Source organism: Helianthus annuus, chromosome 4, assembly GCF_002127325.2.
Source record: "Helianthus annuus cultivar XRQ/B chromosome 4, HanXRQr2.0-SUNRISE, whole genome shotgun sequence".
Taxonomy (NCBI): domain Eukaryota; kingdom Viridiplantae; phylum Streptophyta; class Magnoliopsida; order Asterales; family Asteraceae; genus Helianthus; species Helianthus annuus.
The window spans coordinates 182,624,899-182,691,737 of NC_035436.2; the positions used below are offsets into that span (position 1 = coordinate 182,624,899).

The 66,839-nt window shown below is 39.1% G+C and overlaps 4 protein-coding genes, 4 long non-coding RNA genes and 1 other non-coding gene across 9 annotated transcripts; 3 read left to right on the forward strand and 6 right to left on the reverse strand.

The window, feature by feature from the left end:
* The first annotated feature begins 6,862 nt into the window (after nt 1–6,862).
* On the forward strand, nt 6,863–10,465 carry LOC110937311 (chromo domain protein LHP1). The gene is made up of 6 exons (XM_022179711.2): nt 6,863–7,354; nt 7,460–7,485; nt 8,359–8,445; nt 8,570–9,364; nt 10,009–10,069; nt 10,189–10,465. The coding sequence occupies exons 1-6, from the start codon at nt 7,004–7,006 to the stop codon at nt 10,237–10,239; spliced, it is 1,371 nt and encodes a 456-aa protein (XP_022035403.1). The 5' UTR covers nt 6,863–7,003; the 3' UTR covers nt 10,240–10,465.
* Nucleotides 10,466–10,579: 114 nt separating this feature from the next.
* Nucleotides 10,580–11,930, forward strand: LOC118491154 (bromodomain-containing protein 4-like). Its single transcript, XM_035988656.1, has 2 exons — nt 10,580–10,806; nt 10,881–11,930. Exon 2 carries the CDS (start codon nt 10,934–10,936, stop codon nt 11,786–11,788), a length of 855 nt encoding a protein of 284 aa, XP_035844549.1. The 5' UTR covers nt 10,580–10,806; nt 10,881–10,933; the 3' UTR covers nt 11,789–11,930.
* Nucleotides 11,931–30,068: 18,138 nt separating this feature from the next.
* On the forward strand, nt 30,069–30,175 carry LOC118491766. The gene has a single exon (XR_004892211.1). It is a non-coding gene; the product is annotated as a small nucleolar RNA R71 (small nucleolar RNA).
* Nucleotides 30,176–34,890: 4,715 nt separating this feature from the next.
* LOC110935075 lies at nt 34,891–36,716 on the reverse strand. Its single transcript, XR_002588845.2, has 3 exons — nt 36,604–36,716; nt 36,025–36,091; nt 34,891–35,069 (listed from the first exon to the last, which is right to left on the reverse strand). It is a non-coding gene; the product is annotated as an uncharacterized LOC110935075 (long non-coding RNA).
* Nucleotides 36,717–37,022: 306 nt separating this feature from the next.
* LOC110933918 lies at nt 37,023–37,646 on the reverse strand. Its single transcript, XM_022177117.1, has one exon. The coding sequence runs from the start codon at nt 37,644–37,646 to the stop codon at nt 37,023–37,025; it is 624 nt and encodes a 207-aa protein (XP_022032809.1).
* Nucleotides 37,647–39,903: 2,257 nt separating this feature from the next.
* On the reverse strand, nt 39,904–41,450 carry LOC110933917. Its single transcript, XM_022177116.1, has 3 exons — nt 40,854–41,450; nt 40,328–40,790; nt 39,904–39,965 (listed from the first exon to the last, which is right to left on the reverse strand). The coding sequence occupies exons 1-3, from the start codon at nt 41,448–41,450 to the stop codon at nt 39,904–39,906; spliced, it is 1,122 nt and encodes a 373-aa protein (XP_022032808.1).
* A 436-nt stretch (nt 41,451–41,886) lies between these two features.
* Nucleotides 41,887–43,059, reverse strand: LOC118491155. Its single transcript, XR_004890633.1, has 2 exons — nt 43,021–43,059; nt 41,887–42,065 (listed from the first exon to the last, which is right to left on the reverse strand). It is a non-coding gene; the product is annotated as an uncharacterized LOC118491155 (long non-coding RNA).
* A 2,950-nt stretch (nt 43,060–46,009) lies between these two features.
* Nucleotides 46,010–47,257, reverse strand: LOC110935076. The gene is made up of 3 exons (XR_004890634.1): nt 47,108–47,257; nt 46,514–46,567; nt 46,010–46,211 (listed from the first exon to the last, which is right to left on the reverse strand). It is a non-coding gene; the product is annotated as an uncharacterized LOC110935076 (long non-coding RNA).
* A 5,493-nt stretch (nt 47,258–52,750) lies between these two features.
* On the reverse strand, nt 52,751–53,955 carry LOC110935074. The gene is made up of 3 exons (XR_002588844.1): nt 53,806–53,955; nt 53,212–53,265; nt 52,751–52,909 (listed from the first exon to the last, which is right to left on the reverse strand). It is a non-coding gene; the product is annotated as an uncharacterized LOC110935074 (long non-coding RNA).
* Nucleotides 53,956–66,839: the final 12,884 nt, after the last annotated feature.

Below are 66,839 nucleotides of genomic sequence, written 5' to 3' on the forward strand. Positions count from 1 at the left end.
TTCGCAAAGATCTATGACTGATTATGAGGAGATGTATTCTCCGGTGGTGAATGTATTGGTTTTCCAATATTTAAATAGTCTGGTAATATAAAGAGAATTGATACATGTCTTATGAAAGTTATGAATTATTGGATACTAAATGTTTACATGAAAGTCCTCAAGGATTTAATTTATTAAAATCATGTAAAATAAGTTCTCGAGAATGATATGATTGTTGTATACAGATTCATATTTGAATACGTTGAATATAATTGGAACTCCTGATGAGTATCCTAAAGCATTTAAGTGCTTATAAGGTTAAGTGAAAATATCTTATGGATATAATTCTTGTGCACCAATAAACATACATAGAATACATGTACTTGGTGATTATGGTATCTCAATGTACAATGTATAAGCATGGTACAATATGTATTATACAAATGATGCAAGTGTTCAAGACATCTTTGCATATGATGTAGAAATCAATGAGGAGGTTTATGTAATAGAACTCCTAAGAGTGCATGCATATACATTTCAAAGTGAAAAGAAGTAAGTGAATGATTGTAAATGTCTGAAGCTTTGGTTTCAAAACCTCATGAATGTATCTTTATAAGCTTAAAAAGATACTATGGATAAAATAGTTGGATTGAGTGTTGTACAACTCATTAGATATTATGATAAAGAGCAATATGAGTTTGATAATATCATCCATCTTTATCAAAAGTCCTCTCCTAAAAGTTCACTATAATCCCAGTTTACAGTGATGATATCTGGGCACCATCGAGAGAATCTGTCGAGCTTTTAGAGGGATAATTTTTGAAAGACCTTGATATAATGTAATTATTGTTCGACCTGTAGTTCAGGCATGAGGGTAAGTCCATCTAGAATATATCGGGTCGGTTTTGGTATGAACAAAGCTTATCTTTTATGTACGTTAAAGGTTATTCAGTCACTTGTTATAACAGATGACTACTTTGATCTCCTACCAAAGTTGAGATTCCGAGTCAAGAAATATTATAGATAATCACAATTGTGCACTAATATTTCTTGCTAGCTATTCACGCTTATATATATATATATATATATATATATATATATATATATATATATATATATATATATATATATATATATATATATATATATATATCTTGGATGAATTTATTGGTGTGATATCACATGTGTCAAGCAAGGAGACATTAGAATATGTAAAACAAATATTTCAATACATCTAAGGTATGTAAGATATGAATTTATATTTTACTAACCTATCAAAACAAGCTTGGTTAGTTTTGTAAATGCAGGGAATGTAACAAATCACAGTTATGGATCTTATGATATTTATTTATAAGAAGAGGCACTAGAAGGCTCATATGAAGATATACAACTTTGCGAACATAAAGAATTACGCATCAAGGAATGAAGTGGCAAAATATTAACTAAAAGATCTACGCAGAAGGCTTAAACGATACATAATGAAATTAGGGGGAGTATTACATGTTACACTCTTATATACCACCAAGATTTTTTCGAGACTTTATTAAAGACAATCAAGTCGAGATGAGATATGTCCAATCCAGCAACAATTCATCCGATCTTTTCACAAAAGCACTACCTACAGCAACTTTCAGGAAACACGTTCATGACATTGGCATGCGTCACGTATGGAGAATATGATGCCTTACAAATTGCAACTTGAGGGGGAGCTATAGACTGCACTTTTTTTCCCTTAGCTAAGGTTTTTTCCCACTGGGTTTTTCTTTAGCAAGGTTTTTAATGAGGCAGTACTTAATTACCCCAAAGTTTGCAAAGTGTCATCCAAGGGGGAGTGTTATGAATAATTCAGTGGATGACAAAATAGTTGCATAGTAAAAGCGCACAGTAAAGGAAATAATTCAAACGAATTATTATTTATAGGCCCCACCAGTTTTGTTTTTATTTCTTTTTCTTTTCTATATAACGAATGTAATAGATTCGATAGAAGATACAATTGTGAAAAAGAAGAGAGAAATTCTAGTTTGTCTAAAGTCACCAGCTTTCACTTTTGGTTGTCACTGAGTCTTACAAAGGAAGGTTGATCTCAAATGAAAGCTTTTAGGCTAGTTTTATAACAAATAAATGTTATATGTTTTATAAAGCACAATTTTTTAATTTACTGAAAAAAATGTACACCAAATGACTTCAGATTATGTGTCGATTGTTTAGGTTTTATAACCTACCAAAAACTCAATAAGGGTGTAAGGGGTACTCCCCCAAGAGGGGAGTCCCCTCTCTTACGCCCAACCAATCCTCTTGTGCACGTCAACTCCTCTCTTAAACTCCCCTAACACCCTAAATTGATGGCGGCACTCCCCTCATAGGTGACTCGGTTTTTTAATTTTTTTTTTGTTTTTTTATTTGGCGGAGCATCGTCGTGCGGCTTGAGGAATGTTTTCATATCTCGATCGTAATTGTAGTTTTTCATCGTCTCGCGTTGTTCCGATATGAGCTCGCGAGCCTCTGACTCTCTTTTTTTCCTCAATTCGATCGCCTCCAATTCCATCGCTTGCTTCGCTTCTTTCATGGCGGTGTACTCTTTGAATTGTGCCGCCAACTCGGCCGAGCATCCCTCGGACGATGTCGCTTGACGCTTGTCTCGCCGTTGTGGTCTTTGTGGCGAGGGGTCTTCGTTCATATCCGGTATCGAAGCGTCCACGTCAACGGGCTTTCTTTTATGTGCCGAACCTTCACCTTCCTCACCCAACAATGGGACTTGGGCCCATTTCTCGTGTTTTCGAACGACCTCCCACGCCTCGACATGTTGAAAACCGTTCGGATATCTATCTTTAAATTCTGTTAAAGCGACTTTCATCACGTCGAGATCCTTACATCCGCTTCCTCGTGTGCGATCCTACATATTATAAAATAATAAATGTTAAAAAAATATGAACTTAGTAAAGAAAATTAAAAAATATACAATGTTAAAAAAATATAATTTTTACCGCTTGTTGGTATAGGCCGTTGAAAAAGTTTATTTTCGTCATCATCGGGTTCCATTTAGACCGTACTTGATGAACGGTCCGGTTACTTCCACCGACGGTGGCGTTAAAATGATCTAAAATCTTACGCCAAAAACTATCGCGGTTTTGTTGATTGCCCTTCTTTTTGTTGGTAGAGCAATGTACCCACGCCTTTGCCAACGCCTCTTCTTCGACCTTTGTCCAATTCGTGCTCTTCGTTTTTCCCTTTTTATCCCGAGCGTCATCTTCTTCGTTGCCCGCGTTTTCATCCACATTATATTCATCTTCCTCGTCCTCGTCGCCCAAATTTTGAGTTTCGGGCACTACGTCATCGTCCTCGTCGTCGTAAATAGGTAGAGGACGTTCGACATTTCCTCGTGTAGATGGAACTTGTGGGGCACAAAAAGCATATGGGTCGAAGGCGGGGGATTGAGGAGGAGCGTCCATTGATAACAAATTTTGAAAATATCCGAAATTGGGTTGTTGGGTGTTGTAAAACGAGGGGTGTGAAGGTTGTTGGAAAAAAAACGGGGGTTGTGAAGTGTATCCGAAAGGGGGTTGTGGTTGTGCACTTGCACCGCTTGAACCACCACGAGACGGTTGCGAGCCCCGTCCCTTAGTTTTTTTCTTGGCCTCGCGGGGTTGGTTCTCCATTGCTCGGTTTGAAGTGGGTGTGGTTTGAGAGTATAAAAAATAAAGTGAAGTGGGTGTGGTTGGAGAGTATAAAAAATGTGTGAAGTTGGTATGGTTTGAGTATAAAAATTGAGTGAATGGTGTGGTTATTTATGTATGTTTTAAAAAGTGATTTTTTTTTTTTTTAAATCCGACCGTTGCCCACATTACCGTTCCTCAATAATCGTGCAATCAAAGCGGTGAATCCACACCAATTTCATTCCCCGATTCAGGTCCCCGCGTTGATGGCGGCGGTGTTCCCGATCGGGGACAACGGTCACCGAATCCATTCCCCGCGTGTGCCCCGTGCACCCTAAGCTGTAAGGATTGGAAATAACTTCCATTTATGTTAAAAAATGAGATAAACCAGCTTTACGGCATCTCTGATGATACCATCCTCATCATCGACACCGTACAAACCTACTGCCATCCAATCGACGGCCAGAGCTTCCGAAAACAGAAACCCTCTATGCTTCTCTCTATGGAACCCCCTATCTGTTTCTCTCTTTACAAGAAGAGAGTTAGAGTAACTCCCAATCCTCAATGATGAAAGTATCAAACCCGTCGCCATAGACGGTCGGAAACCGCCGGCAACGAAGACGACGAAAACCCCAAAGGCAACCCATTGTCTGCCTCTCTTCTCAACAAATAACACATGGTCGCCGACCGTCGACAACAGAACGACAAACTTTTAGTGCGAGAAAGAGGCAACGATTTTTAGAGGGAGAAAGTGACGGTCAGATAAAGGTAACAGGCAAATAAATAACCTATATAACAGCACAAAGTACAAATTGCATAAACAATTCAGAAACCAACCCACAACTTTTATAAACCTCTCAAAAACCAACGTACAACAATGATATGCAAAAGATACAACTACCATTGCAAAGAATGGTTGCTAATGATGTACTAAACTTTAAGCAGTGGGTACAACTACTAATGCAACAATATGTTGCAAAATAATAGTATATAAATTTATTTTATCGTACAACTTACAATCCGCACAAAAACCTTTAAGATCTTTACTTCATCTTTCTAAATTCGACTCTAGTTCATATACTTCAAAATTTGTTACTATTCATCCTTCAACTTTATAACTTTTATTCTTCTCGTACTAAATTTGGGTCTAGTCAATTTTGATCTTACAGTTTAAATTGTTGCCCTTTTTGTCACTTAACAATATGTAATTTCCTTTATAGTATTAAATAATAACATTATCAAACACGATATTACGATGAAATTGGGAGCGCATAAACTATTATTAATGTAATGAAAGTTCATACAAATGCAATGGATAACTTACAATGTAATGTATTTTGTAAGTCATATGTTCTAGTTAAACAACGTGTAAATCAAAATCAGATGAAGCAAATACAATAACTTGATAACATAAAACAATATAAGCATACTAAACATCACAATAATTAGGATTTTGATCTCTACCTTGGTTTTCTCTTCGTCAACATATGCTAAACCCTAGCTTGCCATGCAGGGGCGAAGGATTTAAGGGGCGGGGAGGGGCGCCCGCCCCCCCTCCCCCCCGAACTTTTCGGTCAGTAGTGTTATATATGTACGTTTCGTATAGGATTTTGTAGGTATATACGTTTTTGACCCCCCGATTTTATAAAAAAAAATTAGGTATATACGTTTTCGACCCCCGGTTTTAATTTTTTTTATTTATATAGACCAAATAAATATTTAATTAGTCCAAATATTATAGCCCAAATCATTATATTTGATAGAATACTAGAATATATATTATATAACCCAAATCAAATCATTATATAGCCCAAGTTAAAAGCCCACCATATCCAAAAAAAAACCAAATTCGTTTACTTTGGGACATTGACCAGAAAAACAGAAGCCACAAACCATAACTGTAGGAGGGGGGGGGGGACCGCAGGTTGCAGAACTGTTCGACTTCAGCTTCTTGTTCGAGAACAAAAGCTAAAACACTACTCGTTGTTGTGGTCTTGTACTCTTGTTCGACTTCTTCGATCTTTATAAGGTTAAAGGTATGTGTTTTTTTATCTTTAGGTTTAATTTAGGGCTTCAATTTATGTGATTTAGGTTGAAATTAGGGGTGTAATTGATCCGAATTTTTGCCCTAAACTTGTTGAATCTTTTTGTAACTATGTCTAGTTTTATTTGTTTAATCTTATTGTGATTTGATTTAGATAGAAATTAAAGTTTGAAATTCAGGGTGATTTGTTAATTTGTTTTGTTATTAGATTATGCTATGTGGAAGAATAAAATGATAACTTCTTTTTTAATGTTTAAGAATGTTTTTATTTGATATTAATGTTTGACCCGGCCCGACCCGAAACGAATCACCGACGTCTGACCCGGACATACACTTCGAAACTACGCGATAGAAATTTTTTTTAGGTCCGTTACTTTCCGACCTCCTGAACTTTTTTTTCAAGCTTCGCCACTGTTGCCATGTGTAATATGTTTAAATAACTTTGTTATATGCCGTCAAATAAATTAGGAGTTAACATGGAACAAGTACCATAAAGTAAATCACTTAATCACCATTCTATTCTTCATGGTAACCCCAAATAATTGATAAAATTATGCAACATGGTAATTGGATTCCAACTCTTGAAACAAAAATCAAGTGTATACAATGAACATTTCACAAAAGAATACGAAAAATTGTTATTTACACAAAACATGGAGAATAAGGGTGTGCATGGTTCGGTTCGGTTATTAGTATTAACCATAACTGAATTCATCGGTTAATCGGTTCGGTTAATTCGGTTAATTTGTTAGTTTTCAGTTCGGTTCAGTTAATTTCGTTTAATAACCAAATCAAACAAGGGCTAAAATATTTGTTTAGAAATACATGTAATGGGGGTATAAATACATGAAATAGATGTATAAATACATGAAATAAATGTATAAATACATGAAATGAGGTATAAATAAATGAAAGGAAGGTAGAAATACATGAAATGAAAGTATAAAATATGAAATACATGAAATTAAGATATAAAATATATCAAAAATATTAATGGTTCAGTTTGGTTCGATTAATTTCGGTTAACCAATGGTGCAAAGAATAACCGATAACAGACTTTCGGTTAATTTCAATTTGGTTTCATCGGTTTTCAAGTCAGTCTCGGTTAACAGTTCGGTTATTGCTCACCCGCCATCCCATAGGCAACTTTCAAAGTATATGTCCTTGAATGCAATTTGGCAAACTTAACCCAATCAAAGCATTTAGGTTTTTCTTTCAAAAATTGGGGCCGAATCAAAAACCAAACACAAAACTCCACAAAAACCTCTGAAATCAAGGGCTCAAAAACACCTGACCAAACTGCAATTACACACCTACATTTCCACCAATGAAGGGCGGCGCTAGGCGGAAGACCACCGCCTCCGATCGTCCACCACAACCACAACCTCCTAGGTCACGCAACGACGTCGTTCCCACCGGAAACGACGAACCAGAGTACTACAACCAGAACACTGAACAACAACAACAACGGCAGCTGGTGGTTGTTAATGACGGTGAACAAGAACGGTATGAAGATGTTGATGAAGAGGATGAGTATGATGAAGATTATGAAGATCAGTCAGGTGATTTGGAAAATGAAAATGGTGGTGAAGGTGAAGGTGAGGATGTTGATGAGCGTCCGAAATTGGCTGAGGGGTTTTACGAGATTGAATCTGTACGGAAGAAAAGAAGCAGAAAGGTTTGATTTTTATGATTTTTTTTTTTTTTTTTTTTTGTGATTTTTGTTTGTGGGTTTATTGTTCTGACTTGGTGTTTTTTTGTGTTCTTTGCTTGTGGAATGAAGGGTAAAATTCAGTATCTCATCAAGTGGTAAGTGAACTGATTGTTGTAAATTAGGAGTTTTCTTTTTTAAATTGTTTGTTTAGATCTTTAGCAGCAATTGGTTTGAGTAAATGGAATGGTTACTAAAGCTAGTTTTGAACCCTAGGTTTCAGTTGCAATTTCAGTACCCTAAGTATCATTTTTCGCAACATTTCGTTAGATTTTTTCGGAATCGAGTCTAGCCCTAATATTGTAATTGAGCCTCTTCTGAGTTGTGGTTTATATATGAGTTAAATGCTATTTTGTCCATGTGGTTTGTTCAATTGTGTCAGTCCGGACCAAATTTCAAATTTGTACCATTTTCGTCCATAACATTTTTGAAGCATGCCAATTCCGTCCAAAAAAACTAAGATTGAATTGAATAATTGGACAAACCACAAGGATGAAAATAGTAGTTAACTCCTGTTTTTGCGGACGGAAGTGGCATGTTTCAAGAATGTCAGGGACGAAAGTAGTACAAATTTGAAATTTGGCCTGAACTGGCATAACTGGACAAACTACAAGGACGAAAATAACAGTTAACTCTATATATAATTTATTGCTTGCAGACTTGTGTTATGTTTTGGAATTGTTGTAAGTTAGGAATTTTTTAAAAAATGTTTGTTTTGATCTTTAGCAGCAATTGGTTTGTGTAAATGGAATGGTTTATTAAGCTAGTTTTGAACCCTATTATGCTTCGATTGCAATTCCAGTTCTCTGTTTATCACTATCCAGTTTCCACAACATTCAATTAGTTTGTTTTCGGAATCAAGTCGCATAAAGTTCTTTTATCGTAATGTATCATTTTCTTTAGATATGAATGGGGATATTTGACTTGTTAGTGAATAGTAATTTAATTTACGTTCATGTGCTTTTGTGAAGGCGCGGATGGCCAGAAGCGGCTAACACGTGGGAACCTGTGGAGAATCTCATGTCTTGCTCAGATGTCATCGATGCATTCGAAGAGAGGTATTTTTTACACTTTCTTTTTATGCGTATCTATCTGACAGTTTTATAGTTTTAAATACATGCGTGTAATGGGAAAATCTTCGTAATAACTTATGCGTTCTTGTTGTTTGATAAAATTTGGAAGAATGCGGTCAGGAAAACATAGATCCGGCAAGAAACATAAACGCAAGAATGCAGTCGCTCTTCAACCGCCAGCAAAGAAGAAGAAACAACAGCAGCCGCCCCAGCAACACCAGCCGCAACAACAAGGTTCCCCTGCTGCCACCTATGATGTTCCCTCTGTCAAGCTTAGAATTATCGAAGAACCTTCGCCAAATGTCTCCGGGAATGATCCAACTTGTAGTAAATGGGCAGAAAGCAACGGTAAAGGCACGAGAAACGTTAGAAAAGCGAAACACGTGAGTGATAACGGATCTTTATTGGTCTCCCAACAATGTGGAGATATAAACGAGACAGACGAGTTGAATTTGAAGCTAAGTGAACTGAAAGGTGCGTCTTTAACTGATAAAGAAAAAATAAACGGGGTAGCGGTTAATATCCAAGAAGATCGATCTGGTGAAGGTGTGAGTCCGTCAAATGGGATTTCAGATGTTAATGGGCAAAATTCGGTTTGGGCTAACCGTAGCAGTGGATCTAAAAGAAGGAAATCTGGTACTGTGAAACGGTTTAAACAAATTTTGGATCCAACGGTCACTAAAGATGCGCATGATCCAATGGAAAGATTAGCCGGTGGGAATGGTGTGGTGGTTGAGCACAGGGTTCAAAACTTTGAGCAAGTAGGAAATGGTTTTGGTTCGATGAATGTGGTGGATACTTCAAAAAGCATGTATGCTATTACTAAAATCATCAAGCCGATTGAATATTCTACATCTTCACTTAATGATATGCAGGATATCTTGGTAACCTTTTTGGTCCTCAGGTTTGTGCGTCTCTCTATTTTTCTCTCTCGCTCTCTTTTTTTCTTTTTATAAATGAATTCACACCTGCTAGCGTAAATAATATAGTTTTGATGCATTTCACGGCATATGCATGATGATTGCGATTATTAGTTAAACCTTACTAGACCTTTGACCTTTCTTTATTGTTGTTACTAGGCATGGGATCGGTACAGTACCTGTACTCGTACCGGTACCGAAAATACCGGTATCGAATTTGAACAAAACTGGGTACCAAATATATTGGTACGGTTGGGTATCTCGTTACGTTACCCGCTTTGGTACCACTTTGTGTTTTTTTGAGCACTCATACGGGTTCCAAATAGGTAAAATCGGTACGAGTGCCAATACAATACGTGTACCAAATAGGTAAAATCGATACGACTACCTTAAATACCATAATTCAAAATAAAACATAAATATATATAAAAAAACCTCTTAAAGTTCTATATAGTTTAATAAGATACAGAGTTTTGTCCAAAGAATACCCTCCATATTTATATTTGGAAAACGTCTGCTTTAAATCGGGTAGCATGCTCATTTAATATTACTTCCATGTTTAGGGGTTTAAACTTGTTTACACAGTTATTGTTTAGATAACTTTAATGACATTAACTTGGTTAAACAGGTCGGACGGAAAAGAAGTGATGGTGGATAATAGATACCTCAAGGCTCACTACCCTCTCCTGGTAACGTCATCTTCTGATGTTTCATGCGTTGATAATGTTTAACTCATAAGGCCCGTGTTTACAGAAATAACAAATGAATGCATTCTGTTGGCTTATCCATGTATTTTTAATGATGGCAGTTGATTAACTTCTATGAGCAACATATCCAGTATAACGGTCTCTCGGAATGAGGATGCAGAGGTAGTTGATGCAAGCAGTAAATAGATGTAATTTATAAGAGTAATGTTTTTTTGGATGTAGAAAGACTGTTATCTTCATTTAGGAGCTATCACGTTTGCATTAGAGGCCACCTATCTGGATTCTGGCATGCATGTAATTTTTAGGTTATAAATGTGTGAACCCTAGGGCATTATAATCAAGACTTATGAAGCTTTTTATGCTATATCTGTTGCCATCCATGATTTCGAAATCGAAGTTTGATACGTACCTGCAGGCCACAACCATACCACAACTCCCATCCATGCAACCCACCTTTTAGTCATGAAGTCCACGTTCAAGCTTGTCTTTTGATTCTTAGTTTTGTAGTTCATTTACGGTTTTTTCTGATTGGTTACTAATTAGTTAATTAATTAGTGGGTCATGACTTCAACATCTTTAGTGGGTAGTTATATTTGTAAGGCTATTTAAAGCCATTCAAAGTTTATTTTAGTAGAAAGGAATTAAGCAAAAATTGAAGTTTCTTCTTTATCTTGTGTTCTTGGAGCTTGACCCCCTCTAAGGGTTATTTATCTTGGGAGATTGACCATCTCGAATCGGTCCCTATCAATTGGTGCTTTCATTGACCCCCTCTAAGGGTTATTTATCTTGGGAGATTGACCATCTCGAATCGGTCCCTATCATTTGGTGCTTTCATTCTCGATCATCATGCCTCCTCGTACAAGCTTCGAAGAAGGCGTCACGACCTTAGTCGACATGGTCGAAGGACTAGTGACCCAACAAGAAGCTATTGCCGCCCAACAAGCCTCGCATACCATGTCAATGTTTGACACCATGTGGAGTTTTCTCGCGGTACAACAGCAACAACTCTTGTTTCTTTGTGCCCGACTCGGCCTAGAACCTCCACCTCCATTGCCCGCTCGACCACCATCTCCACCGCCACTCGACGCTCGTCCGCCACTACCACCTCCTCGACCGCCACTCAAGCCATTTGCTCCGAAGCCTTTCTTACATCAAATATCCACAACCGCATCCAAAAAACGCAGCCGTCAACACCAACAAGCAACCCCGCAAACCGCACCCAAAAGATCCTATTCTACCACCTCGCCCGCACCACAAATATCGCCCAAACCAAGCGCGAAATCTGCACCAAAACAAACCTTAAACGGAACCCATCGACACCCTTATTCACTCCCCAACACCACATGTGCACCTACCAAACATGCCACCAACAATAATAGCCACAACCCCCACGTCTTGCTATTGCACAATGAGGAACTGAAGGCAACTGGAAGATGTGATTGGCGGCCTCCATGGCGCTACGTTATAACCGCACCAAATGCCCTTGGCAGAGTCGAATGGCGACCCCCATGGGGTGTTCCTACCGTCCTTGAGGACAAGGACGTTTTCGAGCGGTGGGCATTGATACGTACCTGCAGGCCACAACCATACCACAACTCCCATCCATGCAACCCACCTTTTAGTCATGAAGTCCACGTTCAAGCTTGTCTTTTGATTCTTAGTTTTGTAGTTCATTTACGGTTTTTTCTGATTGGTTACTAATTAGTTAATTAATTAGTGGGTCATGACTTCAACATCTTTAGTGGGTAGTTATATTTGTAAGGCTATTTAAAGCCATTCAAAGTTTATTTTAGTAGAAAGGAATTAAGCAAAAATTGAAGTTTCTCCTTTATCTTGTGTTCTTGGAGCTTGACCCCCTCTAAGGGTTATTTATCTTGGGAGATTGACCATCTCGAATCGGTCCCTATCAAAGTTCGAGGCAAGGTGCCCCTTTGTCACATAGCCGAAATCGAAGTCATCTTGTAAACATGTCGGTTTTTCGAGTATGGTCATGGATCATGTGTGCAATCTAGCTTATATGGTGCAGATTAGATCTGTGGCCTGTGGTTGGTGCCGGGTTGAATCATTAAAAATCACTATTCTTGTAATTTATTCTTGTAATTCCTTGTCCCTGTTCTTGTAACTTACATTAAAAAATCACTATTTTTTCTCTTTTTTTTAATTAAATAATATTTTGTATACCTTTATCGTTATCTTTTCTCTTCTTTACTCGTAACCACTTTAAAAAATTTTAAATTCTTGTTAATTAAATAATATTTTTATACCTTTATCATTATCTTTTCTCTCTTCTTCACTCGTAACAACTTTAAAAAATATTAAAAAATTTATAAGGGTAAACAATTTTTCCTTTACATTTATAGATACACAGTAACATTTTTCTCTCATCCACTCACAACCATCCTTTATTAAGGTTATTAGATTTTAATAATCCTAAGTTCTACATGTTGACTGATAATAATCCTAACTTAAAAAAAATCCCTCCATTAATCTCAACTTTCAAGATTTGGCCCTCATCAATCTGTTTCTAACTGGGTTATAACCCAGTTGGTTTTTGCTTATGTGGACATTGGCATGGATATATGATGATGTGGATGTCTCTCTCTCACCCTTTTCTCCCACACCTCCACCACCACCTCACCTCCATCTACACTGCCTACCACCACTGGCATCACCGATGTCGTCTCCACTACAAGCTCCAATCAAGTTCATAGATGGTAGTGGAGATGGCAGCGGTGTAGATGGTGGTTGTGGTACTGGTTATGCAATGGAAGATGGGTGGTTGTGGTGGGGGTTGTAGAGAGAGAGAGAGAGAGAGTGGGTTGGTTTGGTGGTAGATGGTGGAGGTAGAGGGTGAAAAGGATTGAGAGAGACATATTCGCGTCATCGTCCATATCAGTGAAAACTAACTGGGTTATAACCCGGTTAAAAAATGATTGATGGGGGCCAAATTCTTACACGTGAATCTTTTTTGTAGGGAAATTTTTAAGTTGTGATTATTATCCATCAACAGGTAAAACTTAGAATTATTAAAATCCAATAACCCTATAATATAAGTAACACACTCACAAATATATAAGGGAATCGTTGTGAATGCTCTAAAATACATCAAACCTGATGTTTTATAAGCACTTAAAGTTTGTGTTTTTTTACCTTAACAGGCACATTTAATTAAAGAAGTCAACCAAGTTGATGTGTTGGTGGATTATATTAAAGGTGTAAGCATGCTAAATGGTTGGACATGTTGACGAGCCAAAATGAACATGACCCGTTTAAAAGAATATGTCATCCTAAAAACTACCTATTTATTAAACAGGTTACATATGATAATCTCAAAAAACTGAACACTGCCTAGTTTTTAAACGGGTTAGATATGACAGCTCAAAACCCAATTAGTTCACTTCATATAAAAAGTTTTACAAAAGGTTTTTAGTTCAACAAAGCCTCTTCATTTACCACCAATAAACACGCATTTTGTTTCAATTTTTTAAGAAGGTTCTTTCACATCTAGTAGACGTCTCACCATTGGATGTCATTGTCATACCTTATAATTATCAAGTCAATCGTTTGCTTTTCCAATCACTAGAGCCTGATTATTGAAATCTCGGAAAGGCTAATCATGAACGTCATTGACCGAATGAAAAGGGCGGGTGTACACGAAACCAATTGAACTCCACTTTAATTTAATATAAGAATATGTGTTGTGGAGCCGTGAGTGTGGGGCGCTAGCCACGGTGGCTCACGAACACGGCTCGCGAACACCACAACGGCCAAACTTCATCGGGTGGTGGTTGGCGCTATTGGGCAAAAATAGGGGTGTTTAGAGACGTTATCGGTGAAGTTACCACAACAGGCTTAAGTGAGGAGAGGGAGGGGGCGAGTGGGCAAAGTGATGAGTAGGCGTCTAGTCAGCGCCATGTGTCGCAATATTAGAGGATGAATCCGGGTTGTGACTTCGACCACAGCACACAGTCTAAATAAATACTTCGAAGAAATTTGAGGAAGCTAGTGTTCTTGCTAATTACATAGACGAATGATAGTATTTGGTGGATATAAGTGACCATTTAAATAACATATTTTAAAATTTTAGATACTTATTAAACTTTATATATTTTAGATATTTACTTATTAAACTTTATATAATACGTCTTTAGGATGGAGATACAATAGGAAGTTTATTTGGCTAGAAAGGCTAGTAAGTGATCTTGATCATCCATTAAGTTAATCAAAAGCTAAGATTAAATCAGGGAAATTGAAAGGAAGAAAAGAGGCGCGTGAGTTTGTTCAAGGGCATTCTAGTCAATCCAAGCCAATAGTTTCTCTCTCCTCCAATTCCCCCCCATTTTTTAAACGTTAATAACTCTTTCATGCGACATTATTTTTTTATAAAAATTGCACCAAAAAAACGAGCGTTTTTTTATCTTTAAAACGAGTATACTATTGCTATATTTAAAAAAAAAATTAAACCCAGTTCTATAAAACGCAATAGAAAAACCACCAGTTACGTAAAACGCAATGAAAAAAAAAACCTAAAAAATAACATTTTTCTAAAACGCAATGCGCCAAAAACACAAAGAAATGACTTATTTGTAAAACGCAATGGCCAGAAAACACAAAGAAATGTCTTATTTCTAAAACGCAATGGCCAGAAAACACAGAGAAATGTTTTATTTGTAAAACGCAATGCCAGAAAACACTTAAAAATGTCTCATTTCTAAAACGCAATGACCTAAAAAAACAAAAGAAAGTGTTCTCTGTAAAACGCAATGGACTGAAAACACCTAAAAATGTGTTTTACCTAAAACACAATGACTAAAAACACTTCAAAAATGTGTTTTACCTAAAACGCAATGACTAAAGATACTTAAAAATGCGTTTTTTTCTAAAACGCAATAGCCAGATGTCACACCCCCAAAATCCACATGCGGAGTACCACCGCTTGGAGGCGTGACTGACTAGGATCCAACCACCAGTTATACTGAGCAATTTAATAAATAACTTAAGTATTACTCACCAACCGCAAGGTTAGCAAAGATCATAATCAAAGTTCAAAAGTTTTAAGTTTAATAATAGTTCAGATAAGTAGCGGAAGCATAGACAAAATAGTTTAAAACAAGATTCTTAGTTCAAGTATGTTTAAAACCCAACACACGGGTTAGACGACCACTACACATCCGCAAGCTGCAAGCTCCTGAATCACTGGGTACCTGCAAAGCATGCAGTAGGGTATCAACATAATGTTGGCGAGTCCACGAGGTGTCAAGTTTTAGTTTTCGAAAACGTAAGTTGTTTAGATAAAACATTTATAATCACGTTGTGGGGAGCTACCCCATATGTAAGCTCACTAAACTGTAGATACCGAAACTGTTGACGGAAAGTTGTTGTGCCCCGAGTCAATGTCTATCGTCATTGACCAAGATGCAAGGTCTACTAGTTCACGCCCGATCCCCCCGGTCACGGTGTGAGGTTGTCAAACCTAATAGCACTATCAACTAATAACCCGTTCGCCCCCGGCGATTAATCGGTACTGTAAGCAGGGACTTAAGGTGATAGAGTTTCGTTTAGCTTGGCTAGTTGTGATTTATAAATAATATCCAAACGTATCTCCCCCGGAGATAGTAAATACCCATTCGGATTTCCCCGAAAATAATAGTTCAAAAGTATTTTTCCCAAAGTTGGCAGTTTGTCCGTGTCCCTCCCTGGGACGCATGCTTTTAGTGTGTGAACTCACCTTGGGTTGCTCGGCAGATTAGGTTACTTGTCAAGCACGCTGGTCACCACGTCCTAACATGGTTACCAGTATAGGTCAGGTTTGGGTACAGAGAATGTCACGTATATTTTACACATAATCTAACACATAGCATGCATACAGTTACATGTTGAGTTATTGGGCCTGCTCTACTATCGGATCAGTCAACAGTAACAACTAACACATAGTTCAGTTAAACAGGCAACCCAAACAAATCACGTTGTGGCCCAGTAACTCAAGTAAGCAGCCCAGTCGAGACAAGGTGGTCTCGAGTCGCAACCAGGAGGTCTCGACTTGTAATGGTTGGTCTCGAGTGGTGCAGGCATGACTCGCAACCTCAGAGGTCTCGAGTCCCGTCTCGAATTGTCACGATGTGGTCTCGAGTCGAGACCTTGATGGTCTCGAGTCCCTGAAGTCCGTTTTGAGTTGCTTGGTCTGGGTCTCGAGTCACAACCGTTGCGGTCTCGAGTTGTAGCTCCATGGTCTCGAGTCGAAACCAGAGATCTCGACTCATTTGCCTGTTGATTCTGGTGTGTCTGCCCGCATTGTACTATCCAACAGAATTCTGATTTCATGTCATTATGTACTATCCAATAAGGTTTCACAAACATGTTTCTTTGTCTAACAATTAACAAAAATGGATCAAACAACAAGTTTTTCAAATCTTCAAGGCACCTTCAACTCATATTCATATGGTTCATCACATATTCAAATTATTTATCATGCATCATCATTCAAAACCGACCCGAAACATGTTATCCTTACAACTTTGAAAGCATTTTCAGCAATTATATACCATTACTAAATCATAAATCATGTGTGCATCATATAACACCCTAGTCATGCATCAAACCTCACTAACAACTTTAACACCCCACTTTATTATCATGCTCCTACCAAACCGTTCACATATCATCATGAAGGAACATTTTCATCACTTAAATCAAGCAAAACATAATACTTATATCATCAAGCAAACACCTTCATCACATGTAAATAACAGTTTTTCATGTATTTTGTCAATAAAAACTATAAGAGGTACTAACCGGCTAGATACTCTAAGTGTGAGGGTACAAGGGTCGATGAGCGGACTTCCGAATGATTCCAAGCTTGAGCCGAGAGTTCTAGTGTTGTCACCGGTTTGGTCCGAGAGAAAGGAGAGGAGATGTGATGCTTGATTGTTGGGGTTTAAGGTTTTCTAGAGAGAGGATGAAGTGAAAGAGAGAGTGTAGAGGGGGAGTGTGAGGGTTTTTGGGTTTTATACTCGATGGTGCACCCTAAATGGATTCCGAGTGGGCTTCTCGGGTGTGTGGCCCAATCCGGCCCAACCGTTTACTGTTCACTCGAGACCGGGTGGTCTCGAGTCGTGGTCTCGGTTCACTATTATACACATACATATATATATATATATATATAATTCACATACTTAATACAAGGATCACATAACTCGTCAAGATAATTCACGAACTTTCATTTAATAATATAAGTACACCAAAGGCTAATACAAGAAGGTTGCTCGGGAAAACCTAGAGTGTCACATTATCCCCAAGTTTTAAGAACTTTCGTCCCGAAAGTTAAGGCAGCCACTGACAAGCTAGTACGTGTGAGAGTGTTTCAACGGGGTGTCACATCATCCCCCCGTTAGTCTGGAATTTTGTCCCGAAATTCGGTTGTAGCTTCAGTGCTGGGGGTTTCGTTTAGGAACAACTGGGGATACTTGCACTTCATCTAGTCTTCCTGCTCCCAGGTAAACTCTGGGCCACGTCGCGAGTTCCAACGAACTCGCATGAGAGGTATCTGGCTATGTTTGAGGGTTTTGATTTCTCGATCCGTGATCTCAATCGGTTCCTCAGTAAAGTGTAGCTGTTCGTCAATAGTGAGTTCCTTGAAGGGGATTATGAGTGTTTCATCTGATAGACACTTCTTCAGATTAGACACGTGAAAAACATTGTGCACCGCACTCAGCTCTTCAGGCAGATTCAGTCTATAAGCAACCTTACCGATTCTCTCGGTAATTTCGAATGGTCCAACATATCGCGGATTCAGCTTGCCCCGTTTACCAAAACGAACCACACCCTTCCAGGGTGAGACTTTAAGTAGAACCCGGTCCCCGACCTGGAATTCTAGCGGTTTCCTACGCTTATCAGCGTAGCTTTTCTGACGGTCACGAGCTGCCGCCATGCGTTGTCTGATCTGGGCAATCTTCTCCGTTGTGTCTACCACCGGTTCTGGGCCTGTGACCTGGCTGTCACCAACTTCCGCCCAGCAAAGAGGTGATCGACATTTACGACCGTACAATGCCTCAAAGGGTGCTGCCTGAATGTTGGTGTGGTAGCTGTTATTGTAGAAGAATTCCACTAGCGGTAGATGCTTCTCCCAATTCTTGCCAAAATTGATCACACACGCTCTAAGCATGTCTTCCAGGGTTTGGATGGTGCGTTCAGACTGCCCATCCGTTTGTGGGTGATAAGCGGTGCTCATGTCCAAATGTGAGCCAAAGGATTTGTGCATAGCTTGCCACAACTCCGAAGTAAAACGAGCGTCTCGGTCGGAAATAATGGAAGTTGGCACCCCGTGCCTCGAAACCACTTCCTTTAAGTAAACCTCTGCCAAGGTAGAAAACTTGTCTTTTTCATTAATAGCCAAAAAGTGTGCAGACTTGGTCGATCTACTATCACCCAAATAGTATCATTCCCGCGTTGGGATCTAGGTAGGCCAGTGACGAAATCCATGGAAATTTGCTCCCATTTCCATTTCGGGATTTCTGGTTGTTGGAGTAGGCCCGCTGGTTTCTGATACTCTGTCTTGACTCATGCGCAGGTCAAACATTTGCTGACATATGTTGCTATGTGGGCTTTCATGCCAGGCCACCAATACGTGGTCCTTAAGTCGTGGTACATCTTATCCGAACCAGGATGTACTGAGTAATGAGACTTATGTGCTTCGTCCATCACAAGTTCACGTAGATCTCCATAGAGTGGGACCCAAATGCGCCCTGTCACATAGTAAGCGCCATCTTCTTTTTGTTCCAATCACTGTCTCGATCCTTGCAGGGACTCAGCCCTGATGTTTTCCGGTTTCAGAGCTTCAACCTGAGCATTTCGAATCTGGGTAGGGAGGTTAGACTGGATAGTAAGTTGTAGCGCTCGCACGCGCTTGGGCGTAGTGTCTTTTCGGCTGAGGGCGTCTGCCACAATATTGGCCTTGCCCGGATGGTACTTAATTGCGCATTCATAATCGTTCAAGAGTTCGACCCATCGACGTTGTCGCATGTTTAATTCCTTTTGCTTGAAGATATGCTCGAGACTCCTGTGATCGGTGTAAATAGTGCACTTGGTACCGTACAGGTAATGTCTCCATATCTTAAGAGCAAAAACCACTGCTCCCAGTTCCAAGTCGTGTGTAGTGTAGTTCCTTTCGTGAGTCTTAAGTTGTCGAGAGGCGTAGGCAGTAACTTTCTCGCGTTGCATTAACACGCAACCGAGCCCATGAATAGACGCATCGCAGTAAACCACAAAGTCGCCGGTACCTTCAGGTAACGAGAGAATAGGAGCACTACAGAGGTTATCCTTTAGCTTCTGAAATGCGGATTCCTGAGCTTCATTCCATTTGTAAGCAATGCCCTTCTGAGTGAGAGTCGTGAGAGGCTGAGCAATCTTCGAGAATCCCTTGATAAATCTACGATAGTATCCTGCCAACCCCAAGAATTGGCGAACTTCGGTCGGAGTTTTGGGCGTAGGCCAATTCTTTATAGAGTCAATCTTAGCTGGGTCGACATGAATTCCGTCCTTATTGATCACGTGCCCAAGGAAATGGACTTCTCGAAGCCAGAAGTCACATTTCGAGAACTTGGCGTACAGTTGCTCATTGCGAAGGAGTTCGAGGATAAGGCGTAGGTGCTGTTTATGCTCTTCTTGACTTTTCGAGTAGATCAGGATGTCGTCGATAAACACAATCACGAATTTGTCGAAGTAAGGCTTGCACACTCGGTTCATGAGGTCCATGAAAACCGCAGACGCGATAGTCATTCCAAAGGGCATGACAAGGAATTCATAATGATCATATCGAGTTCTGAAGGCAGTTTTGGAGATGTCTTTGTCACGGACTCTCAGCTGATGATAGCAGGATCGCAGGTCAATCTTAGAGTAGTAGCTCGATCCTTGCAACTGATCGAACAGATCGTCGATACGCGAGAGAGGGTAACGGTTCTTGATGGTAACCTTGTTCAGCTCACGATAGTCGATGCACATTCGGAATGTGCCATCCTTCTTCTTAACAAAGAGTACTGGTGCTCCCCAGGGTGATGAACTAGGGCGGATAAATCCTTTATCCAGTAGTTCCTGTAGTTGCGTAGAGAGTTCCTTTAGTTCTGCGGGGGCTAGTCGATAAGGCGCTACTCCGGGAGCTAGCTCGATTTGGAATTCGACCTGACGGTGGGGAGGGAGTGCAGGTAGTTCTTCAGGGAACACCTCGGGGTAGTCGCGTACTACTGGAAAATCTTCAATCCTCTTTTCCTTTTCCTGTGTGTTGGTGACAAGTGCTAAGATAGCGGTGTGCCCCTTCCGTAAACACTTCTGGGTCTTCAAGAACGAGATGATGCCTGTGACTTCTCCGCCGTTGTCACCTTGTACGATGAGGGGTTTGCCAGAACGGCGGGGAATGCGAACCATTTTCTCTTGACAGAGGATTTCCGCGCGATGTTTGGATAACCAATCCATACCGATGACAACGTCGAAGCTTCCAAGAGCGATAGGGAAAAGATTGATGCTATAGGTCTGACCAGACAGTACTAGTTTGCAGTCGTTGACAACGTGTGAGGCCTCGATGTTTCCACCATTAGCTAACTCGACGATATGTTTCGAACTTAGTAATGAAGGCGGGTGCTTAAGCTTCTTACTAATACGTAGGGACACATAACTAGCATCGGCTCCAGAATCAAATAATACAGAAACATAACGATCATCGAGTAGGAACTTACCCGCCACGACGTTGGGGTCATTCCTCGCTTCTCCAGCTCCAATCACAAAAGCCCTTCCCCTTGCACCATTCCCAGCATTGTTGTTTTGATCGTTGTTTCCAGCTCCCTGATTGTTATTGCGGTTCAGGTTCAGTTCAGGGCAATTCTTCTTAAAGTGCCCCCCAGCTCCGCACTGGAAACAACCCTTGACGTTCCCATGATGTTGCTGCTGCTGCTGGTTCTGCCCGGCGGGACGTGGACTCCTACAGTCCTTGGCCTCATGCCCCATCTTGTTACATCGCTGACACTAACTTTTCCCACAAGGCCCACTGTGGTGTTGATTTCACTTGTTGCACTTGAGGTGGTTCCCGCGATAGCCACCCTGTTGTTGAGGGCCCTTGTTGTTTTCAGTTTTCCTTTGTTGTGTTGGGGCCTGAGTGGGGTTAGCATCCTTGATTTGATTTCCTTCCCACTTACGCTTGTTATCATTAGAAGTTCCAGCAGTAGCACTCATCCTTTTGGGCAGCTTGTCCTGTTCCACGGCCTGATCAGTGAGTTTGTGAGCAAGACGAACGACCGGCTGAATGGTATTGAGGTTGGCTGCAGTCACATGGCTCCGGATTTCTGGAGCCAAACCCTTGATGTACAATTCGATTCTTCGGTACATGGGTCGAGACATGTTTGGGCAAAGAGCAGCATAGTCGTTGGACTGTTTGATGTATGCCTCGATCTCTGATCCAACCATCTTGAGCTCAAAGTATTTGTTTTCGAGCTTGTGGATGTCATCCCTGTGACAATACTCCTCCTTAATCATGTCCTTGAAATCCTCCCACGCAGTAGCATTAGCAGTTTCCAAGCCAAACATCTGAATTTGCGCCTTCCACCAGGAAAGCGCGTTTCCTTCAAGCGTACCAGTAGCAAACTTCACCCAATTCGCAGGGGGACACTCACAGACAGCAAAGACGGTTTCAACTTTCTCAATACAGTGCAGAAGACCTATGGCACCCTCAGTGCCATTGAATGGGAGAGGTTTGAATCCATGAAAGTTTTGAAAGTACACACGTGTGGTTGCGCAGGTGCATGCTGACCTGTTGTGAGAAGCGAAGCGAATAGGTTTAGGGGTGAAAGACGATGCGGCGGTAGGATCTAAACATCCTAAGATAACGAGTTTACCTCCAGGGTGAGCTGCGAAAGCTGCAGCCACCGTGTTAAGCAGGTTAGTGAATTGAGCCTGAGTCATGTTAATGTTTCCTCTTCCACGTCCACTCATTGTCTTCATAATCAGAAAACATAGTATGAGTGTGATGTCGTAATGTAGAGAGAATGAGATAGAAGAGGGAGGTGTATCTATCCAACTAGGCACACTAGTACGTATAGCAGAACAGAAAGCATAATGCAAGCAAGCAAGTAAACACTAGTCCGAGCTATGAGGTCTAATACGTTGAGTCTTGCACTTGGAGTGTAGTGTCGTCACGAGTCACGGGTTATAGTCTGGTTTTTTTTCTCAAAAAGATTTCCCCTTTTTAAAACCAAGTTCACTATAACCAATGGCTCTGATACCAATCTGTCACACCCCCAAAATCCTTATGCGGAGTACCAGCGCTTGGAGGCGTGACTGACCAGGATCCAGCCACCAATTATACTGAGCAATTTAATAAATAACATAAGTATTACTCACCAACCGCAAGGTTAGCAAATATCATAATCAAAGTTCAAAAGTTTTAAGTTTAATAATAGTTCAGATAAGTAGCGGAAGCATAGACAAAATAGTTTAAAACAAGATTCTTAGTTCAAGTATGTTTAGAACCCAACACACGGGTTAGACGACCACTACACATCCGCAAGCTGCAAGCTCCTGAATCACTGGGTACCTGCAAAGCATGAAGTAGGGTATCAACACAATGTTGGCGAGTCCACGAGGTGTCAAGTTTTAGTTTTCGAAAACGTAAGTTGTTTAGATAAAACATTTATAATCACGTTGTGGTGAGCTACCCCATCTGTAAGCTCACTAAACTGTAGATACCAAAACTGTTGACGGAAAGTTGTTGTGCCCCGAGTCAATGTCTATCGTCATTGACCAAGATATAAGGTCTACTAGTTCATGCCCGATCCCCCCGGTCACGGTGTGAGGTTGTCAAACCTAATAGCGCTATCAACTAATAACCCGTTCGCCCCCGGCGATTAATCGGTACTGTAAGCAGGGACTTAAGGTGATAGAGTTTCGTTTAGCTTGGCTAGTTATGATTTATAAATAATATCCAAACGTATCTCCCCCGGAGATAGTAAATACCCATTCGGATTTCCCCTGAAAATAATAGTTCAAAAGTATTTTTCCCAAAGTTGGCAGTTTGTCCGTGTCCCTCCCTGGGACGCATGCTTTTAGTGTGTGAACTCACCTTGGGTTGCTCGGCAGATTAGGTTACTTGTCAAGCACGCTGGTCACCACGTCCTAACATGGTTACCAGTATAGGTCAGGTTTGGGTACAGAGAATGTCACGTATATTTTACACATAATCTAACACATAGCATGCATACAGTTACATGTTGAGTTATTGGGCCTGCTCTACTATCGGATCAGTCAACAGTAACAACTAACACATAGTTCAGTTAAACAGGCAGCCCAAACAAATCACGTTGTGGCCCAATAACTCAAGTAAGCAGCCCAGTCGAGACAAGGTGGTCTCAACTCGAGAACATGCGGTCTCGAGTCGCAACCAGGAGGTCTCGACTTGTAATGGTTGGTCTCGAGTGGTGCAGGCATGACTCGCAACCTCAGAGGTCTCGAGTCCCGTCTCGAATTGTCACGATGTGGTCTCGAGTCCCTGAAGTCCGTTTTTGAGTTGCTTGGTCTGGGTCTCGAGTCGCAACCGTTGCGGTCTCGAGTTGTAGCTCCATGGTCTCGAGTCGAAACCAGAGATCTCGACTCATTTGCCTGCTGATTCTGGTGTGTCTACCCGCATTGTACTATCCAACAGAATTCTGATTTCATGCCATTATGTACTATCCAATAAGGTTTCACAAACATGTTTCTTTGTCTAACAATTAACCAAAATGGATCAAACAACAAATTTTTCAAATCTTCAAGGCACCTTCAACTCATATTCATATGGTTCATCACATATTCAAATTATTTATCATGCATCATCATTCAAAACCGACCCGAAACATGTTATCCTTACAACTTTGAAAGCATTTTCAGCAATTATATACCATTACTAAATCATAAATCATGTGTGCATCATATAACACCCTAGTCATGCATCAAACCTCACTAACAACTTTAACACCCCACTTTATTATCATGCTCCTACCAAACCGTTCACATATCATCATGAAGGAACATTTTCATCACTTAAATCAAGCAAAACATAATACTTATATCATCAAGCAAACACCTTCATCACATGTAAATAACAATTTTTCATGTATTTTGTCAATAAAAACTAAAAGAGGTACTAACCGGCTAGATACTCTAAGTGTGAGGGTACAAGGGTCGATGAGCGGACTTCCGAATGATTCCAAGCTTGAGCCGAGAGTTCTAGTGTTGTCACCGGTTTGGTCCGAGAGAAAGGAGAGGAGAGGTGATGCTTGATTGTTGGGGTTTAAGGTTTTCTAGAGAGAGGATGAAGTGAAAGAGAGAGTGTAGAGGGGGAGTGTGAGGGTTTTTGGGTTTTATACTCGATGGTGCACCCTAAGTGGATTCCGAGTGGGCTTCTCGGGTGTGTGGCCCAATCCGGCCCAACCGTTTACTGTTCACTCGAGACCGGGTGGTCTCGAGTCGTGGTCTCGGTTCACTATTATACACATACATATATATATATATATATATATATATAATTCAAATACTTAATACAAGGATCACATAACTCGTCAAGATAATTCACGAACTTTCATTTAATAACATAAGTACACCAAAGGCTAATACAAGAAGGTTGCTCGGGAAAACCTAGAGTGTCACACCAGAAAACACATAAAACTCTCTTATTTCTAAAACGCAATGGGCACATAAAACTGTTTGTGAACTGTTTTTGAATTGTCTGTGAACTGTCTGAATTGTCTAAAACGCAATGGGCACATAAAACTGTTTGTGAACTCTCTTATTTCTAAAATGCAATGGGCACATAAAACTCTCAACCCCAGCCAGGGGCTCTGCCCCTTGGACCCCGCCAGGGGCTGCCGTCCCTGGGACCCCGCTACCAGGGGCTGGCGCCCCCGGACTCCCGCCAAGATCGTAAAACGCAATGACTAAATAAAAACCCAGATCGTGAAAATGAAATTAAAGAATTTCTTACATGGATCGAAGCCAGGTTCTTCATCAATTGACGAAATTTGAATGATAGAAACACTTATCAGCGATTGAATCGAACAAATCAAGTGATTATCTTCAAAATCATCAGAAAAAACGAGATTTTGAATGAAATTAAACTGGGTTTTTGATGTGCGTGAAGTGTGATATAATTTAGATGTATATTTAAGCCCTTTTTACACTTTTAGCCAAGTTCTAAATTTATAAAACACGATATTTACTAACACTAAATACACATATGGGCAAGTGCACCCATCGTGGATGTAGTATAGTGTTGGTAAGATACCGAGGTCGTCCAAGGACACAAGAGCTTTTAGTACCGGTTTATCCTCAATGTCTAATCAAATCAAAAAGAAGTTATAAAAGATTTTTAAACTAAGAAAATAAAAACTAACTAAATGCTGAAAATTAAAATAAAATAAAAACAGATAAACAAGATGAATCACTTGGATCCGACTCGTGTATTAGTATAACCTTTGATTATTTTCGCACTTTTGCACTTGTTTAAGAGATTATCTTAGTTATTGTAGTAGGCCCCTCTTTTGAAGGCGACGTTACCCTCAACCCAGTAGTTTGAGTCAACAAGGATACAATCCAAAGGGTTGGATTATTGGAAGATAATGAATTAAGTTATTAATGCAAATTATGGTAGGCCCCGCTTTTGGCGGTGACGTTACCCTCGGCTAAGTAGTCTGAGTCAGCAGGGATACAGTCCTAAATAGCCGGATTATAGTATTAATAGTAGTTAACTTATGAGGGGGTCAAAGAGTTTGGATCCCCGCCATCCAATACCTATGGGCATTGAAGGAGATCCTACTAAATTTGACCCAGGTCCCTTGCAGGACCTCTAAACGCTGAACAAGGGCAAGACCCTTACCAAACCGTTCCCTTAACCCCCGACCAGGTAGCCAACATACCTCCATATAGACCGTGGAGATATGAATGGTGAAAATCTTTTATTTTATATAGACAGTAAAATAATGCCAAGACACCTAAATGATGGTGTTGTGATGGTGGTGGGTGGTGGATGAAGTGTGAGAGAGGTGGTGTGCCAAGGGATGAGTTGAAATGAAACCAAGCACTCCTATTTATAGGCTGAACAGAAGGCTGGGCACGGCCCCGTGTCCACTGGACACGCCCCCGTGCCTGTCTGACACTCTCTCCCTTCATTAATTGTAATTCGCAATTACAATTAATGCGTCTGCTGTACTTTCGCCACGCCCCCGTGCTCACTGGACACGGCCCCGTGGTGGGCAATAGAAGCTTCTATAGGTTTGTCTTTTCTGCTGCTTCTTGGGCACGGCCCCGTGCTGGCTGAGCACGGAGCGTGTTCAGTCTTCTGACTTCTCTTTTCTGCTTGGGAAGATGCCGTTGAGGGGTCGGGCAATCCACTTTTGTTCCTTTTCTTGTATTTATGTTAGATTTAGCTGTCTTTTTGCTTCTTTTGTGAGTTTGAGCTCATTTTATCCTGAAAATACAAAAGGAAGACAAAAACACTCTTTTTCCAACATTAGTACTTAAATAGGGTTAGTTTTATGCCTCAATTGATGTAATTTATATGTTGCATTTTACACACATCAAATACCCCCACACTTGAACTTTTGCTTGTCCTCAAGCAAAACTCTTTAATATGTGGCTCACACTCCCAAATGGAATGGGTAGAAGAGAAGGTTTTTGGCTTGTCATAGAGTGTCGGGAATCCAAGATCTTTTTGGGTTTTATTTTTATTTATTTACAATCCTATTCGTTATGATTTGTTTAGAACGTTTCATAGGAGAAATTACTAATTTGGGCATAACATGCATTTTTTTAAAATTCCATTTATATACAAGTTCACATACCTCACGGGAGAAATCACTCAAACTCGGCCGAAGGTGTATTTTTAGTGAATCACTCGAGAGCGGCGTGGAACTTATTCCTACCATAAGTTTGCCAAGCAATCAGTCCTCCTCCTTTTTAACTTGTTACCTTTGTAAATATCAAGAGGACTTTTTGGGTATAGGCTTGGGCTAAAGGTGGGTGAATGGGTTAGTAGAAAAATGGCGAAAAGCGTAAAAAGCGTCGGTTTTCGTAAAACACTTTGTTTTAGTGACTTTTTATTTCGAAGTATTTCTCCAAAAAAGCTTTTAAATAGCTTTGTTTGTTTATTTCTAACTTCATCATTTTTTTTTTTTTAGTCACACGAAAAACCGAGCTTGTTACTAAAATAAAGGGTGAAAATAAAAAGGGTTTTTGGTGGGTGAAAAGGTTTTAGGGTAAAGAAATGAAAGGTTTAGGCTCAAAGGGGTTAACTAGGGGGATTTTGGGTAGGTGGTAAAAAAAATTGCAAAATAATGGTGTAGAAAGAAAAATGGTTAGTCCTAATGCCTCCATCATTTACTTACTTGGGTTTAAGTTGGTAAGGACCGGGAATGAATCGTCGTGGCAAGTTCTAGAGTCGTAAGAACCAAGCGGCTATTCACACAAGAAACGAAAAATGAGCATTTAGTCTAAAGATGTAAATTTGTATGCTCAATAAAGGCTCAAAACTCACTTTTGTGGGAATGGGTTTTTATGTGATCAAGTATATATAGTCGAATTTTAACTAAGCTTGTCATGCCGTTTCATAGTTTTCTTATGTTGGTTCTTTTTATCACGACGCTATCGGTTGTAAATTTGTAAAAATATAACCCTTTTAGAACTTGTTATTCCCAAATTAAACCAAGACAAGTAAAAAAACGAAAAGTTTTTGAAAAAAATTTGGGGTGATTAGCGGTTCCAATAGAGTTTTGTGTAAGGCTTGTTAATAGGACTTGCAAAATTTCAAAGTTTTAGCTTCCCCCCCCCCCACACACTTAAATTACACATTGTCCTCAATGTGTCCCAAAAATAAATTTTTAGGTTGATTGGATGTGTAATGTGGTGTTAAAAAGCAAAGATTTATGTTACTGGCAGTCTGGACACGGCCCCGTGGGGACCGGACACGGCCCCGTGTTCAGGTGCCAGTAACAAAAATTAAAGAAAAGAGACAGAAGCCTGGACACGGGGGCGTGTCTGGTGAACACGGCCCGTGTCCAGTTACCTGAACTGGGCATTTTTCTGCAGGGGTTCAGCACGGGGCCGTGTTGGTTGGACACGGCCCGTGTTGAACTTTCTGTAATGGAGAAATTTGTGTCGGGTTGCCTTGTTCTTGTGCATGGGGTCATGTTTCTCGTTCCCCTTTTCATCCTTTACCACCATGAGTGTGTTTTATTCCTGCAAATTAAAACTAAAAAGATTAAACTAAACTAAGGATAGTTCTGCGGAATGCCTCCGTGGTGCGCCACGTTTATAAGGGTCCTTGGCTAGACCCAATGTGAGGTTATATATTTTCTGAGTGGGATGTTTGGCATCCCATGTTACACCGTCGGAGAGCAGCATCCAAACTCGAATCAATAACCTTCATGTAGTTGACCGGGTCGTCGTCTTCTATTCTCTTCCCAACTCCGAATTTTACTTCATCATCCCCGTACCTCAAGGTGAGTGTTCCGTCATTCATATCTACCACTGCTTGTGCGGTGGCAAGAAATGGTCTCCCTAGTATGAGGGGGACCTCGGTGTCTTCCTCCATATCGAGTATGACAAAGTCGGCAGGATAGACGAATTTGCTTACCTTTACCAGGACATTTTCGATGACACCTTGCGGGAATTTGACGGATCGATCAGCAAGTTGTATGCTCATTTTTGTAGGACTCGTTGTTCCTAGGCCGAGTCTTTTAAACATTGATGAGGGTATGAGGTTGATGCTAGCCCCAAGATCGGCTAGTGCATTACGAACGGGGGAATCCCTGATTGAGCAGGGAATCGTGAAGCTTCCGGGATCGATTTTCTTTTGGGGAAGTTTGTTGAGTACGAGAGCAGAGCATTCTTCGCCTAAGTTAACTAATTGCAAAGTTTCAATTTTCTTTTTATGAGTGAGGAAGTCCCTCATGAACTTAGAGTATTTGGGCATTTGGGTTAGGACATCAATAAAAGGAATATTGACATGCAATTGTTTTAATAGACTTTCGAATTTGCGAATTGCTCATTGGTCTTTAGACGAATTAACCTACCGGGGTTTGGAACTCGAGGAGCCTTGGTAGGCTCTGATGATGGAGTGGAGTTCTTCTCCTGCAGAGGCGGGGGTACAGTTTCTTCTGTCGGCGGTGGCGCTTCCGCAGGCCCCACGGTGCGGTTTCGTAACGTGATTAGATGAACTTGCGCTTTTGGGTTTGTTTCGGTATTGCTTGGTAATGCACCTTGTGGTCTCTCGGAAAAATTTTGAGCTAGTTGATTTAATTGTTTTTCTATGTTTTGAATACTAGCTTGTTGATTTCTAAAATTTGACTCTAATTGTAGAAACCTTTCCGAGTTTTTCTTTTTAGTATCGGAGATGAGGCGAGATACAGTATCTTCAAGCCTTTCTCGTCCACCTTGTTGTTGAGTGAAATTTTGTGACTCATTTCTTGGTTGTTGAAAGTTTGTTCGTTGGGTTTGTTGGTTACTACTATTGTCGGGCTCCCTCCAACCAAGGTTTGGGTGGCTTCGCCATCCTTGGTTGTAAGTGCCCGTTGGAGGACCCGACGGCCTAGGTCTATTATCAATGTAGCTTACCGACTCTTGTTGATCGTCCGTTTCTTTCATACAACTCCATTTTTCATGTGGCCCACCACACCCTTCACAAGCCATAACCGAGACTGTTTTTGTCATTTCTAATTTTTTTATTTTTGAAGAAAGGGCCTCGATTTGGGCTTGTAAAGAAGTGCTTTCATCAACCTTATGGGCGCCCGGGGCAATAGATTTATTGCCTCGGGGGGTGTGCCACTGAAAATTGGTTTGAGCAATTTCCTCAATTTGGTTATATATTTCATGCGGGCGGCGATTACCTAAAAGTCCCCCGGAGCAAGAGTCAAGTGTCTGCCTTGTGTGTGGCAACCGTCCATTATAGAAAGTGGATACTTGTTGCCATATCGCAAGGCCATGATGTGGACACTTGCGTAATAGTTCCTTGAACCTTTCCCAAGTTTCATATAAGGATTCCCCGTCCTCTTGTGAATATGTATTAATTTCAGTCATTAATTTAGCCGTTTTAGTGGGAGGGAAATACTTATATAGAAATTTTTGGGCTAGTTCATCCCAGGTGTTTACCGATCCAGCTGGGAGGGCGTTGAGCCAAGCTTTTGCTCGGTCTTTTAGTGAAAAAGAAAACATTCGAAGGCGGATGGCGTCATTTGATGCTCCATTGATCCGAAAGGTATCACATATTTCTAAGAAATTAGTAATATGTAAATGGGGATCCTCATCCGCAAGCCCATGGAAGGTTGCGGAGTTTTGGAGCATTTGTATCAAATGCGGCCGAAGTTCGAAGTTATTGGCTTCAACATTCGGTGCATTGATAGCGGCGCCTAGGTTACCTACGGTGGGTCGTAGATAATCCATGAGGGTACGTTGGTCCGCCATTTGAGGTGGATTCCCCGAAACTTTCTCTTTGTTTTTAGCTTTTAGTCTTTTTCTGAGAAAGCGTTCGGGTTCTTCTAGAGGTTCTTTTATGTCCTTATTAGAACTGGAGCTCATACACTATGTAAGATGGCGTCTGGTTCCAAGTCCTGCAATAAAAACAGAAAAGAATGCTGGTCAGAAGGTGTCACCACGGCCCCGTGCTCAGCGAACACGGCCCGTGGTCGGAGTTACAGTGATTGTTTTCCAGATCCCAGTTACTGGAAAGTTGGACACGACCCCGTGTTGCACCGACACGGCCCCGTGGTCAGCCTTCTGTAACTTGGAAAACTAAAAACTGCCAGTAACGATGCTGGGCACGGCCCGTGTCCGACCAGGCACGGCCCGTGCTGAGCTCTGCAGAAGCTGAAAAACTAAGAAAAATCCTAAAAAAAATAAAAAGAAAGATAAAAATATGATTAGGCCGTTGATTCCTAACTTTCTTAAAATCCTTGTGTCCCCGGCAACGGCGCCAAAAACTTGATGTGCGTGAAGTGTGATATAATTTAGATGTATATTTAAGCCCTTTTTACACTTTTAGCCAAGTTTTAAATTTATAAAACACGATATTTACTAACACTAAACACACATATGGGCAAGTGCACCCATCGTGGATGTAGTATAGTGTTGGTAAGATACCGAGGTCGTCCAAGGACACAAGAGCTTTTAGTACCAGTTTATCCTCAACGTCTAATCAAATCAAAAAGAAGTTATAAAAGATTTTTAAACTAAGAAAATAAAAACTAACTAAATGCTGAAAATTAAAATAAAATAAAAACAGATAGACAAGATGAATCACTTGGATCCGACTCGTGTATTAGTATAACCTTTGATTATTTTCGGACTTTTGCACTTGTTTAAGAGATTATCTTAGTTATTGTAGTAGGCCCCTCTTTTGAAGGCGACGTTACCCTCAACCCAGTAGTTTGAGTCAGCAAGGATACAATCCAAAAGGGTTGGATTATTGGAAGATAATGAATTAAGTTATTAATGCAAATTATGGTAGGCCCCGCTTTTGGCGGTGACGTTACCCTCGGCTAAGTAGTCTGAGTCAGCAGGGATACAGTCCTAAATAGCCGGATTATAGTATTAATAGTAGTTAACTTATGAGGGGGTCAAAGAGTTTGGATCCCCGCCATCCAATACCTATGGGCATTGAAGGAGATCCTACTAAATTTGACCCAGGTCCCTTGCAAGACCTCTAAACGCTGAACAAGGGCAAGACCCTTACCAAACCGTTCCCCTAACCCCCGACCAGGTAGCCAACATACCTCCATATAGACCGTGGAGATATGAATGGTGAAAATCTTTTATTTTATATAGACAGTAAAATAATGCCAAGACACCACGGACAAACGATAAGGAAAGATCACCTTCAACATAAGCAACTAGTTATTAAAGTCATTAATACAAAACCAAATAAAAAGTGCAAAAGGTTAAAAATAAAAAGTATTATACTAAACACTTGTCTTCACCAAGTGATGTAAGAGACTTAGGCAAACATGGCCTTGATTGTCAAGAACTCTTACGATCAATCTTGGATCCCGAGACGACTCACACACTCTATGATGGACAATGGATGATGGTGGTGGATGATGGTGTTGTGATGGTGGTGGGTGGTGGATGAAGTGTGAGAGAGGTGGTGTGCCAAGGGATGAGTTGAAATGAAACCAAGCACTCCTATTTATAGGCTGAACAGAAGGCTGGGCACGGCCCCGTGTCCGCTGGACACGCCCCCGTGCCTGTCTGACACTCTCTCCCTTCATTAATTGTAATTCGCAATTACAATTAATGCGTCTGCTGTACTTTCACCACGCCCCCGTGCTCACTGGACACGGCCCCGTGGTGGGCAATAGAAGCTTCTATAGGTTTGTCTTTTCTGCTGCTTCTTGGGCACGGCCCCGTGCTGGCTGAGCACGGGGCGTGTTCAGTCTTCTGACTTCTCTTTTCTGCTTGGGAAGATGCCGTTGAGGGGTTGGGCAATCCACTTTTGTTCCTTTTCTTGTATTTATGTTAGATTTAGCTGTCTTTTTGCTTCTTTTGTGAATTTGAGCTCATTTTATCCTGAAAATACAAAAGGAAGATAAAAACACTCTTTTTCCAACATTAGTACTTAAAAAGGGTTAGTTTTATGCCTCAATTGATGTAATTTATATGTTGCATTTTACACACATCAGTTTTCCTCGAAAAAAGCTGAAGAACACGTTGATCGGGTGGTTGAATCATTGATTGATGACGAAAATCACACTATAATGTAGTGATTATTGAGATAGTAAGTGAAGAAAAGGATGGAGATGGTGGGTTTTGAAAATGGTGGGTTTTGAAGTAACTGGGGAGAAGAAGGAAGAAGAAATGATGAGATTGACTAAAATACCCTTTCTCTTTATTTTATAATTTGCCACATGTCATAATCCTATGGCTTCCTATCCTTTCTAGCGAAAATTAACTTTCTATTTGATCTTTTCTCTACGTCTTTATTATAATCTTTATATTTATATTTAATTTGGAAAGTATATTTGATTGCAACACAACAATACCAAACATCCAGCAGGTGGGAGTATAAATTACACATTAACAATACAACTTTATTTTTACCTTTCTTTATTATTGTTGTAGTTATCTTTTAGTAATGATATTCTGCTTTTGAAAAGAAAGTCTACCTTTTTATTTGTTTGTTTTTAACCGATATATATCCAAATAATAACTTAATAACCTTTGATTGAATAGTTATAATCATCTTTCTTGTCTCATTAAACATTTTTTAAACCTAAATGCCTAACATTTCATGTAGAGATTTGAACACACACAATTTTATGGAATAAGCACCATACAACTAGACCACTAGGTTGTTTGTAAACATATGGTTCAAGGACGACAATTACGAATTACGTTAACCCAAAAATCAGGGGCGGACCTATCTCTTGTTAGTAATTCATCTGTGATACAATTTCAAAAAACATGACATGAGTAATGAATTTATCCACGGTTTACCAACGGATTTACTTAGTGATCATCGAAGTGTGTTTGTCTTAGATTAGTTCTTAAATTTAATATTATAATTATTTAATTTCACAAAACCTATTCCTAATCCTAACACACTTATACTAGTTTATACATGCATTCCACGTCATGTTAACTGTAATGGCAATGGTTACTTGTGGCTCGGGTGCTTCGGCTCTCACTAATTTTTCGCTCGTAGTTTTAATCTTACCGAAAATTTTAAATTTTTTAGTGTAAAATATTAGATTTGTTAAGAGTCCGACCCCCATTGATTTAGATGTTAAAAGTCCGGTCTCTACTGAGTTTTGTAAGATTAAATATATTTATTCTATATTTAATCTAGTAGCCATTATAATCATTTACATTATATGGATCAAAATATATAACAATCCTGTTAAATAATTAGTTGGTAATTGTTGATGGGCCTAATTACCCTTATTAACTAATCAGGGTTTCCTCCTGGGTGTATATATAAGGAGAATAATGTGGAGGTTAAGGGGTTAAACAATTTCACAAACCCTAATAGCACATAACATCAATCTCGCCTCCCTCTCCATAACCGATTCCCTTGTCGGTTTCTTATCATCACCATCATTAGATTGCACCCTAAGGAGGAACCAGACCAAGATGACAATCATGTCAAAACTTATAGGTGTGTCTCCATCTGGATTCTCTGTTGGCCTGTACTGCTGCAATCAGGTATGTTTTCATGTTTTCCTTTATGTCTAAAAAGAACTGATCAACATGTGGTATCAGAGCATATGTTGATTAATCAGTTCTGTTTTTGTATCCATTAATTCTGGGATTGAAATCTGGAAAATGGAATTTTGAAAGCCTAATTAAATTCATAGCCGGTTTCGAGTCACATAACCCGAGTCCACTGTTTCGCGGAAAAAGAATGTTTTTTAATGACTCGGAATCATAATGGTAAATCTTAACTGTCCGAAATCTGTATTGAAGAAACACGAGATATATGGTCGGAACCGAGATATCTAGGGGGTTTGAATCCGCATAAAAGGTTAGCTTTCACTCGACTGATTCAGGTCCGATTGACCTTCTTCTCCGATAACTCTGCAAAAAAGAACACCGTTAGCCTCGTCAAGGGGAGAAGGGGGTTCTCTCCTTGACCCGATGTAACACCCTTAATAATTTAACATAATTTAACAAAATATTTCATGAAACTTTATAAAATCAGAGTTTACAAAAAAAAAAAAAAAAAAAAAAAAAAAAAAACCTTTCGAGTTTAATTCCATACATACTTGTGATGATACCAACCACATCCAAGATATTGCATAACTAGATAAAAGTAATCCCTGCTAGTATACTAATCACTAGTTCGAGGGATTTAAAACATAGTCAACAAAAGAAAATACGACATGTTTAAAGTTTAGACAAAATTAAGTTTAGTGCGGAAGCTTCGAGTTATGTGTTCGGTTCTTGACATGCACTTGATCGCCATCCGGGAGGACCTCATTCATACCTGAAGTCAAACACTAAAAACATTAGTTTAGACTTTAATAAGTTACATATAAACAATCCCCGACATCAAAAATTAACAAACAAAACATAATTTTTTTTTGGGTTCCACCGTAACTTACGGTGTCACCGTAAGTTACGGTGAAGCTGGGATGTTTTTGGTTCTGCCGTAACTCAGGAGGATCTCACCGTAACAGTTTGAGCTCCACCGTAAATTACGGTGGGACCGTAATTTACGGTGGGCTCTGCACATTTACCCTTTAACTATTTTTCAACTTTACAAGTTCATATCTTTTTACTCGCTTGTCTGTTTTAGCCGATTCTTTTTACTATGAGTCCGTAATGAAATTACGGACTCAACCATGTAATTTTTATGTCGTGGAAACCAAGATTCCGACAATCGGTTCACAATTTCCTTGTCTCAACTATCCAACCCATTAGTGAAGATGCATAGCACCTCATCCCCATTCTTAAAACCTTTTTGACGTAATTACCCAAATTCCCGGGCTCATCTATTTGATGTATTTGTGCCATTCCATGGCTTTGCATTCCCATAGGATTATTTACTTGTTTCTTCGGAATTCAAGCATTCCGTTTCAAACGACACTTTCATAGAGCTTCTATTGTTTGACCCGATATCCCGGGTTCTTAGTCTTAAAATTTATTTAACCAATTTAATAACGTGGTACAATCCACCACTTAACGAAATATGAGACTTTCAAGTCCCTATTCTCATAATTCTTTTATAAAAGCATCTTTTGACCCGTTTGGCTAATTAGTGAAAACTATCACTTTGTTGACATGCCAAACTAAATTCTAAGTCCTTATTTTGACCCGTTTGATAGTCGAGTGTACTTCGTCACTTAAACGACGCATCAAACACATCCTTTACACTACAACATCAATTACATATCAAACCAAAGCATTTAAGCATAAGTTAACGGGACTAAGTCACGTACCTTCAAAGCACACCTTTTCCGCGGGTATCACCTCCGGCGTGTCCACTTGACGTCCCGGATTCCTTGCCTAAAGAGTCCAATTCATAAAAGATTAGAACTCTTTTTCATAAGCTTTAACGCATTCATTCATTACATATGTAAATCTGCGTTTTTAGCAATCTTTAACATTTTAATCCTCATTTAGGCGTTTTATCAAACACCTTGCGGGTCAGATTTTTACATGATCTAAACCAAGTTCATAACTTGAATTTATCACTCAATTTAACATCAATTAGACATTATACACATATTTTAACATCAACAATTTCAGAGATTATCTCACAATTTCAATTTTCACTAGAACAAGAGTCTTAATCCTAGTGTTTATCAAGTTCTACTAACTTACTAATCACCCATTATAGTGATTTTGATTTCTACAACTAACATGCAAGATTTTTTTAACAAGAATCATCTAGGGTTTGTCCCTAGACTTCACATTACTTCCAATTTCATGTTTTACAACACATAATCAAGCTCAACCTTCGATTTCAATCTCATGTAAGAATTTGATTTGTATCAAAATAACCTAATTTGACATACCTTATGACCTTCTTGACGAGGAGATCACAATTCTATGTTCAGATTTTGATTACAACATGATTTGAGCCTTCAATTTAGAGTTTTTGTTGATGTTAGGGTTTTGTAGGTGTGGGTGTCGCCCCTCTCTGTTGTTGATCGACCAGAACCTCAGTTTTGAGGTGTTTGGTTTGATTTCTTACTACTTTAATAATTAGAGTTTCTATTTTAACAATTTTAGTCCCTCCACTCTTATCTAGTTTATATTTTTGGCCTTTTAACTCATTCAAATGTTACTACAAGATTCTTAACTAACTAGGTTATTTATCCTAGTTAGTTTATTCTTGTTTATTATGTATTTTATAATTCTAGTATATAGTTTTAAAATTTCGGGATGTTACAAGTCCACCCCCCTTAAAGAGGGTTTCGTCCCCGAAACCGAATTACGTACCGAATAGCGTAGGGTAGAGCCGTTGCATTTCTTCTTCGGACTCCCACGTAGTATCCGCACCCTTCCGGTGTTCCCATTTAACCTTCACTTGGTTGATCCTTTTGTTTCTCAAACTTTTCACTTTACGATCTAGGATTGCAATTGGCCTTACCGCGTAGTTAAGGCTGTTATCCACCTCGATATCGTTGTAGTGGACACGAGCAGTTTCGTCCGCTAAACATTTACGAAGATGTGACACGTGGAATGTGCTGTGTACCCCACTCAACTCTTCAGGTAGCTCGAGACGGTATGCTACCTTTCCAACCCGTTCCACGATTTCGAATGGCCCGATAAATCTTGGGCTCAACTTTCCTCTTTTTCTAAATCGAATTATCCCCTTCCACGGCGATACTTTCAACATTACCTTATCGCCCACCTGAAATTCTATTGGCCTCATTCGTTTATCCGCATAGGATTTTTGTCGATCCTGAGCTGCTTTTAAGTGTGTGCGGATCAAGTCGATCTTACAATTTGTAGCTCGGATTATATCAATCTGAGCTAACCCCCGTGGGCCAACTTCTCCCCAACAAACCGGGGTTCGGCACTTTCTACCATATAACATCTCGTATGGAGCCATTTTAATACTCGCGTGATAAATGTTGTTATATGAGAATTCGACTAAGGGTAAATGGACATCCCAACTGCCCCCAAAGTCGATAATGCAAGCGCGCAACATATCTTCCAACGTTTGGATTGTTCTCTCACTTTGCCCATCCGTTTGGGGATGGTAAGCAGTGCTAATAAACAGCTTGGTTCCCATTTGCTCTTGGAAACCACGCCAGAAATCAGACGTAAACCGGGTATCTCTGTCAGACACTATGGATATCGGTACTCCGTGACGCGTCACAATCTCATTGGTATACACTTCGGACATCTTTTCTGATGTATAAGTCTCCCGAATCGGAATGAAATGTGCACTTTTTGTCAATCGATCCACAACTACCCATATGGCGTCAAAACCACGGCTGGTTTTTGGAAGTTTAGTCAGCAGGTCCATCGTAATTTGTTCCCACTTCCAAACTGGAATGTCTAATGGTTGCAGCTTACCGTATGGTTTTTGATGCTCTGCCTTGACTTGTAAACAAGTCAAACACTTCTCCACGTACTTCACGATATCTCTTTTCATTCCGGGCCACCAATAATTTTGTTTTAAATCATTATACATCTTGGTCGCCCCCGGATGTATCGAATAACGAGATTTATGGGCTTCGTCAAGTAAAAGTGCTTTGGCTCCACATGTATTGGGAACCCAAATCCTCCCAAATCGAGTTTTTAGTCCTTGGTTGCCGTCCTCCAAGTCTTTTAACTGCCCTACTATTCTTTCCTTTTTCACATTCTCTTCTTTTATTGCTTCACTTTGAGATTTTCGAATTTGGTCGAGCAATCCCGATGTCACAATTAGTTGCATCGATCGGACTCGAATAGGCGCATAATCCGTCTTTCGGCTTAACGCGTCCGCTACTACATTAGCCTTCCCGGGATGGTAATGTATGTCACAATCAAAATCTTTGACCGTCTCCAACCACCGCCTTTGCCTCATATTTAATTCCTTCTGATCGAAGAAATACTTTAGGCTTTTGTGGTCGGTAAAAATAGTGAACCTTACCCCGTACAGATAATGCCTCCATATTTTCAAGGCGAACACCACCGCCGCTAGCTCGAGGTCATGAGTAGGATATCTCTTTTCGTGAGTTTTCAACTGCCTTGAGGCATAGGCTATAACCTTGCCTCGTTGCATCAGAACGCAACCAAGCCCCGAATGCGAGGCATCCGAGTAAACTATCATATCATCCGTTCCATCCGGTAATGACAATACCGGTGCTTGTGTCAATTTTTCCTTAAGCGTTTGGAACGCCTTTTCTTGGTCCTCGCCCCACATAAATTTCTCCTCCTTGCGGGTTAGTTTGGTAAGTGGCATGGCAGTTTTGGAGAAATCTTGTATGAACCTCCGATAATAACCCGCAAGCCCCAAAAAGCTTCTGATTTCCGAAGGATTCCTCGGTGGATTCCATTTCGCCACGGCTTCTATTTTTGACGGGTCTACTAATATCCCGTTTGCATTGATGACGTGCCCGAGGAATTGCACCTCTCGCAACCAGAAGGCACATTTTGAAAATTTTGCATACAACTTTTCTTTTCTGAGCGTCTCCAAGACTTCGTACAAATGTCTTGCATGTTCCGCTTCGTCCTTTGAGTATATTAAGATGTCGTCAATAAACACTATTACCGACTTATCTAACATGGACTTGCAGACCCGGTTCATGAGGTCCATGAAGGCCGCGAGCGCATTTGTTAACCCAAAGGACATCACCAGGAATTCATAGTGTCCGTATCGCGTACGGAAAGCCGTCTTCGGTATATCTTCCTCCTTGACTCTCAACTGGTGGTACCCCGATCTAAGGTCGATTTTGGAGAACCATTTAGCACCTTGTAATTGATCGAATAAATCGTCAATCCTTGGAAGTGGATATCGATTTTTCACCGTGAGTTTGTTCAACTCGCGGTAATCGATGCACATACGCATACTCCCATCCTTTTTCTTAACAAACAACACCGGCGCGCCCCACGGTGACACGCTCGGGCGAATAAAGCCTTTGTCGAGGAGATCTTGAATTTGAGACATTAACTCTTGCAATTCAGAGGGTGCAAGCCGATACGGTGCCTTGGCCACGGGTTTCGCGCCCGGAATCAATTCGATCCCGAACTCTATCTCCCGTTCCGGCGGTATTCCCGGTAGGTCTTCCGGGAACACATCGGCGTATTCGCGCACTACCGGCACGTCTTCAATCCTTAACGATCCTTTGTTTGGTTCATTCGCGTATATCATGAATGCTCTACATCCGTGCTTCATGAGCTTGTAAGCTTTTATCATCGAGCACATAACCGGTTTTCCTTCCTTCTCACCACGTATAATAATCGATTTCCCACTTGGAGATTTTAGTTTTATTTCCTTGCGGAAACACATGACTTTCGCATTATGTCGGGATAGCCAATCCATTCCGACCACTACTTGGAACTCTCCCATGGACATAGGAATTAAATCTATCGGGTATTCCTCATCATCTATGCTTATCTTACAATCTCGACATATATCACATACAAGGAAACTCTTGTTGTCACCTATTTCTACCTCTAAAGGCATAGGTAATTTTGTTAGTACAAAGGAAGGATGTCGAATAAGTCCATGTGAAATAAAGGACTTATTCGCACCCGTGTCAAATAGCACATGAGCAGGAATTGAATTTATGGCAAATATACCTGAGACCACATCGGGCTCCGTTTTCGCCTCCACTGCCGTTAGCTGGAAAGATCTAGCTTTTGCTTTTGGTGCTTCAGTGTGCGCACCCTTGTCTTCCTTCTTTCCGGACAATTCCGGACACTCGGATTTCTTGTGACCCGGCTGATAGCATTTGTAGCATACCGAAACTTTCCCCGGGCACAATACAGCCGTGTGCCCTGTCTTCCCGCATATAGGACACGGCTTGTCCTTAAACCGGCACTCTCCCTTGTGCCCTTTCCCACATACCTTACAGCTTGGCGAGTTACTTTTTCCTTCTTGCTTCTTTGATGAGTCGGTTACGCGTGCCTTTTTAGTAGGACTTGGATTAACCACTTGCGCCCTTCTTTCACCCCTCTCAACTTGTTTCTTCAACTCTATCTCTCTTTCCCGAGCGGCGTTGATGATTTCGGTGAGGGTTTCGTATTTTGAGGGAGTCATGAACTCCCGATACTCCGCGCTTAGCATATTATAATAATAATACACTTTCTGCTCTTCGGTCGTCACCAATTCATCACAAAACCTTAATTTGTCAAGAAAAGTTCCCGTGATTTTATCAATGGACTCGCCCTTCTGCCTAAGCTGGATAAATTCCTCTTTGATTCGATTAATAACCGCCTTGGGACTGTGATGTTTAAGGAAGGGTACCTTAAACTCATCCCATGTCATCGCCTTCGCTTCTTCACTACCGATTTCCTTTTTCTTATTATCCCACCAGTCTTTTGCTTGTCCTCTCAGTTGACCTGTGCCATACGCCACGAAGTCATTTGCGTCACAGTGGGTTCTCTCAAATACCCCTTCTATATCACTTAACCACCTTTGACACACTATCGGATCCACTTCTCCGTTGTAGAGTGGTGGTTTGCATGCCATAAATTCTTTGTACGAGCAACCCTTACGCTCTACCAATTTCTCCTTGGCTGAACTTGCATTATCCTCCAATTTCTTTATCCTTTCATCCACCACTGATAACACCGTGGTTTGGATTTTATCAATGAAACCCGACAAACTATTCTCGATTGCTTTTCCTACCTCTTCAGCAATCACTTCTCTCATTTGTTCGGTGACTCTTGGCACCGCTTCGTCATTTCCTTTATCCGTCATCTTTGAAACTGAAATGTTTACATTTAAACGTTAAACATTTCGTTTATAACATTGCTTCTTTTGTTTTGGTTTAGTCAAGTTCTCAACTTGCTTTAACTGTTTAAATTTAGTGCACCTCCCGGGTTTAAGTGTGTTAACACACTTTTCCCATGCACTTTAATTTCCTTCTCATTCATATATAAGACATAATTTTGTTAACATAATAAATTAATTCTTACCGGACGATCGATCAAGCTTGAACCGAACACTTTTGTTGACAACTTTAAGCTCTGATTACCAACTTGTAACACCCTTAATAATTTAACATAATTTAACAAAATATTTCATGAAACTTTATAAAATCAGAGTTTACAAAAAAAAAAAAAAAACCTTTCGAGTTTAATTCCATACATACTTGTGATGATACCAACCACATTCAAGATATTGCATAACTAGATAAAAGTAATCCCTGCTAGTATACTAATCACTAGTTCGAGGGATTTAAAACATAGTCAACAAAAGAAAATACGACATGTTTAAAGTTTAGACAAAATTAAGTTTAGTGCGGAAGCTTCGAGTTATGTGTTCGGTTCTTGACATGCACTTGATCGCCATCCGGGAGGACCTCATTCATACCTGAAGTCAAACACTAAAAACATTAGTTTAGACTTTAATAAGTTACATATAAACAATCCCCGACATCAAAAATTAACAAACAAAACATAATTTTTTTCTGGGTTCCACCGTAACTTACGGTGTCACCGTAAGTTACGGTGAAGCTGGGATGTTTTTGGTTCTGCCGTAACTCAGGAGGATCTCACCGTAACAGTTTGAGCTCCACCGTAAATTACGGTGGGACCGTAATTTACGGTGGGCTCTGCACATTTACCCTTTAACTATTTTTCAACTTTACAAGTTCATATCTTTTTACTCGCTTGTCTGTTTTAGCCGATTCTTTTTACTATGAGTCCGTAATGAAATTACGGACTCAACCATGTAATTTTTATGTCATGGAAACCAAGATTCCGACAATCGGTTCACAATTTCCTTGTCTCAACTATCCAACCCATTAGTGAAGATGCATAGCACCTCATCCCCATTCTTAAAACCTTTTTGACGTAATTACCCAAATTCCCGGGCTCATCTATTTGATGTATTTGTGCCATTCCATGGCTTTGCATTCCCGTAGGATTATTTACTTGTTTCTTCGGAATTCAAGCATTCCGTTTCAAACGACACTTTCATAGAGCTTCTATTGTTTGACCCGATATCCCGGGTTCTTAGTCTTAAAATTTATTTAACCAATTTAATAACGTGGTACAATCCACCACTTAACGAAATATGAGACTTTCAAGTCCCTATTCTCATAATTCTTTTATAAAAGCATCTTTTGACCCGTTTGGCTAATTAGTGAAAACTATCACTTTGTTGACATGCCAAACTAAATTCTAAGTCCTTATTTTGACCCGTTTGATAGTCGAGTGTACTTCGTCACTTAAACGACGCATCAAACGCATCCTTTACACTACAACATCAATTACATATCAAACCAAAGCATTTAAGCATAAGTTAACGGGACTAAGTCACGTACCTTCAAAGCACACCTTTTCCGCGGGTATCACCTCCGGCGTGTCCACTTGACGCCCCGGATTCCTTGCCTAAAGAGTCCAATTCATAAAAGATTAGAACTCTTTTTCATAAGCTTTAACGCATTCATTCATTACATATGTAAATCTGCGTTTTTAGCAATCTTTAACATTTTAATCCTCATTTAGGCGTTTTATCAAACACCTTGCGGGTCAGATTTTTACATGATCTAAACCAAGTTCATAACTTGAATTTATCACTCAATTTAACATCAATTAGACATTATACACATATTTTAACATCAACAATTTCAGAGATTATCTCACAATTTCAATTTTCACTAGAACAAGAGTCTTAATCCTAGTGTTTATCAAGTTCTACTAACTTACTAATCACCCATTATAGTGATTTTGATTTCTACAACTAACATGCAAGATTTTTTTAACAAGAATCATCTAGGGTTTGTCCCTAGACTTCACATTACTTCCAATTTCATGTTTTACAACACATAATCAAGCTCAACCTTCGATTTCAATCTCATGTAAGAATTTGATTTGTATCAAAATAACCTAATTTGACATACCTTATGACCTTCTTGACGAGGAGATCACAATTCTATGTTCAGATTTTGATTACAACATGATTTGAGCCTTCAATTTAGAGTTTTTGTTGATGTTAGGGTTTTGGAGGTGTGGGTGTCGCCCCTCTCTGTTGTTGATCGACCAGAACCTCAGTTTTGAGGTGTTTGGTTTGATTTCTTACTACTTTAATAATTAGAGTTTCTATTTTAACAATTTTAGTCCCTCCACTCTTATCTAGTTTATATTTTTGGCCTTTTAACTCATTCAAATGTTACTACAAGATTCTTAACTAACTAGGTTATTTATCCTAGTTAGTTTATTCTTGTTTATTATGTATTTTATAATTCTAGTATATAGTTTTAAAATTTCGGGATGTTACACCCGACTCCGGTGTGAGAATAAGTATTGGTAGTGAAGAAGAAGATGTATTTAGTAAGTGTGAGTAACTTGTTTCATACCTGGGTTTCATCTCTTATTTATAGCCGGAAGTCATTTGGGCGGGAAAACCTGTTAGTGAAAAGTTAACGTAAGATGCTAACCCCGTAAGCGGTTACATTTCCTTCCGTTAAGCTTTCCGATCTGACGTGAGAGCACACGGATTATGACTTAGATCAAAGGCTGGGGATCTGCCACGTGTAAAGTGATCAAGTGGGAATTACTCTCCTTTTACATGCTTCCGTTGTGATTTCAGGGATGCATGAGATGGTGACACGTGTCCAGTCGGTTGTAACCGTCTTGGTGATGCACGACTGTATTCCTTCTAGAAGATTACTGCTGTAATCTGGTGTGACACCTTATCGTGTGGAGACAGGTAGATAAATAATTCCCAAGCCTGGGTAAATAATATCCAAGTCTAGATATAAAGGCGGGAGTATTTATCTCAGGATTTTCATCCTTTGTTTATGAGAGAAAGCACAAAGGTTTATGATTTCCTTTGGGCGCGCAAGTGTTGACAGTTTGACTGTTCTTTAGATCTCTGTTTGTAAGACCAGTGCGCGGCCGCGCAAGGTATAAGGTTTGATCAGTAAGGTTTTGGTATGGTTCTCAGCGCCTTTTATGGAGTTTTTGGGACCTTACCCCTTCAAGTCCCCCCAGTCTAGTGTTGTACTTATGCAAGTAAGTGGAGCACTGGACTTTTGAGAGGGAAATGCTTTTTGTTACGAAAAATGAGGGGATATATTCTGGAGGAAGATTCTTTCTGATTTTTTTTAACTTGGTATTTTATCCTTGCAGTTGTTTCTTTATATGTTGTTTCCTTTAAGAGGGAAGGCGGAAGAATGGGTACCATTAAGAAGAAACCTGACGAGGAACTTTGGTACCACTGTATTGTAGGAAACTTTGCTCGTCCGCGGGATGCGGATCTGTCTGCCCAACCAACCGCTGGTGCTGGTAAGCTATATCTGTTTTTGTTTTACCTTTTTGCGCTTTGTGGGTAAATTTTTATGTGCACTTTTGTAGGTGAGTTGTTGAATTTGGGCGTAGGTCCTGAGAAGAAGAAACGTGCGGTATCTTCTATTCCTGCACCGAAGAAAAGTGGCGCTGAAAAAGCCCATATTTTGAAGACAAAGAATGTTGGAGAGAAGAAAGGTATGCGCCGTTCCTCTGACTCCAGGTGTGATTATGTGGTGGTTTCTGATTCTTTGGAGGGTCTTACCTCTGCAGTAACTGTACGAGAGCCGAAACCTGAACCAAGGGATCCTACCGATATTCCCCCATCTAATCCAAGTGATCCTATCGACTTGGATTCTAGTCCCGAACACTTGGTGCACAGGAAAACTGGTAAAAGGAAACAAGCTGATACTGATACGGAGGGTCAACCTCCTAAGAAGGTTCAGAAGAAGAAAATTACCAGAAAAGGGAATCTTGACTCTTTTATTTCAGAATCTGGTGGTAAGTGTTGCCCTTTCATGTTTCCTTTATATGCGCTAAAAACATTTTTAAACTTTTGTTGCTTTCCCATAGGTTCCTGTTTCTCCTATTCCCACAGAACTGCAATCTGTGGTAAATGAAGAGCTTCCATCCACCCCTCTGCATGCTTCTGTGGTTGATCGGTCGGAGTCTACAAGGGTTCCATCCACCCCATAATGATTTTTCCTATCATTCCTTAGCTAACTCATTCATAATGCAAAATCAACCTTAAAGGTACTTACTTGCTTCGCGCCGCGGATCGAACACACGCTTCACATGAGCTTCCGGTTTGAGTTCAAGCATTTAATGCTTGAATCCCTCAAACCTACGCTCTGATACCAACTTGTAACATCCATAATTTTTCCTTTGAATTTATTAAATCACAACATACTTTTCTAACAAAATTTGGGCATGACCCGTTTGAAAAAAAAAACGAGCGGTCCCCTGTTTTACATAATCCAAAATCATTTGAAAGGCACAATATACACGTCAAAACATATCATATTTTACTTGCAAACCATCAAGTTTATGTACGTACTTACGACAAGTTCTTCAAAAGACAATCATAATAAAACTAGGTTTAACTACTAGACGAAAACATATTAACAAAATGTTTAACATTGACTTTTGCAAAATGCGGAACGCTTGACGGGCTTGAGGTGTGTTCGAACCGGGGCGGAGCTTGATAGCTAGACATGAGATTTACCTACATGACCACAACATCAAAAACTCATTAGAACAAAATTACTTTCTCTAACTCAAGAATCAACTTACGGATTGTAACCAATGTGACATTTACAACTTACGCTTTACTTCATTCTTTCATTCTTGCACGGTAATATATTCCAACGGAACTTCTTACCATTCCTTCTAGATTTACAATAGCATTATTCGACCCATTCCTAAGAAGGGTCCAAACAAACATTTTCTCCCTATTTGATTCGAATTAATACATTATTTGATCAACACATATCTATAACGAAAGCTAAAATTGTACAAGTAGCGTACCTCGGTCTTGATTCCCTTGTTGCTTCACTTGAATCGAACTTTCTTCCTTAACACCTACATATAACCATTCATTCTTTTAATTTATGTTTCATACTCAATTACACACATCAATTGATAAAACTATACACAATTTGGCTCATACTTCTTAAACACATTCAATTCACATAAGGTTTATGACATACAAGACTAACATCTTTATTGTGGCATTTTGTCAAACACTTGGTGTGCATAACATGAATAAAGCATAGGGTACAAGTGTTCAAAGCATGATTCTACTAGTTCATTCTTAGATCATTAAAACAATCAAATTTCCCACAATAATCATTCCAAATCAGTTTCTAACTATTACTAATCTATCAATAATAACTCTCATACTTACTATTACAATAATTAGCATGTAATTTCATTCATGTTCTTCATCATCACCCTAGTTCAAGTGGGTTTTTGCTAAAAATCACCCAACTATCTAGAATCAAACATAATTCTTGTTCTATTGTATTTTCCTAACTCTTAAACACACAAATTTCTGCATGCATTCATGATTGGGTCAAAACCCTCATTCTATAATTCATCAATTTCAGAATTTCGACTTACCTCTTTGTAGGACAAGCTTAGATTGCTAGAGAATCGAGTTCATGCATGTTATTTGGTCTTGATTTCCCTTTCAATCTTGCAGATTTGTAGAACTTAGGGTTTTTCTCCTTGGTTCCCTTCTTTGGTCGATCCACAGAACACACCAGGAGGTGTGTTTTGTGTTTTATTTTATTTAATTGCAAACTTTCATTACTTTATACAAGTTTAGCCCCTCTAATTCTAATGGTTGACAATTAACACATAAATTTTCATTCTTGTTGAACTATTACCACATTCTTTTAACTTAGTTAATATTACAATATTAGACATTTAAGATAGCATAAATAAATTGCGCATTTTGGGGTGTTACAAGTCTACCCCCCTTAAAAGAGGTTTCGTCCCCGAAACCTTAATACATACCAAATAATGTCGGGTAGTGCTCCCTCATTTCATCTTCCAATTCCCATGTCAGATCCGATCCCTTTCGATGTTGCCATTGCACCAAGACTTGCTTTATAGCTTTATTCCGAAGGTGCGTTACCTTGGAATCCTTGATGGCTATCGACCTTTCAATATAATTCAATCTTTCGTCCAATTCGATATCGTCGAGGGGCACGTATGTCGTCTCATCCGCCAAGCACTTTCTCAATTGTGACACATGGAATGTGTCATGTATTCCATCTAAAGTTGGTGGTAATTCCAACCGATATGCTACCTCCCCAACCCGGGCTACAATCTTGAAAGGTCCTATGTAGCGGGGACCTAGCTTTCCTCGCTTACGGAAACGGATTATACCTTTCCATGGGGAAACCTTTAATAACACATAATCACCTACTTGAAATTCGATGGGTCGCCTCCTTTGATCTGCATAGGCCTTTTGTCGATCTTGAGCCGCTTTTAAACGGACTCGCACAAGATCGATCTTTTCATTAGTTTTAGCCACTACCTCATTGGGTGCAATTTCTCTCTGCCCCATCTCTCCCCAACAAATTGGAGTTCTACACTTCCTTCCATACAACAATTCATACGGTGCCATTCGAATGCCGTTGTGGTAGCTATTGTTGTATGAAAATTCCACCAACGGCAAGTGGTCATCCCAGCTTCCCCCGAAGTCTATCACACATGCTCGCAGCATGTCGATAAGTGTTTGAATGGTTCGCTCGGACTGACCATCCGTTTGGGGGTGGTAGGCGGTACTGAAATGTAATTTTGTACCCATACTTTCATGAAAACCTTGCCAATATCGAGAAGTGAATCGGGTATCTCGATCCGACACAATAGATACAGGAACTCCGTGTCGTGATATTATCTCGTTAACATAGATCTCCGCCATCTTTTCGGAAGAGAAAGCTTCCCGAATGGGTAAGAAGTGCGCGCTCTTGGTGAGGCGGTCTACGATCACCCATATAGCATCGTGACCTTTCCTTGTCTTAGGAAGCTTGGTCACTAGGTCCATCGTCAATTCTTCCCATTTCCATACCGGAATCTCTAACGGTTGCAACTTCCCATATGGTTTCTGATGTTCTGCCTTTACCTGCAGACATGTCAAACATTTTGCAACATACTTGACGATATCACGCTTCATACCGGGCCACCAATAACCTTTCTTCAAGTCTAAATACATTTTTGTAGCTCCTGGATGAACCGAAAATCGGGATTTGTGAGCTTCTTCGAGTAATGCACCCTTTGCTTCGCTAAACCGAGGTATCCAAATACGACCATACATGGTTTTAATTCCATCGGATCTTTCTTCGAATTTATCCACAAACCCCTTTGTTCTTTCCTTTTTAGAATCCATTCCGCTTAGTGACTTGATTTGGGCTTCTTTAACCATTTCGAGAAATCGAGGTGTAATTACCATCTTCATGGACTTTACTTGAATTGGAGGCGGGTAATCCTTTCGGCTCAGGGCATCGGCTACCACGTTAGCTTTACCCGGATGATAAAGGATCTCACAATCATAATCTTTAAGAAGTTCTAACCACCTTCGTTGCCTCATATTTAATTCCCTTTGCTCGAAAAAGTATTTAAGGCTTTTGTGGTCAGAATAAATAACACTTTTCGTACCGTAAAGATAGTGCCTCCATATCTTCAAAGCAAACACTACTGCAGCTAACTCCAAATCATGGGTTGGATAATTACTTTCGTGTGTCTTCAATTGCCTAGAAGCATAGGCAATGACTCTATCCTTTTGCATCAAAACACATCCCAACCCTTGGTGTGACGCATCCGTAAACACCACCAAGTCTTCTGTTCCATCAGGTAAGGTTAGTACCGGGGAACTCGACAGCTTTTCTTTCAAGGTTTGAAACGCCCTCTCTTGATCTGCACCCCATGAAAACTTCTCATCCTTCTTGGTTAACTTGGTCAACGGCAAGGCCAATTTAGAAAAGTCTTGGATAAACATCCTATAATAGCCTGCTAAACCCAAAAAGCTCCTTACTTCACTTGGGTTCTTGGGAGGTACCCATTTCATAACGGCTTCCACCTTTGACGGGTCTACTAAGATACCATCCGCATTAATCACATGACCGAGAAATTGTACCTCTCTAAGCCAAAAAGCACACTTGGAGAATTTCGCGTACAATTTCTCCTTGCGAAGTACTTCAAGAACCTCACGTAAATGGCATGCATGATCGGCTTTACTTCGGGAATAAACCAGGATGTCATCGATAAAAACTATAACGAATCTGTCTAACATGGGCCGACAAACTCGATTCATAAGATCCATGAACACGGCAGGCGCGTTCGTTAATCCAAAGGACATTACTAAGAACTCGTAATGCCCGTATCGTGTTCTAAAAGCCGTTTTCGCCACATCCTCATCTCGCACTCTTAACTGATGGTACCCGGACCGCAAATCTATTTTTGAAAACCAACTTGCCCCTTGTAACTGATCGAAGAGATCATCGATTCGGGGCAATGGGTATCGGTTTTTCACAGTCAGCTTGTTCAACTCGCGGTAATCGATGCACATGCGCATCGAACCATCTTTCTTTTTGACAAAAAGTACAGGCGCTCCCCATGGCGACACACTCGGGCGTATAAATCCCTTGTCAAGCAATTCTTGTATTTGTACCATTAACTTCCGCATTTCAGTTGGGGCCAACCTATAAGGAGCCTTGGCTACCGGTTTGGCATCGGGATACAATTCAATCTTAAAATCTACTTCACGTTCCGGCGGAAGCCCCGGCAAATCTTCCAGAAAAACATCGAGAAACTCGTTCACGACTTCAACCTCTTCTATCTTAGAGGTATTCTGCTTAGTATCCACCACATAAGTTAGAAATGCCTTGCTTCCATTTCGTACGTACTTGTATACTTGGACTATAGAACAAAGCTTCAAATTGATATTCCTTTTCCCTTGTATGCTTACTCGTTTTCCTCCCGATGTTAACACATGAATCACCTTCTTCTCACATTGAATTTCGGCCTGATGTTTAGCTAGCCAATCCATGCCAACTATAACCTTAAATTCCCCCAATATCATGGGAATAAGGTCAATGGCAAACTTCTCGTCTTCAATGATTATTTCACAATTTCTACAAACTTCGTGCAACAAATAACTCTTACTATCGGTTATCTCTACTTCTAATGGTACATGCATTCTTTCGATTCTAAAAGAGGGGTGTGACACTAGTTCACTGGATACAAACGATCTACTGGCTCCAGTATCAAATAACACGTACGTAGGCATCGAGTTCAATGAGAATATACCTGATACAACATTCGGGTGGTCCTTCGCTTCTTCGGTTGTGATCTGAAACATCCTCCCCTTAGCTCTTGGGGCTTCCTCCTTTCTTGCTTCCTTATCAGTTTTCTGTTGAAGCTTGGGACACTCAGCCTTAATATGACCCGGTTGGAAACAGTTGTAACACGTTCTGGAAGGATTTGGACACCTATAGTATGGGTGTCCCTCTTGACCACAATTGTAACAGCCCTTCTTCCCTTTCAAACACTCCCCTGTGTCTAACTTTCCGCACGTTTTGCATTTCGGAATACTACCCTTTGTCTTATCTTTCTTGTTTTGATCTTGAAATTTTGGTTTCTTTGAAGGGCTCGAGCTGGAAACATTCTCATATACTCTCTTTTCGCCTCTTTCTGCCTGCCTTCTTAATTCAATCTCCCTGTCTCGGGCCAAATTGATGAGTTCATTCAAGGTTTCACATTTAGCAGGAATGATGAATTCCCGATACTCAGCCTTCAATACACCATAATAGCGGTTTATCTTCATTCTTTCCGTCCCCGCTATGTCTTTACAGAATTTCAGCTTATCGAGAAAGATGTTGGTGATTTCATCAATGGTTTCATCTTTCTGACGAAGATGTAAGAAATCTTCTTGGATTCTGTCAATGGCAGACTGCGGGCTGTGGTATTTTTGGAAAGGTTCCTTGAATTCTTGCCACGTTAAAGCTTGAACCTTGTCTTCCCCAATCTCTTTACTATAGGCATCCCACCAGTCTTTAGCTTGGAATTGTAACAACCCGGTGGCAAACATTACTTGATCCTCTTTTTCACAATGACTTCTCACAAACACCGCCTCTGTACTTGCAATCCATCTTTGACATGCTATAGGATCAATTTCTCCCTTGAAGGGTAATGGGTTGCATGCCATGAATTCCTTATAAGTACATTTGCGAGCCCCTTTCTTTCCTTGCATTTCTACAATCATTCCCTTCAACTCATCTATCTTGCTTGCCATCATCGTTTCCACCACTTCCAGTACATGACCTTCCACTTCTTGGGCTAAATGAGGGACGCTTGCTTGTATTGCCCTTCCGACCTCTTCCGAGATCATAGTTTTCAGTTGCTCCGGTTGTGTCACTTCATTGTCATTCGTATCCGCCATCTACACATAAACATCATTCTTTATTTCAAGCATTCAATCATCCTTTCCATCATATAATCATTCTAATAGTACATAACTTCCTTTGAAAGTTAACGTTCATGCATATTATCATTCTTTAGAGTCTTCTTATAACGCTCACAATACTTCACGTATGATAGAAAACATTAAACAAATCATCGCAATTGATATAGGCTGAAAACAGTCTCCACCGTAAATTACGGTGTCACCGTAATTTACGGTGGCATTATTTCTCTTACGGTGTAAAGCTACTGCCTTACGGCAGAGGAATTTCGTCCCAATGTCTACCGTAAGCTACGGTAGCCACCGTAGCTTACGGTGACGCCCAGCATACTATGATAAATTTCCTATTTTGCAGCCATCTTTCCAACCCATTTTAACCCGAAACAATCCGTTTCATCCCAAACTTTTACACATCACCCCATAATGATTTTTCCTATCATTCCTTAGCTAACTCATTCATAATGCAAAATCAACCTTAAAGGTACTTACTTGCTTCGCGCCGCGGATCGAACACACGCTTCACATGAGCTTCCGGTTTGAGTTCAAGCATTTAATGCTTGAATCCCTCAAACCTACGCTCTGATACCAACTTGTAACATCCATAATTTTTCCTTTGAATTTATTAAATCACAACATACTTTTCTAACAAAATTTGGGCATGACCCGTTTGAAAAAAAAAACGAGCGGTCCCCTGTTTTACATAATCCAAAATCATTTGAAAGGCACAATATACACGTCAAAACATATCATATTTTACTTGCAAACCATCAAGTTTATGTACGTACTTACGGCAAGTTCTTCAAAAGACAATCATAATAAAACTAGGTTTAACTACTAGACGAAAACATATTAACAAAATGTTTAACATTGACTTTTGCAAAATGCGGAACGCTTGACGGGCTTGAGGTGTGTTCGAACCGGGGCGGAGCTTGATAGCTAGACATGAGATTTACCTACATGACCACAACATCAAAAACTCATTAGAACAAAATTACTTTCTCTAACTCAAGAATCAACTTACGGATTGTAACCAATGTGACATTTACAACTTACGCTTTACTTCATTCTTTCATTCTTGCACGGTAATATATTCCAACGGAACTTCTTACCATTCCTTCTAGATTTACAATAGCATTATTCGACCCATTCCTAAGAAGGGTCCAAACAAACATTTTCTCCCTATTTGATTCGAATTAATACATTATTTGATCAACACATATCTATAACGAAAGCTAAAATGGTACAAGTAGCGTACCTCGGTCTTGATTCCCTTGTTGCTTCACTTGAATCGAACTTTCTTCCTTAACACCTACATATAACCATTCATTCTTTTAATTTATGTTTCATACTCAATTACACACATCAATTGATAAAACTATACACAATTTGGCTCATACTTCTTAAACACATTCAATTCACATAAGGTTTATGACATACAAGACTAACATCTTTATTGTGGCATTTTGTCAAACACTTGGTGTGCATAACATGAATAAAGCATAGGGTACAAGTGTTCAAAGCATGATTCTACTAGTTCATTCTTAGATCATTAAAACAATCAAATTTCCCACAATAATCATTCCAAATCAGTTTCTAACTATTACTAATCTATCAATAATAACTCTCATACTTACTATTACAATAATTAGCATGTAATTTCATTCATGTTCTTCATCATCACCCTAGTTCAAGTGGGTTTTTGCTAAAAATCACCCAACTATCTAGAATCAAACATAATTCTTGTTCTATTGTATTTTCCTAACTCTTAAACACACAAATTTCTGCATGCATTCATGATTGGGTCGAAACCCTCATTCTATAATTCATCAATTTCAGAATTTCGACTTACCTCTTTGTAGGACAAGCTTAGATTGCTAGAGAATCGAGTTCATGCATGTTATTTGGTCTTGATTTCCCTTTCAATCTTGCAGATTTGTAGAACTTAGGGTTTTTCTCCTTGGTTCCCTTCTTTGGTCGATCCACAGAACACACCAGGAGGTGTGTTTTGTGTTTGATTTTATTTAATTGCAAACTTTCATTACTTTATACAAGTTTAGCCCCTCTAATTCTAATGGTTGACAATTAACACATAAATTTTCATTCTTGTTGAACTATTACCACATTCTTTTAACTTAGTTAATATTACAATATTAGACATTTAAGATAGCATAAATAAATTGCGCATTTTGGGGTGTTACAGTAAACAATCTCCAATTCGTCCGGAAGAGACTCTAGGAGATTATTACTACCGGTCTTATGCGGAGAAAGATGCCTCTGATCCTCACACTCCTGTTTGGAATTTAAAGAAGGGTGACACCTTCTCGAATTGGCGTGTGTGCCAGGACTGGATGCAGGGAATGCTTCCGCCTGGAGAAATCAAGTTCCAAGAAAGCCCGTCTTATGAACAGACCTACCAATCGTATTTTGAATAGACTGCCTCTCACGTGTCTATTACTCATCGCATAATGCGTGAGTGGTATAGAATGCATAAGGACCAGAATCCTTTATGGCATCTCAAAAGAAATTCGCCAAGGATGAAAAACGCTTGGCTTAGTTGAAGGCTAAATTGGAAGCTGATTAAGCCAAGTTTGAAGCTGAGCGCAAGACTGAAGAATGGTCTGTAGCTGGTTGGAAAAGAAAGGCGGAAGCTGAAGCTGCTCTCCTTTCTGGGGAATGCAAAAACTGGAGAAGAATTTGCGAAAAAGATAATGCTGAGAAGTCGAACCTTCGCGACATCATTAATAATCTTAAAGCTGAGGTTGAAAAGATGAAGAATCAGGATGCGGAGGTAGACAGGTTGAAGAAGGAGAAAGCTGAGGTAGAAGCTGCGCTAGCGGAGGCGCGTTCTCATAGGGAGCGCAGCGAACAACAAGAGGTACAAGCTTTAGCCACTCTTGCCCTTAGGGATAAAGAGTTAGAAGAACTTACTGTTTTGGTTGCTGATCAGGAACAACTTAGAATGGATCTGGAGCTTGCGCATTCCAAGAATACTGAAACTTCCCGCCATTTATCTGAAGCTAAAGAGAAGTTGGAGAATTCAGAAATGGCGCGAGTTACAGCGGAAAGCGAGCTTGAACCTTTGAAGAGCGATATGGCTTGGTTAAAGGATCGCGGTATTGCTTGCGTAAGTTTCTTTTCTCCTTTTTGTTGTAAAACTTGTTAACGCGCGCTTTTTTTTGTTCATTCATCTTTTCCTCTCTTTACAGGTTGCTGAATCTGTGTTGAACTCTGAAGAATTAGATAAAACCGTTGCTCGTTTGGTGGTTGCTGCGTGAAGAGATGGGTATGCGCAAGGATATGTTGAATGTTCTCATCATGTGAACAACGCTTTAAAGGTTGAGTGAGATGATAGTAAGTCTGCAACCTTTGGTGTGGATACTAATGTCGCGCTTGCTGCCTTGAAGACAGAGTTCGACAACTTACAACTGCCGGTTATGGATTTGATAAATGTTGCGCTGCAATCTGATGATCATGTAGCGCAACTAAGAGAAATCTTCCCGGATGAGGGTGAAGATTTGTCATAGGTTGAAAAATGTTTTGAACAATTTTCTTGTAATATTTGGGACGCAAAATCCTTATTTCTGCCGATGCGCTGCTGCGCAAGTAACTTAAACACTGCCGTGTTTGAAGCTCCTTTTATTTTTCTTTGTTTAGGGCGTATTCATACGCTAAAAATTGGATGATGTTTTTATTTGTTTGTTTACAATATCTTGCGTGAGTACGATTGCTTTTGTTAAGTAAGGCGAATGAAGTTGGTATAAAGCTTATGTTTGAACCTGTGGCTGTTTGTGATGTTATCACTGACCGTTCATGAAGCTTGTTTAGGACTTACCATAATGTTTTTGCACTTACTAAAAGAAACTGCATGCACTTTGTAAACATAGAAATAATAAAAACTTTGTAATTTTATTTACGGATAGAGCACAGAGGCTTTACAAAGTTCTGCTTAAAATAATTATATGGAACTTAACTTACTCTCTAGTATTCCCGCTCTGCTTGATGAATCATGTCTTTCCGCAGGAAACTCATAGAGTTATTTCTTAGGTTTTCGCCCGTTTGCTTGGGCCTTCATCACCTCGGGTTATCTGCTTAATCTCTTTGCGCACATTTTGGAGTAAATGTGTGAGTTCGCCGCTCTTGAGGGCTTTCTCTATTTCTGTGCGTAGAGAGATGCAATTGTTAGTGGTATGCCCGTTATCTTTGTGATATTCGCAGTATTGTGCCGGGTCTTGCCCACGCTTGCTTTTCATTGGGATCGGAGGTTTGAATTGATAGTCTTCAGTACTTAAGACCTCCGTCGGGGTTTTTGTTAGGGGAGTCCATTGCCTCTCCCTATTTTCATGTTTGTTTTCCCTCTGCGCGGTGAGTTTGTTGATTGTTGTGCGGGCATCTTCAGATGAACGACTTCCTGTTCCAGATTCACGCCATGACTTCTTTGACCTTCTTTCGCTGGTTGAGCTTAAGTCTGTAGGCCTGTTATGTGGTGGCGGTGGCCTATTTGTAGTAAGGTTCTTCTCCGTTTGTGCGTAAACCTTGGCTGCCGCCATTATCTTCTCCCAGCTTTTGGGAAGGCCTTCTGTTCCAGATAAGACCATAATCATGTCGTCACATCTAACCGCATATTTAAATTGTGCGCGGATTAGTTGCTCATGAACTCCGCCAATCTCTAATACTTCTTTATTGTATCTGGTGATGAAATCCTCCAGACTCTCATCATCGCGACGCCAAATGTTCATGACGTCAGATGTATCGCGAATGGAACGTCGTTGCTGGCTAAAGTGTGTCAAAAACTTTTCACGCAGATCCTTCCAGGATTCAATCTGTCCGATTGGTAGGTTATCAAACCAAATTCGCGCTGGTCCGGTCAGGGTCTGAACGAACAGATGACACCATAGTGGGAGGGTCCAACCCCCAACCAGACCTGTGCTGGTAAATACTCTTAGGTGATCATCGGGGTCTGTCAGCCCATTAAATTTTCTCACATTGGATGGTAATTTGGCTTTCTCCAGTGGAGCCAAAGCTATTTCCATGATGAACTTTGAATTTTCCGCTGCTTCCGCAGGGCGGTAAATCAAATCATAGTTGTGTTCTGCCTCGGGGTTATAAACCACTCGAGGCCTGCTTTTATTATAGTTTGGCTGCAATCGGTTGAACACACTGGTATTCACACTTAATCGATATGTTGGATCAGTTTCGTCAGTATAGGTGTCTTGTTGGGAACCTAACCTGTCATGGACCGATCGTCTTTGGTGAGGATGTGATCTACCATGATTTTCTCTCTGAGTGTATTCATGTTGTGATGTGGATCTGACGTAAACTTCTGTACCCCCGTAAGCTGAATTTTCCCGTTGGGAAGCATTTACCCGAGATCCTGGTCTTCGTGACTGAGTTAAGGGAACAGTCTGAGCACACAGTTGTGTGTATACTGCATTTAGTGCCCCTTGAGACCTGACGTACCAGAATATTGGAGTTTCTCCTGGTGGCAAAATTGATTGAGCAGGGTTTACTAGTAACGTTTCTGGAGGATCGTTTGCCCGGTTAGACTGAACTTCGTTGTCATCCGAGGCATCCTCTGGAATTCCTTCTATTTGAACATTGTTTCCGACGTTCGATCGAAGACCGGTTTGTCGATGGGAAGATGAATTTTCTGCCATAATGGAGGATAAAAGGAACTGAATCGAATCGAGATGAAAACTGAAAAAACAGAGGAATCGGTGGGCGCCAATGAAGAAACACTAGATATATGGTCGGAACCGAGATATCTAGGGGGTTTGAATCAACATAAAAGGTTAGCTTCCACTCGACTGATTCAGGTCCGATTGACCTTCTTCTCCGATAACTCTGCAAAAAAGAACATCGTTAGCCTCGTCAAGGGGAGAAGGGGGTTCTCTCCTTGACCCGACTCCGGTGTGAGAATAAGTATTGGTAGTGAAGAAGAAGATGTATTTAGTAAGTGTGAGTAACTTGTTTCATACCTGGGTTTCATCTCTTATTTATAGCCGGAAGTCATTTGGGCGGGAAAACCTGTTAGTGAAAAGTTAACGGAAGATGCTAACCCCGTAGGCGGTTACATTTCCTTCCGTTAAGCTTTCCGATCTGACGTGAGGGCACACGGATTGTGACTTAGATCAAAGGCTGGGGATCTGCCACGTGTAAAGTGATCAAGTGGGAATTACTCTCCTTTTACATGCTTCCGTTGTGATTTCAGGGATGCATGAGATGGTGACACGTGTCCAGTCGGTTGTTACCGTCTTGGTGATGCACGACTGTATTCCTTCTAGAAGATTACTGTTGTAATCTGGTGTGACACCTTATCGTGTGGAGACAGGTAGATAAATAATTCCCAAGCCTGGGTAAATAATATCCAAGTCTAGATATAAAGGCGGGAGTATTTATCTCAGGATTTTCATCCTTTGTTTATGAGAGAAAGCGCAAAGGTTTATGATTTCCTTTGGGCGCGCAAGTGTTGACAGTTTGACTGTTCTTTAGATCTCTGTTTGTAAGACCAGTGTGCGGCCGCGCAAGGTATAAGGTTTGATCAGTAAGGTTTTGGTATGGTTCTCAGCGCCTTTTATGGAGTTTTTGTGACCTTACCCCTTCATGTATAAAACTCTTAAAAATTCAGGTTTCGGGTTCCAGAATTATTATTTTATTTATTAGGGTTCTTCATGTTCTTAGTGAAATTCAAATAAATTCCCTTATTTTGGAATGAATTAAGGATTAGAAGGTGTTTTTCCTGTATTTGATTAATTTTTATCCCTTAAGATTTCGAAAAATCTGTTAATGTTATTAGATATAATTTTCGAAATTATTGGATAAATATAAAATATCTTTTAAAACAGGAAATAATATATACCAAATCCCTTAAAATTCGAATTTCAAACTTATCACATTAACAGCTGTTAACAGGAGTTTCGAGATCATTTGTTTAACGACTCGAGACCATAAGGTCTCTACTCGATATCATAAGTGTTCTCAAATCTTCACAACTCGAGACAACGATTTTGACTCGAGACCACAGGGTCTCGACTCGAGACCACTAAGGTTTCGACCAAGGGCTTCAATCTTAATCACTCGAGACCATGGTTGCGACTCGAGATCTCATAAAACACAATAGTCGAGACCATGATTACGACTCGAGACCATTAATGAGTCGAGACCTCATAATGTTATAAGCTTAGTCGAGACTTGACTCGAGATCTCACTCGAGACCTCATAACTTGACTCGAGATCTCACTCGATTCGCGCTAACAGGTGGTTTGCTATTAAATGATTGGTTTTGGTAATTACTTACTTAATTAATGAGGATCAAATAATGTTTTACAAAACCAAAATGGCTTAACTTGAATGAGCTTCTGATGTATCACTTCTGGCCAAAGCTGATTTGATGCATCTACTTATCGTTCAAGTATTACGAAAGCTATGTTAAGTGTGCATCATAAACATGAATGTCTTAATATCTGGCCAAAGCTGATTTAATTCCTTCATAGATGGCATACTTAACAAGTGCATAACTAAAGTGATTGTCTCAATTTCTGGCCAAAGCTGATTTGTTACAACCACTTTGCACACATGCTTAAATGATTACACTTCTGGCCAAAGCTGTTTTGTCTTCGTTTAAGTAGAACTTTAAGTAGTCTATTATTTTGATGTTAGTAATAGACATATCACAACCTCTTCACACAATGATCCTTATATTAACGATCCTCAATTAATTTTTGTGATCATTTTGCCTGCCTTATTCTTAGTACCCATAATTTTACTCACTATAATTTTCTTCTATAAATCTATATCTCATCCACTCTAATTCCTAAATCTAATATGTTTTGCTTAAAGTTTCTATAAGAATTAGCTCTTAAATTAAATCCTTGATTATCTCTTAAGACACGATGATCCTATTGCTCTCTTCTGATAAAGCACTACAGAAGAAAAGTAGAGCATGATGAATAGGACAAATCAAACATGATGTCTCTTATGATAATCAAGAACTCTGTAACATAAGTGTTGTCACTAAAAGGTTATTCCAGATTAGGTCTTTCCTAAGACTAATCTATAATTGTGGAATAATCACTAGAACTCCTAAGATGCATGCCTTCATTTAAAATTATAAATTATAAAGCTAAGTGGTATATGTGAATACATAACAATGTACAATACCATGACCCATAAAGTTAAGGGCTTACACATGGAAATAAATATATTTTTCCAGTACATTACATACTAAGATTTTCACTTGTACAATTTGACGCCTTATAAATCAACTATAACACTCAAAAATACCAAAGTATAACGAGTGTGTTGATAAGCAACATATGTACATAGAAATAAATGTTTGAAACTGGAAAATAAGATGTTATTCACCTTACAACCACTAAAACCTTAAGAGAGGATTGTTATAAGGTCCATAGACAAATTACAAGTGCTAATCCCAACGTTAAGGTTCTTCAAGGGAAAATCTCACTGCATAATTATGTCATTAGACTAGGCATAAGCAACGAGACTATCCATTATTCTAAAGAACAGTTGGATAAATTAATTAGATAGTAACTTACTAATGATATTTAAGTCTGATAATTCTTTAATATTCCTATTAACACATGATTAGTTGACTCTAGTTTTAAACGTTTCCTTACCAGAAGTCAACAAATAACTAACATGAGAGTTAGTGACAAAATTAATTGTTAAGGCTATAAGAACCATAATAAGCAGTCTTCTAACAACGCCTTTCGATACCTTATATACTCTGAAGATTAATCAGAATATAGTATCATGATTAAGCAATGTTATGAAGGTTGTGAGGTTTGCATAGTCAACATAAAGTCACAGTTATCTTAAACTCTCCTCTTATTTGTTCTAAATATCTGGATAGAAACATTACTAAGATGAAACTAGATGATACCTTACTTTTTCACAACTTTTGTCATCATGCAAATGAGAATTTGACAAAAGGAAAATGAGACTTATAAATTTCATCCATTATAACCAAAATTCATGAGAAATCATAACATGGTTAATGAGGATGATTTTTTCATCTAATCTCATTTTAAATGATTTTAAATCATGACGTTAAAGCCCTAAAATATGACTTTGCTTAAGGAATAAGCATGGGTCCATCATAAGTCATTCATTAACATTCGTGGAACTTATTCCAAATGGAATATTCAGACATAATTCATTTATCATTTAACAGACTATCAACTTGTATCTAAATTTTGTCACATATGGCCCACTGTCTTAGAAGAACTCTATTCATATATGTACTTAATAAGATTTCTATTAAATATGTCCCTAAAGTTTCTTATGATATCATGACATTAAAAGAAATCAAATAAAGTCTAACGTATATGTGATAGGTTCCCATGTCACGTAGCTCATTGAAACTTCTCTTGTAGCATTCTAGAGATATTAAAGATCAGTGGGAGCATTAAGTGTCTTAATAATAACTTGCAATAGTTGCAAGAGGTGGGGAGTGAAAATTTTACATTACCTAAATTTGCACCTCTTGTACAAGACACCGCTCCATCATGACACTATTCCATCAATACTTGTCTCCTTAAAATCTAATGCTACTCTTACAAAAGGTTCATTGTTGCTTAATTGTGGACACACTTAGATTTCTTACCTAAACTAACATAATCCTCAACAAGAGAAATCACAACGACTAACGTCATTAATTTGTTTTCTCTATTAGAATTTGTTGGTCGTTAAATATTGACCCTAAGCATGCTGAGTTCCTAAAGATTTCTAAGGTCAGTAGGAGCAGTCAAAGTCCTTATCATGACTTGTAAGGAATACAAGAGGCGGGGGGAAGAGTATCATTAAATTTCACTCCGAATTTAACTCCGATTACACCTCTTGTACACCATACTGCACCAACTCTTACAAACTTAGAATGAAAATGATAACAACCTAACCAAGAGCTAATCCATAAAACTGAAACTTCTAGTGAACCCAATAATCAACTCAGGAGGTCATCTAGGTTTAAAAGCCTACTAACTTTGATGATTACATAACCTCCCTAATGAAGTTGAAATGGATTTTGGAAATGTTTAATGATCCTATCTCTTAAAATCAAGCCATTAGCGTAAATCAATCATCTGAATGGAATAAAACAGTTTTCTAGTAAAACTGATTTTATGTGTTCGTGTAACGTTTGGGATTTGATTGAATTACCTAAGAGTGTTCATAACTAAACCAAATCCTGATATGAGCGTTAAGACACTAAGAAGCATGATTGATTGTCAAAGGTTATACTTAGGAATAGATAAATTATCAAAGATTTCTTTGAGGATCATCACTGTTCTAGTAGCTTATTATGGCTTAAAGCTACATTAGATGAACATTAAAAACAATTTTTCCTAACAAATGGCTGACACATTTACATGTTCATTAGATAACAACCTAAAGTTTCAAACTGAAGGTTAAAGAACACTTTATTTGTAAGCCAATAATATCCATGTATGGGTTAATGCAAACATCATAATGTGATGAAAAGCTAATGTAATTATTTTCATCAAGAATCAAGTGGATTAATGAACCTACCTCAAAATAAGTGGGAGCAACTAAGATAAACTTGCCTATATAGATGATATTCTTTTGACAAGTATATGTTACATAAGTCAAAGAATTGTTAACACAAACTTTGATATAATAGATCTCAGAGATGTCTCTTATGTAATAGATATCATAACGTATCGAGATAGACCCAATGGGACATTAGTTTTGTTCCATAGGTTTAACATTAAATGGGTCCTTACATATGTAACAAAATACTGCTCTCCTTTAGAGGATAATAAGATAAATGAAATTATTTCCTTATGCTTCATTAATTGGAAGCCTTATGTAAGTTTAAGTCTATACTCGTTTAGATATTACTCACATTGCAACACACTAGATATGTCTAGATTAATGTGTAGCATCTAATGGAGTATTACAATATCTTTAAAAGAAACGAGAGACTACAATTTAAAGAAGAAGTGAGAATTAAAACCGGTTTATTACTCTAACTTTGTGATATTCAAAGATTACAAAATGTAATTTCGGGTACATCTTTATGTCAGCAGACAAAACCTATCTCATGGAGGAGTCATAATGCACTGATATTAACAACCTAAGTTATAACGACATAATATAATCACTAAATGTTGTTGGAAATTTATCAGTGGACTCATAAGTTTATTAACTCCATATAATTAATGTTTTGAAGAATTAGTGTGATAAAGTCAGCTACCATGACTCCTTGAACAGTAACAGTTCAAGAGGTGCTGCATTAAATTTCGATACGCAATTAATTATTCGTTTATGAACGAATTGAGGAAACTAAGTTTTGTATCGAATACATTCATGATATGCTTAAGGATCCTATAACTGAAGGGCTATTACCCATAAGTCTTATTAGGAGAGCTCATAGACGGGTATTAATTGATGGCCGTGCGCAATTGCATATCGTACTATGAATGACTAAGTATTAGTTAATTTTCCTCATCAGTTTGATTTTGTATGTCTCTAAGAATATGTCAAGCCGGCATAATGGCAAATAGACAAATAAAGTTACAAATCAAACAAAGGGCTTATGCGTATTTTGATCATAACGATTAGGTTTTAAATTAAGGCTATAGTATGATTAATGGGGGTCCTGAGTCGCATAATGATTCAACGGCTGTATTTCTCTTCTATAGTACTTGTTTAAGGCTAAAATGAGTGTTAACTCCTGATCAGGCTTATCTAACACTCATAGTAAATGATTACTCGGCTAAGTGGGAGAATGTAAGATTAAATATATTTATTTTATATTTAATCTAGTAGCCATTATAATCATTTAAAATATATGGATCAAAATATATAACAAACCTATTAAATAATTAGTTGGTAATTGTTGATGGGCCTAATTACCCTTATTAACTAATCAGGGTTTCCTCCTGGGTGTGTATATAAGGAGAATAATGTGGAGGTTAAGGGGTTAGACAATTTCACAAACCCTAATAGCACATAACATCAATCTCGCCTCCCTCTCCATAACCGATTCCCTTGTCAGTTTCTTATCATCACCATCATTAGATTGCACCCTAAGGAGGAACCAGACCAAGATGACAATCATGTCAAAACTTATTGCTGTGTCTCCATCTGGATTCTCTGTTGGCCTGTACTGCTGCAATCAGGTATGTTTTCATGTTTTCCTTTATGTCTAAAAAGAACTGATCAACAAGTTTTCGTTCAAGTTCCGCCACTGGTTAACTGATATAGCTATATTTAAGAGCTTAAATTACAGTCATGTGATATATATATATTTTGAAGTCAACTTGAGGAGGAACTTGCATTATTGTGATATTTTGTTGAAAATGTTCTTTCTAGAATTGTGAATTATATATATATATATATTTTTTTTGTCACCATGCTTCATTCTTTGTAACATTAAAAAGAAACTTGATCAATAATTGATTTGTCTTAATAGTGGCTAAAAGTAAATTGCAATATGCCACTTAGAACTTTATTTATTGTATCAAAATTTAATCAATTTAGATCTTTACAAAGAATAGTTTTTCAATATATAACGAAGTAACATATCTTATAATCACAACATGATGATAAACCATAACATATATTTTAAAGATTTCAATAAACAAAAATCATACAAAGTTTAGATGTAAAAGTAAATAAGCAATAGGTTTTCAATAACCAAAACTCACAAATCCATCGTTGCACATATAGGTAAATTGAGGATTCATCATCGACACACTTTCAAAAAGTCACTATCACATGTGACACATGTCACAACTCAACCATCGTGTAACAATGTCACAACACTTGTGAAGTGATATGATTGTCCAAGTCGCTAAATAAACGTGACTAGATGTATTTGTATAGTTGTGACTTGCAATGATATTTCGTTTAAAAAACCATCACTAGATGCAATTTTTCAAATCCGTACGTCTCAAATACTATCTAAACAGTCTGCCGCTACTGTGACACATCACTCTTTACAAGTACGACTCGCCAAAACTCTTTCAGTCTTTACCAAAGACGTAACCCAAAATATTGTTACGTTTTATGTTATACCTTTAATTGAAAGGTTTCATCTTTTGTCATAGACTATAGAGTTGGGGTACTACCAAAAATGTAGGAACAATAAAATTTTCTTTTTCTATTTACCACATGATGAACATAGAATTAAAAAAAGTGCCACGCAGGTAAAAGTTATATATTTTATTTATTTACATCATTCCCATCTCGTCATTTTGTGAAAACCATCTTTGTATCTTTTCGTACCAACCCGTCCACTAATACGGGCCCATTCCCAAACGTTATTCAGTTTCTTGTTGTATAACTAATAAATTAAAAATTAAGCATCAGAAACTTTCTTGTATTATTGTATAAATAATAAATTAAAAATTAAGCAGGACGCCGCGTTGGACCGGTCAAAAAGATTTGGGACAAAACGGGATAGATTTTAGTCTTATCAGATCGGGTTATGTTGATTTGTAAATACTTTCTTGTTTATTTTTATAAATATTTAAGTGTTAAAACAATCATATCATTGTTAATAAGATTATTAGTATAATAATATAAACCTTTAGATAAATGGCATAGCCGTATAGGTGTAAAACACATCAACCCTACATGAACACAATTAAAAATTCGTAACCCAAGCATGGTCAGTTTAACTCGTATACTTAAACGAGCCAAATAGGTTAGCAGATTGTAGTATATGACGTTAAACAAGTTGTAAATGGGTTGACAGGTTGACTTGCTTCATTAAACGGGTCGACAACATGTTTACCAGACATATTGAACATGTCAACTCGACTCAGTGTGTTTATTAAACAAGGTAGATATGACAACCTAAAAAGCTGATTATTTGATCCGTTTAATCCATGTACAACAAGCACATAAATAAAATCAACCCATTTAAAAGTAAGTCCGAAAAAAAAAAAAGAAAAACTTTTTGCCACCCTCCAATAAATTAGTAAATGGTGAAAAGGAATCAAACCATGTGTGATTATATATAAGTAGACTATCATGTGATATTATGGTCAAGTCCTATGGTGTATCACTTAGCTAGATCACTTCTAAGAAGAAGAAGAAGAAAATGGAGACCAAAGGCCCATCACCACTTGTTCCTTTCATAATGCTTAATGTTTTTGCAATCATAATCTTCAGTGATATGGTGGAAAACTTGATGGTCATTCCTTTCTTATTGATGCTTGTCATATATTTTATATATGTTTTCTTTCCCTTCCATCAAGATTCATCACCTTGGAGTTCAAATCATTATGGAGGTGCTGCTGCTACTCAAGAAGGAGAGTCAGGCTTTGGATTCGGGGCGTTTCTTTTGGTCATCATATGCCTTATTTTGTGCCAAATCATATGAACTCATGTTCGTAACGTATTGTTGGTTATCAGTGACTGTAAAATATGGTTTGATAACGCGCGTTCAACAAGTAAGCGTTTAGCCAGTTTAGTTCATGTTATTGTAATTAATGTCGACTTTGCGTGCTTGTAATCAAGTATTTTGGCTAAATGTTGGCATTAGTTTGTATAACAACAGTGACACAGTTTTGATTCTACTTAATTATGAGTGTATGCCATGAAGACCTAATTTATGTTATTTAACTTATAAAATAATAGATATTTTATAAATTCTATAATAATATTTATTTCAGAAAACCAAGTTTGGACTTCTTGTGTTTAAACATATTAATAGTTTTGGATAGGTGTGTTGGTTAGTGAACATAACTAAAAGAAAAATAACATTTTTTTTACACTTAACATTGCACCTCTAAAGAGCAAACATCATATTACTAGACTACTGAGTCATTGACTGTAAAAATTATTAATTAATTATTAAATTAATATACATATATATATATTAATAAATACCTATTT

What these genes read in the sequence shown, in the direction of transcription:
- LOC110933917 (XM_022177116.1), bottom strand. Translation starts at nt 41,450, where the DNA reads ATGACGGATAAAGGAAATGACGAAGCGGTGCCAAGAGTCACCGAACAA. An exon ending in TAAGGTTTTGTGATGAATTG is followed by an intron (nt 40,791 to 40,853) that starts GTGACGACCGAA and finishes GAGTATCGGGAG; the next exon opens with TTCATGACTCCCTCAAAATA. An exon ending in GGAGCCCGATGTGGTCTCAG is followed by an intron (nt 39,966 to 40,327) that starts GTATATTTGCCA and finishes CGTGGTGAGAAG; the next exon opens with GAAGGAAAACCGGTTATGTG.
- LOC110933918 (XM_022177117.1), bottom strand. Translation starts at nt 37,646, where the DNA reads ATGGCTCCATACGAGATGTTATATGGTAGAAAGTGCCGAACCCCGGTT.
- LOC110937311 (XM_022179711.2), top strand. Translation starts at nt 7,004, where the DNA reads ATGAAGGGCGGCGCTAGGCGGAAGACCACCGCCTCCGATCGTCCACCA. An exon ending in ATTCAGTATCTCATCAAGTG is followed by an intron (nt 7,486 to 8,358) that starts GTAAGTGAACTG and finishes GCTTTTGTGAAG; the next exon opens with GCGCGGATGGCCAGAAGCGG. An exon ending in ATCGATGCATTCGAAGAGAG is followed by an intron (nt 8,446 to 8,569) that starts GTATTTTTTACA and finishes AAAATTTGGAAG; the next exon opens with AATGCGGTCAGGAAAACATA.
- LOC118491154 (XM_035988656.1), top strand. Translation starts at nt 10,934, where the DNA reads ATGCCTCCTCGTACAAGCTTCGAAGAAGGCGTCACGACCTTAGTCGAC.